The 72,089-nt window shown below is 33.4% G+C and overlaps 6 protein-coding genes across 8 annotated transcripts; 5 read left to right on the forward strand and 1 right to left on the reverse strand.

Annotated features, from left to right (window-relative positions):
- Positions 1–5,632: 5,632 nt before the first annotated feature.
- LOC127120386 (zeaxanthin epoxidase, chloroplastic) lies at positions 5,633–18,198 on the reverse strand. Of its 3 annotated transcripts, none has more exons than XM_051050798.1 (15): positions 17,501–18,198; positions 17,047–17,209; positions 16,871–16,945; positions 16,683–16,783; positions 16,478–16,593; positions 7,464–7,675; positions 7,298–7,389; positions 7,070–7,184; positions 6,881–6,984; positions 6,755–6,800; positions 6,558–6,622; positions 6,386–6,472; positions 6,238–6,301; positions 6,061–6,149; positions 5,633–5,963 (listed from the first exon to the last, which is right to left on the reverse strand). In XM_051050798.1, the coding sequence occupies exons 1-15, from the start codon at positions 18,022–18,024 to the stop codon at positions 5,801–5,803; spliced, it is 2,016 nt and encodes a 671-aa protein (XP_050906755.1). In that variant the 5' UTR covers positions 18,025–18,198; the 3' UTR covers positions 5,633–5,800. The 3 variants fall into 3 exon arrangements, with proteins under 3 accessions (XP_050906755.1, XP_050906754.1, XP_050906756.1); XM_051050797.1 differs by having other exon boundaries at positions 6,238–6,307; XM_051050799.1 differs by having other exon boundaries at positions 6,238–6,292; positions 17,501–18,196.
- On the forward strand, positions 15,459–16,055 carry LOC127120387 (uncharacterized). The gene has a single exon (XM_051050800.1). It carries the CDS (start codon positions 15,492–15,494, stop codon positions 16,053–16,055), a length of 564 nt encoding a protein of 187 aa, XP_050906757.1. The 5' UTR covers positions 15,459–15,491.
- Positions 18,199–34,348: 16,150 nt separating the features above from the next.
- On the forward strand, positions 34,349–36,172 carry LOC127123731 (uncharacterized). The gene is made up of 4 exons (XM_051053931.1): positions 34,349–35,104; positions 35,203–35,525; positions 35,779–35,784; positions 36,028–36,172. Exons 1-4 carry the CDS (start codon positions 34,349–34,351, stop codon positions 36,170–36,172), a joined length of 1,230 nt encoding a protein of 409 aa, XP_050909888.1.
- A 3,671-nt stretch (positions 36,173–39,843) lies between these two features.
- Positions 39,844–40,430, forward strand: LOC127120388 (uncharacterized). Its single transcript, XM_051050801.1, has one exon. It carries the CDS (start codon positions 40,008–40,010, stop codon positions 40,359–40,361), a length of 354 nt encoding a protein of 117 aa, XP_050906758.1. The 5' UTR covers positions 39,844–40,007; the 3' UTR covers positions 40,362–40,430.
- A 7,659-nt stretch (positions 40,431–48,089) lies between these two features.
- LOC127120389 (uncharacterized) lies at positions 48,090–49,046 on the forward strand. Its single transcript, XM_051050803.1, has one exon. The coding sequence runs from the start codon at positions 48,132–48,134 to the stop codon at positions 48,684–48,686; it is 555 nt and encodes a 184-aa protein (XP_050906760.1). The 5' UTR covers positions 48,090–48,131; the 3' UTR covers positions 48,687–49,046.
- Positions 49,047–70,037: 20,991 nt separating this feature from the next.
- Positions 70,038–70,793, forward strand: LOC127123732 (uncharacterized). The gene has a single exon (XM_051053932.1). It carries the CDS (start codon positions 70,038–70,040, stop codon positions 70,791–70,793), a length of 756 nt encoding a protein of 251 aa, XP_050909889.1.
- The last annotated feature ends 1,296 nt before the right edge of the window (positions 70,794–72,089 follow it).

Genomic DNA, 72,089 nt, shown 5'->3' on the forward strand with positions numbered 1-72,089 from the left:
TATATATATATATATATATATATATATATATATATATATATATATATATATATTATATATATATATATATATATATATATATATATATATATATGCATTTTGTTGTGAATGGATGTGACATTATGATGATGTTGATTGTGTATTGAATGTATGATTTTGTTATGTATTTCTCTATTTTGGCATTCTTAACACTGTTCATATTGAATGTTATTTCTCACCCCTTTACGGAATGTTGTCCACCATGGACGTCTTCCAGATACTCATGAGTAAAATTGTTGTTGTTTGTGGAAGATGGATTGTTGGAGCTACTCTTCGTTTTATTTATCGATTTTATCACACCTTAGTGGTTTTTGGTACTCTGATCTTATAGCATCGGGAATGAGGCGTTTGTTAGGTTTTTTTAAAAATTTAATATTTATTTGATGAAGTTTCATTTAAGATTGTTATAATATGATTTCAGTTACATGATGATAATTGTTTGATGAGTTTGAAGGGTTATCGTTGGTAACACCTTAAATTATCGAGTAATTCTTTTTATATAAATTTCAGGGTTCAGGGTGTTACATTAATGGTATTATAGCAGACCTCTCACAGTACTATGTGTTCTGGAACGAACTAAGCAGAAACTGGTGGGCATGTAACACTCGAGGTCGAAGAGGGCGGGGAGTGGTTGCCCGAATTCACATCGGAATGAGAGGATTCTGAGGCTATTCATGTCTGAGACTGCATGGTTGAAGGAAGACTTATAAGGATTGATTGATACTACCTATATAAACAAGATGCATCTTCTTTTCGTAGCCTAACAAATAAGAACTCCATAGTTAAGGAAGTTTGACTTGGAGTAATATTTGGATGAATGACATTTTGAAAAATTTCTCGAAAAATATGTGAGTGAGAACAAAACATGCTGAAAAGACTCATGTTGGTTTGTGGAGTCAGTCGATAATCTGAAAGCAATACGAGGCATTACAACTTACATCTCACCTTAATCTTGTTGGAGAATATTAGAAAATTAGTTCAAGATCACATCATATACTTTACCACATGATAAATTACATCTAGCTCTTATATGATTAAATATGTGTAAACTTAGATCACTAGGCACTCTACAGAAGGATGTTTTGCATGGTGACATAAACTCTCCATGCATGAGACTTCCATGCATAAACTCCTATATGTATGGGAATGTTATGGCTTGTAAACCCAACTCATTAATGCATAATGCTAAATGAAACTCACAATTTATCATCGACGAATGACATGCTTCATGCTTCCATAGTTCCTAAATTTAAGGAGTGTATTCAAAGCATATATGTTTCATCGCCTAACAAACTCGTACTTATCCATTGATGATTCCAAATATTTCCTTAGAGGAAATAAAAACCGCATATATCAAGTCAAATCACTTTATAAATAATGGATTCACCCCTAAATATAGACACACAATCAATTTATTCATCTTCTAAATCCCAAGGATTGACTTTTTGGTGAAGGTTTAAATCTTGAGAGTGTGCTCATCTCAAAGTCTTAGGTTCGAATTCGACTAGATACAAATAATTTCTGTATTTAGTCATATTCATACAGAACTTTGCTCTGCCTTTAAACGAGACTCCACTCTAACTTTAAACGAGACCCCACAAATGAATAATGGGATTCATCCCTTTAAATTAGTTGGACCGCCAAGATTTAAAAAAATAAAATTTATTCATCATCTACATGCTAACGATTTATCTAACTTTGACATCGGTGTATCTTTTGCATGTATCCCTCTCCCACATCCAAAGAGCATTGGAATTAAAAATAGAAGATAGGATGAAGAGACAAAACCCACGTCACCTGATTATTGATATATTCAACAAATCCATACATGAACTATTAGACTGTTTTATTTTTGCATAAAAGATGTTTGTGGGAGAACCTCAATATTAGTGGATATTTAAGTGGTATTTTGTGAGTTAATCGCCAAAAATGCACTCTCTCCACCAAACACATGATTTCTCACCTATGATCTGTCCAACTGATTTCAAAATCACATATAGTTAATGTCTGTCTGCAATAATAAATAAAAAAGATTGTGCTCATCTCCTTTGCCAATATGCGCCACGTGTAAAAGATATCAGTTTGGACATAAGAACTTAGTTATTGTCTTGGTAGCCTTGTTTTGATTTCAAACATTGTATTCGATCCATTGTAGTAATGAAAAATAATGCATCCCCAACGGTAACTGCTACTGCATTATGCCTCGATCCTTTCATGGTTAATCTTTTTCTTCCCTCCACGTGCTTCCTAGTTGCAATGTTTCAAAGACAATAATTAAGGAGGGTGTGTGAAAGTGATTTGATAGAGATAACTTTGGACGGTGTGCTTGTTGATGAAGCTGAAATCCAAGTAAAATTTATAGTAATTGTCTGACACAGAAGGTGAGAGAGATAGTGGTGCCCATATCCAACCCCACATATACACAGTATTCATACTTTCAGACTTTTGATCCCTAAACCGCTCCTGCTCCTCGTTTTTGTTCATCCAAACAGAGACAACTGTTGTTTACATACCCAATTGTTGTTTCAATTTCAACACTGTCCTTTCTTGTATATATGGCTCCTGTTTTTTTAATGTCTACTGTGTCTTTTAAGTTTGACTATGTACGTTGTTTTTCATTAAATAAATGTAGGACCAATTTTGGCTCATGGTTCCATTCTTCTACTTGGTCCTAATTTGCCATTGGGTTGGTTGAGTCTCTGTGTTTTTCAATGTCATCATACTTTGGAACACTTTATCAATAAATCATCAATAGACTAATGGGTACTTTTGATATGTAACCATCGAGGGGCCTCTTGAATTCATTTCAATCTCCGTATTTAAAATAATGTTTTTTTTTTGTTTTTTTTTATTTCATTGATTTGTCTCCAAATTCAATTAAGTTCAGTGGTTTCAACTGAGACGCCAAGTTAATATTATGGAGAAATTAACCATTAACATTTTACTATGATTAAGTTAAGGTCCTATACATTATAAATTCAACAAACTATTGAAGTTTGACGGTGGGATACGATAAGTTGTCGTGAATTCTATTGGGAGACGGTTGGTATCTAAGGTTGTAATAAAAGAGGTTAGTAAGGATGTGACACGATATATCAATGATTTTCAGTTCGGAGTTGGGGTATCGGATGATGCTGAAGCAATTTTGCACAGTGCCAATTGAGTGTTGAGCAAGCGACATGGAGATGGCTCTTTTACTATGTCCACAGTAGATTTCACGAATGCTTTTAATATGATAGACCAATCAACCATTCTACGAGAGGCGAGGATGAAATTCCTATCTATTTTCGTGTGGGTTGAGTTTCTCTATGACCAGACATCAAGGTTATACCTTGGGGATATGCATATTATGTCAGCCACTAGAGTGCAACAGGATGACCCGTTAGGGCCGCTCCTTTTTGCCCTTGTGTTACACCCACTTATTCATCAGATCAGTAACAATTGTAAGGTTCTTCTTCATGTCGGATACCTTGATGATGGGACCATCATAGGGGAATCAGAGGAGGTGGTTAAAGCCCTTGACATCATTCGAGAGATCGATCCAAGATTAGGTCTTGAATTGAATATTCATAATAATGAGATATTTTGGCCTTCATGTAATGATAGTAAACTGCATGAAGAGTTGTTTCCTTCAAACATTAGGAGGCCGATGTTGGGGATGAATGGGTTGTTAATCGAGATCAAGGCTTTATTGAGGAGTTTCAATGAAGAGAGCAACCGAGGTTGTTGAGCTCATGCATCTTCTACCACAATTAAGAGATCCTTAAAGTGAAATTCTTCTACTTCGTTCTTGCATGGATATCGCCAAACTCTTTTTTGGCCTTAGACATGTTAACTTAATCATACGGAGAAAACAACTATTTAGTTTGATAAAGAGGCAGCCTCATATGCGTTTGTGGCTTTTAGGGCCCAATCTTGGGTGTAACAGGATCATATATTGAGAGGCAGTGAGATATATGGTATGAACCTTGATTTCGACATGGCTTTCAATGGTCTTAGTATTGTGATTCCAGATTTTGACCTTAGCGGTTTTACTAGAAAGGACATTGTCCCTCCTAAAGTACAATATGTTTTACCGAGTGTCCTTTTTAGTAAAAGTGTTCAGGACATGGATGTAAAGTTTGACATGACCACAAGACAAAAAGCAGTATTTGGTTGTTTGCAAGCAGCACATGCTCAAGATTTTCTCCTTGTTATCCCTATTGACTGTTTCTCTAGTAGAGTACCATACGTACCGTCCTTAATACTGACTTATGATTCTCTTATTTCCTGTTGATGAGGTTTGCCCTGTTTGCCGCAAGGCGTGCTTGGATACATTTAGAAAACATGTTATTCATTGCAAGGAACCTCAAGGATTTAAATATCGACATGACTTTATTAGGGATGCCCTATTTGATATATTTAGACGTGCAAGGGTATTTGTTAAGAAAGAGGCGCATGTGAATTTCTTGGTTGATCCACAAGAGGGAAGATCGACTTTTAAGTCAGCCGATGATCTGGTGTATGGGTGGGTGGGTAGGAGGAAAACATGCATGTGTCGACTTGACCAGAGTTTCCCCATTGGTACTAAGGACCGCAAGTTTTATTATAGGACAAACAACTTTCAAAGTCAGTTCAAGTAAAGTGGCAAAGCGTGAGAAAACGTGTTTCGATAATCAACATGCTTTCATACCATTTGTCTTTGACTCTTTTGATTTTCTAGCACTAGAAATAGTGGATCTTTTACAAAGAGTGTAAAAGTTCATATATAACAATGTTGTTCACCTATACAATGAATGTAGTGTTTAAGAGTATTTATTTTGTCATCCGAAAACGGATAACAACACAACTTATTATATGCTATTTTTGTATAATATTGATTATATATCATTTGAGTTTGTATTAGAAAAAATTTAATATAACTTTTTCAAATATATTATATCCTCTAATAAATTAACTATTAACTTACTCTTTCTCATAAAAAGTATGACACTTATATATTTTTTTCAGTTTTTAAAATAATTGTCTGTTTAGGATTAATAATAATAACATTTTTTTTATTTAAATTCTACCTTTATTTATATTTACACTTTAAAGAATAAATGTTAGACAACACATGCTAAATTCATATTCTCTCTAACTTGTTGTCACTTCTCTCTGTTCTCTACATAATGCTTTTTTTTTCATGAATATATATTTAGTTACAACACACATTTTTAATGTTGATTTAGTTACTCATGCAACTAAATAAAAAACAATAAATAAATACAGATTTTTCAACAAATAAATTAAACTATGAAAAAAAGTCAAACCTCCAAAATAACCTAACTGTGGGAAAGGCTAGTTCATGATTCAAGCAGTTGAACCATTCGGTTCAGTTTTTAAATATTGTTGATAGCTATTTATGTCTTTTTTATAGATGTCACATTTAGTTTAGGAGCACGTACCATTAGGGGTGTCAATACCACCAGCAGGTTCAGGTTCTTGGTGAAATGCATACCATTGCATCTTTCAGGTACCGAAATCTGACGACACGAAATATTGTTTGTGTCCTAAGAATACTTGGTACCTTTCACCAGATAAGTTCAAGTGATATAAACAAAACAGTGGAAAATAGAGCAAAGAGAAGATATTTGAGGGTTGTTTCGCAAGATCATGTTACATATACAGATCCTATAATGATTGGCATCATTGTATAATAACACCCTGCACTAAAACAATCTAGATGTTGGTTTTTTTCTGTACAACTCTTCCGTAACTTACAAGACAAATTGCAACTACTCTATACTTCCTGTAAAATTTGCATTCCTTCCTTTTGAGACATTCTTGGAGCAGATCTTATCACCTTTACACGATACGAAACCTGATTAGAACCAAACTCAATCACATCAGAAGGACGAACGCGCGCAGGATAATCCGGAAGTACCCTATATCGTTTTCCTTTGCTGAAAATATAGTGACAAACAAATCAGATATACAATTTTCAAGACTCGGAAGCTTTCATAAAAAAATCATTAGAAACCTGAAAATTGTTTTACTCACTTAGTGATCCAGGTGCCGTGTTGACTTTGTAAATCGGTCAAGAAGAAGGTCTCGTCCTTGTAGTTGATTCGAGCATGCAATTGAGAAACCTTCAAAAGAAAAAAAAACTTTGTTGCATGATCTTCAATACATATGTATCGGAATCGTATATATTTATGCTCATGACAATTGTCTTACCTGAGGTGAAGATATTGTGATGAAACTGCCTGCATAATCTTCTTGTTGCATGCTCCTGCAATTGCTGTAACTATCAGATAATGAGTTGAAAGTGAAAATTTTAGAATAGCATGCACAACATTTTAGCTAGTTGCAGATGAAGGTGTACCCGATTATGCACGGATTCGTCTCATCTCGACCTAAACATATAGGTTCCAGAAGACTTGCTTCATTTCCACATGGTAATAAGTTCCATCTACAATTCAAACAAATAGGAATAAGTGACAAAAGTAATCTGATAGTGTATATGGCAGACAATCTATACTAAGCCGCAGACATACTCTCCGTTAATAGTACGCTCGAGCGCATCATCATCTTCAAACCATGTGCGTAACTGGTCACTTGCCTTCATAAATAATCAAATTTTTATTAGTATGTACATCAAAACAAAGTGTAATAGACAAACAATAAAAGACCAGTAAGTGTAACCATTGTTTCAATGTAACAGAAGTTTATAAAGTAAATCAATCTAACATACTTTGTCCGAGAGCCTGCAACATAGTGGTCTGCCTTTGAGTTTGGAGCTGCGAAAGTTATGCGATTTACTTAAAATATTTCAAAATCTTATCAATCACAAGGAATAGACAGAACTGTTTTCGCTTACCTATTGCCACCTAACACCCAGTTTAGCATCAAAGGCATCAACTTGTGAATAAAAAATCCTCCTCCAACTCTTCCTGGATGAGGTATTCTAAACTTGGTTAAAAACTGCATTGTAAAGCATAATATGAAGTGTTATCACCTTCACTTTATGATTCATCATCTAGTTTTTTGAATTTAAGTTCCTAGATACCTCTAAGGGTCCAAGACCAACTCCTAGATATGCTTTGTAAGTAGAAGCCATCAAAGCTGCCATTCTAGCCATTCCATGAATAATAGCAACTCGCAATCTTCGTTCCCTCTCGTAGCTGAAAGTAACAATGCAAAGTGGAAAACTACATTAACAACGAGTTAGCTCGTGTCTCTCGCTTTTTCGCAAGTCTCCAATTTTTTTAAGAATAATATATGTAGAAACAGTAACCTTTTTAGAGAAGAATCAATGTCAATTGGAGAGCCGGATTTTGCGCTTTGTTTCCAACCATTGTCCAACTCCAATGCTAGTTGATATCCATCCTGTAATAATTATAAAATATGTTAATGATCTTTTTGACTTCATCTTAACATTGATCAGATTAAGTAGTATATACCTCAATAGCCATGCATCCTCCTTGGCCCATGTTTGGTTGCATGGCATGGACAGAATCGCCAAGCAAGGTCACACGACCCTTTCCCCATGTTAGAGTTGGCATCCTGTCATATATATCTCGTCGCAGAATTGCCTCTTCTTCAGTCGCAACTATCAAATCTATTATCTTATCACACCAGCCCTCAAATAACTTTAGCAATCTTTCCTTTTTACCTGTCATGAAGAGAAAATTCAGAAGTTACACATTATATGATTTAATGCATTTCATTTATAATCACAGTCTTAATATAGGGTGGACAAAAATAAATAATTTGGTGACTTGCAAAAAAAAAAAAGAGTCGGTTGGAGCTGACTCATGGACCACTCGATTTAATGCAAGTTACCAAGATCTTTCTTGTTTATAATGTTCTATAGATTGAGACATAGTAGAAAAATTGAGAAGAGTAGTAATATTTTTCATGGCATGTGTTCATGACAAAAACATATATTTGGTGTCTAGACGGTTGGGCCGATGGGGTATTTTAGTTGAAGGTCAAGTTAACTTTCTAATAAGAGTTGTCTTTGTTACTTTTAGGGCGGGCTCTTCTGACTTTGTTAGAAGCGGCCTAGAGTTTGACTTATCATTAGGGAATACTTCCATTTTATTATTTGCCCTCCCATAAGGGTACAACTTCTGTTTGTTTTGGATTATACCATTCACTCTGATGTTGTTACTTCATCACTATTGTCGGGTTCAAGGATGTAGTTCCTTTTGTTTTATTGCATTAGATAAAACAACATATCTATAAGATGTATTTTAGGGAAAATATGGAACAAGATGTGTCAGCATGTGTTCCAGCATCTGAGTTTATTGCGAAGAAGAGTTGTTCAACTAAAGTTCTTGACATAATCAGTTAAGCAAAAGCTACTTAGCTAAAGTGCTTGACATAACCAGTTATGCAAGAGCTGCTTAGCTAAAGTGTTTGACATAATCAGTTAAGCAAAAGTTGTTTAGATAAAGTGTTTGACATAACTAATTAAGCAATAGACTTAAGGTTTGGGTTCTGACTATCTTTAGTTGGCCTTCAAAAGAGTTGAGGTGCCGACTTTTTTAAGATGCAGATGTTTATTTTTGGGAAGAAGTATGTGTTGTCAATCTAAAATTAATTGGAAACGATTTGGATTTGATTTAGTCAAAGAAGATTTGATTGAATATATCTTGAAGGAAGTTTTGGTCCAATATTTACTCTACAAAGAAGATCTATATGAAAAAATGTTATTTTGGATGTTCAGGTGTAACATGTTGAACACGATGTTCCAACATGTGTGTTGCAACATCTGGTCTCTGTCAACAGACATATGTTATTGAAGTTGTGGTGAAGAAGGGTGTATAACAATATCTGGTCTCTATCAACAGACAAATGTTATTGTATTTGTGGAGAGGAAGAGACAAGTGTGGAACATGATGTTCCAACATGTGTACAACATCTGACCCTGGTTCAACAGGCCAATGTTGTCGCATTTTTGAAGCGAAATTCTGGTTGAGATTCAATCAGATTTGTTCTTATATTTTAGCAATGCATTTGTGTGATTTGTTTAAAAGTTGCGAAGATTAAATCATATTTAAATAGAGATTTAAATTTGATTTTGAATTAATAACAAATCATATCTTTTGTTGAAGATTTTTATGGAGCAAATCAAATCCAACAATATCTGCTATTATTTTGAACGAAATTAAATCAAAAATCCAAAGGAGAAAAGCCTAGAATTGCATTGTTATTTAAGGATAATCAAACCTCATGTTTGAGGTGTGCAAGTTGTGAAGATTCTTATTGTTAGAGTTTATCTTTTGAGTCTTTGTTCTTGCACCACTCTAGCACATCCTTTCATATCTTAAGGCATAAAGTTTGGATTATTAGTTGAGTTGTAAAACTTTGTCCCAAGATATTAAGTTTATAATCTTGAGAACGAAGTGGTTATATTTCTTGCATTCCACATTAAAGGAATATTAATGTTGAATCTATGCACACTACTCTATGTTTCAGTAACTTGCCATAGTTGTTGGTTTGTTTTAGTTGAATTGTAAATTCAACAATCATTGTGTTAATGGTTAAGTTGATCACTAGGGGTTAGTGATTGAGAGAAAGTGAGAGGGTTCTCATATTTAGGGGGATACTTAAATAGAAAGTCACTAAGATTAGGGAGAGACATAAAACTTCATAGGATTTGGGGTTCTTATAAGACTAATTGTTCTAATTCAAAGTAGTGAATTTCATTTCTTGGGTAGAGTTCCCCTCAGATGTAGGTTTGGTTTTATCGAACTGGGTGATCAATTTCTTGTGTTCTCTGTATTCCTTTTTTGTTTCATGATCTTATATAAGTTAAGATACTATACATTGTTGTCATACTAGTATATCACGTTGGACTCGTTTTCCCAACATCGTGTCCAACATATGCCCCCTTAGGAACAAAATTTCATTTAGCATCAGAGCGAGCACCCTGTTATGTTTGGGTGAGTTCCAAGGTTCATATTTTGTTCAAGATGGAGAAATTCAAAGAAGGAGGAGTTGTTCATCAACCAAAGTTTTGTTATGGTGCTAAGAATCCTCCAAGATTGTTGACAAATATGAAGATTGTGAAGTCCAACCAGCATGTAATTCTGAAGAGAATCTCAGGCTTGCTAAGATCTTTAGTAAAGTCATAAGACAACTTGACAAGAAATCTGGGAAGAAAGCCCTACCAATGTCAAGAACATTCAGCATAAAGAAAATGATGGTGAAAGACAATATCGTAATTGTTCCTACAGATGCAAAACAATCAAATATCTTAATTGCAAATATTTTGTACATATTCAAGATGAATGCACAAGTTTTCTAAGGAGACAAAAAAGAATCTCCAATGTCACCAATGATGAAGAAGGTGAATCTAATCAAGCAAACAATGTTGTAGCCCTCAAAGACATGAAAGAAGTTTTGCAAACTTATGAGACATCAAATTTAAAGAAAAGGTGTATTGCTCATATTCATACAACAGAATGCAGAATGTCAGGTAACATGTCTCAACATTTGGTGAAACATGATTACCAACTCATTAATCGTATCTCCTCAATTCTCGTGTACTAGTGTAAGGTGTATGGTAGACAACCATGCCATCAAAAGTTGTATCCTCAGTGGAATGAGAAGTTTAAAAGGCAACATCAACAAGTTTGACTTGGAAAGCCTAATATCCTTGTTGTTTGTTTCTCACACAAGGAGTTCTCTTGTGAAGATTGATATCTTGAAAGTAGCTGCATTAGACAGATGATAGGAGAAAGAAGCTTTATTGGACCTTGTGATAGCCATAAGAGAAAGAAATTTGTAAAGATGAATATGGTGGTTGTCACTGTAGAGAAGAATGTTGAAGACCATGTTTCAAACATCATGGAAGACATGTTAGAAACTGAACTATGGTACAGAAAGCTTGAGGTTTGTTATAGAGAAAGTTGCCATATGTGTAATGATCTCAATGTTGAAGAAATAAGTAGTTATGAAGTTTTCCAACATTAGAAGCAAACAAAGATGTCATACAAGATGGTTCAACATCTTACTCATACTTCTAATTTACTACATGTGGATTTTATGAGACTCAAGCAAGAAGTTGTCATTGAAGGGAATGTTGATGGTCAAGCTGGAGGTCCTCCAAACATTGAACAACCAATAGTGTTTCAGAAAAAGAATCTAAAGAAGAATAATGAGTATGGAATAATTTTCTTTCTATTGGAGTTCCTTCTCGTATTTATGGAGTTTTGATCAATCAAAAAGCTGATATTAATGTTCTTCTAAGTATGTTGAATCTTAGTTATAAGATGTATCATCTAGATATTGCTTGTCACAATATTCCACATGTTAATAAGTCTAATCTTGCTGGTGGTGGAAATGTGATTGATGTCATCCCACTCATGTATGGGCCTATGAGAAATCATCATCTCAGTCAAAAGTCTTTTGGTGAGGAGACCCAGTAAACCAATCTGAAAAATCAAGATGTTAATAAAGATGTGTCAGACATCATGTCCGACATGTTAATAGAGTCTCAAATTCATAATGAGAATGATTATGTGACCCCTAAGAATAATTATGTGAGTGATGATGAACATGTCCATGAAGATGTTGAGGTTGATACTGTTGTAACCCATGTAGGTGTTGCTAATAACCATGTTGAGACATTGTGTAAAGATGTGATAAGTAAGGATGAAAGCTTACTTCTGATTTGTGCTATTAATAGCAGGGTATATAGATTGTTTACCAAGGGCACACAATCTATAGATGATACGACTCCCCATAATTATGAATTTGATCCCATGGGTCTTGATATGGAACGAGTTATTACTGACAAACCAGGAAACACTATGCTATCTGCTGAAGAAGATGGAAGTTTTTGTGATGCTGAAATTTTTGATCATATTGCCCATCTTAGAGCCATCATATTGATACCAAGACTGTCATATTTTTTGAAACTCAAATTTTGTCAGATGGATGTGAAAATTACCTTCCTCAATAGGTACTTGAAGGTGGATGTCAATCAAGTTATTAGTAAGCATGTCACTAACAAGGAAGGCGTCATCAAGAAGGATAACTTTGTGGAAGTAAGTATGGATGCTATTACTGATATCAACACCATGGAGCATGTAAAATTGGAATACAATGAGAATGTGATGTTAGTTCACATTTATGTTGAAGACAATGTTGTGTAGGATGTCAGTTAAGATGTTAGAGCATTTTGTTCAATAAATGCAGTCTGATTTTGAGTTGAGCATGCTAGGAGATGTTACATGCTTTCCTGGTTTTTAAGTGAAGCAAATGAAGGACTACAACTTTGATTTCCAAGATATTTATGCTGGAAGTAGTTACACTTAGTTGTTATGGAGTAACTAAATGCTCAAAGATACCATCAAAGATGGTAATAAAGATGTCAACCAGGTTGTTCCAGACAACTGGTATGAGATGTTGGTGACTGAGTTTCCAACTCAAAGGAAGGATGGAAAAGTTGCCCTTGTTAATTTCTGAAGTGAATAAAAAAGTTGTTCAAACTAGTGAATCTGTGAGCGACGTTGAAGCAAATGTCCAGGACATTATGGTCACCATGAGGAGAAAGATTTAAGGGAAGATAATTCATGTGGATATCACCCCTTCTCACATGGATATTGCTTCATTCTATTATGAAACAAGTGTTCAGAAGTGGGAGTATGTTCTACAAAGAAGGATTGCACCTTAAAGAGAGCTAGGTGAAAAAGCTCTTGAGTTCAAAGAAGTATTGAAAGTTGTCGAGCTAATGAAGATTGTTACTGATGATGGGCCAAGGTGTGAAAAGATGGTCAATGAGCTTAGAAAAGTGTATGATAGAGGAAAGAGTGTGGAGATTTAACCTTCAACAATCAATTAATTGGGCTGAAGCAAGGTTACCTCTATTGATTAGATTATGACAAAGGAAAAGGGAACTAAGGAAGAAGAAGAGATTGCGAATAAGGATGCAAATATTTTTTGTTGAAGACAATGCTGAATACTTAAGCTTATTATCTTAGGATGATGAAGGAAATTGAGGAGGATGGTTTTCCTCATGAGTTGTTGAGGATCATATCTGGATGTCTTGGACATGGCGTCCAACATTTGTGTACCATTTGTTGAACCTGATATGTTTTTTTTGTATGGAGAAATGTTGGAAGTATTTCACCTTAACCTGTTGTATTTGTCACTGTTTCTATGGTGTATAGGGTAATATGTTATGACTATTGATTGTACTGACTATGTGATGTTAAGCTAATTTATGTTGTTGACTCTATTGTGTTTAGTACTAACTGATGCGTTTGGTACTAACTGTTCTGGTTTTCGGGCTTTCTGTGTGAACACATGATAACGCATCTGGTCTGACATCTGACCTTCAATTGTGTGTGTTGATATTTGTGTTAGTAGTATCTGTTGTTGAGTCTGACTTAATTATTAACTGCGTGTTCATGCATGACTGACATTGTGATTGCATGACCGCCTGCTATGGAGCATTGACTATTGTGTGGAGCTATTTGTGTCTTCTAACTTTATGCTACTGATTGCTGGTCTGGGTTGGCTGCTACTCTGGATTCTGAAGATTGGTGTTAGTGGTTCTTTCCATAGCTTTGCAAAATTATTGCAAAAAAGGGGGAGTAAGGATCATGTGTGATGGGACAAGGTGTCAAGATGTTCCAACATGATGAAGTTGATCATTTGATGTGTAGCAATCACCTTACTTATGTGATACTTACTTTGTGCTACTTCTGCCGATGCTGTTGATTCTATTGGGTGATATAATGTGTTACTAGTAATTCCTTTTTGGTTGCATTATGTAAAACAACATATGTACAAGATGTATTTTAGGAGACATGTGGCATACGATATCTCAGCATGTGTCCCAGCATCTGAGTTTGTTGTCAAGAAGAGTTGTTCAGCTAAAGTGCTTGACAGAACTAGTTAAGAAAGATCATCTTAGCTAAAGTGCTTGAGAAAACCAGTTAAGAGATAGTTGTTTAGCTAAAGTGCTTGACAAAATCAGTTAAGTAAGAGCTATTTAGCTAAAGTGTTTGACATAACTAGTTAAGCAATAGGCTTAAGGTTTGGATTTTGACTATCTTCAGATGTCCTTCAAAAGAGTTGAGGTGCTGACTTCTTCAAGATGCAGAGGTTTACTTTTGGGAAGAAGAACGTGTTGTCAATTCAAAATCAATTGTAAAAGATTTGGATTTGATTCAGTCAAAGAAGATTTGATTGAATATACCTTGAAGGAAGTTTTGGTCCAAGATTTACTCTACAAAGAAGATCTATATGAAGAAGAGTTATTTTGGATGTTCTGGTGTAACATGTGGAACACGACGTTCCAGCATGTGTGTTATCACATCTGACCTCTTTCAACAGACAAATATTATGGCAGTTGTGGTGAAGGAGGATGTATAGCAGCATCTGATCTATGTTAGCAGACAAATGTTATTGCAATTGCAGTGAAGAAGAGACATATATGGAATATGATATTCCAACATGTATGCAACATCTGACCTTGGTCCAGCAGACCAATATTGTTACATTTTTGGAGCGAAATTCCGATTGAGATTCAATCAGATTTGTTACTATATTTTAACAATGCATTTGTGTGATTTGACATCAATGCTACTAATCTGAGATGTCAAAACACTAAGGTGACAAAAACAAAAAGCCAACAATATTAATATATTATGCGAATACAATTGATTGGAGGATACAATTCATGGAGGAATTCCATAATATAACGAATAAAACATAAAAGTAAATGAAAAGAGAAATGTTTCACGTAATATACGAGTAATTTTAGTCAACAAAGACAAAAGAAAACTATTTTACTTTTATTGTTTCAAAAGTGTTTAATGCATATAATTGACACAAATTTTTCAAATAGTTATGATCAATGATAGAATAGTACATTTAAAAAAAAAGAAAAAAAATGTGACAATTCCTAGGTGACATGTTTTCTTTCTTAAAAATGAAATATGAGATTAATCATTCTATTGCGTGTTTAAGTTTAAATTCGAATCTAAAATTTTTGATTAATAGGGAAAAATTTCTTATCATCTCATTCAAATACTTTAAGTTAAATAGAAAATTGGGTAATGTTCTGACAGTGTAAATTTATTTTATACTATCAATCAATTACGATCATGCATCCTACTAAGTCAGACTGAAATTTTTAAATTATTTATATGAATAACAATATAATATACTTTTATTGGATAATAGTATAAAATATTTTTACACGTAAGAGCATCACCGACCAGTGATCACCATTAAACCTAAGTTAAAAATTGATTTTTTTTTATATTGAACCGGTAAAATAATTTATTATTTGAAAAGGAAATAGTATATTAAAAAATCCTAATTAATTAGGAAATACAAATTCATACGAAAATAATTCTAAGCTAACGTCCATATAAACCCTTTAACAAGAAACCAGAAAAGTAGCAATAACTAACTAACCGTGCTTCAAAAAAGAAACCCCAGCTCTCTCTCAATCACTGAAGATGGAGCAACCAAGAAGTGATCATGGAACCTCTGGGAATCGTGACGACAGTATCGAAATCAAACCAGAAAACACGCCGATCATGTTTTCCGGCAAACGCTACAAACTCACAGGACCAGATGTTGCTCTTCCAATGGTAATCAAACTCCAAATCAACAACAACTCTGTTTTAAGAGTCTTCGTCAATCCTGGAAATCAAGCCGACATTCTCTACATGTCGGCATTCGTGAAAATGGGACTTTCAGAGTCAATGCTGAAACCATTGGAAGCATATCTCAAGGGTAATTTTGGAGATGGTGTACCAGTCAAAGGATACATCGATTTGGACACTACTTTTGGTAAAGGAGTGAACGCCAAGCTGATCAAGGTAAGGTATGTAGTTGTTGATTCATTGTCTGCTTATAATGTTGTTATTGGCAGACCTAGTCTCAGCGATTTGAGTGCAGTAATATCAGTCGCTGACCTATCCATGAAGTATCCCATTGGAGAAGGCAAGGTTGGAGTTGTTACTGCGGATCTTGACATGGCCAGAAAGTGTCACGAAATGTGCCCTTATTATGTTTAGGTTTTTCTTTCCATTTTCAATAACTAAGAAAATAGGATTTTATGTTAGTTTTTCTGCAATGCCTAGCAAACTCGTGAGAAGTATGTTATGAATGCAAGTTTGATTCGATTCGTTTTTACTTTTATGTTTTTAATGCTGGCTTTCAGTTATAGCAAACAGAACTTATTTGTTGATGTTCTAACCTATATTTATCAAACACTAATAACAGAGCTGTGAGACTCCTAGGTCATGGTCAGCTTGAACTGCGATCAAACCTCCAAAATAACCTAACCATGGTAAATGCCAGTTCAATATTCGACGAGTTGGACCATCTGATTCGGTTTTTAAATATTGTTAATCATTATCTATGTCTTGATTTTATATTCAAGTATCAAGAGTATTTTACATCGGATAGATGTCACATTTAGTTTAGGAGCACATACCATTGGGGGTATCAGTACCGCCAGCAGGCTCTTGGTGAAATGCGTACCATTGCATCTTTCCAGCACCGACATCTGATGATACAAAATATTGTTTGTGTCCTAAGAATACTCGGTACCTTTCACCAGAGAAGTTCAAGTGAGCTTCTCAACAAGGTATGCTTTTTCAAAAATGAAGGCCAGCAAGTTAGAGAAATGGAAAACTTACCCAACAGATTCAATGTCAGGTGGCACAAAATCTGCTATACCAGTATAACAAGTATAGCCAGAGTATGTAGCCTCTGTTGCCCCAAATAACTTTGTCCTCACCTATTCACAAAATAATACAAGTAAATTACACAAAAACCTAAGTTACTAAGCAAAAAACTCAGAATAAAAGAAAGAATTTTATAAGACCTTGGACCAAATCCCATCTGCTCCAACCAAGAGATCTCCATCATACTTCTGACCATTCTCCAGCAGAACCGTTACCTACAATACAATTGATGAACGTGGGGTGACACAAGTGATAAGCCAAATAATGTCTGATCGTATTAGTCTTCAGTATAATATTTATAGTTTTCTTTAATTACCTTAGTTCCGTGATCAACAAAATCAACAACATTACTGGCATTCATAATGACATTTTCCCCTACAGCACGAGCAAGAATCTCTTGTAAAGCCATTCTACTAATAACTCTAGTGACAGGAAGCCCGCGTTCTGCGGCAGGAGTGAATGTGTCAAACTTGATGTACCTGATAACCAAACTAAATATCAGTTCACAGTAGATGCTTATGTTTCATCCAATAAACCTTAGAATGCATCTTTAGTTGATAAAGCTATATTCTTATTTGATTAAGAAAATTAGGCACACTACAATTCTGATCAACACATAAATAAGTTGAATCTAACTTGTATTTAAGCTATATTAGCAACCCATAATCTTAAACAAAACCAATTGGAATTGGTATCTCATGCCAATAAAGGAGTAGTAAGAAGAGAATAAAGAAACTGAAATCACTAGTATGACACAAGATTTAACATACCAAGAGCCAGAAACTCCATCCACAAGTCCATTGATTCTATCACCTGTGATGCAACCAACTCTCATAACTTGTTCAGCAACATTCATATCTATAGCTTCTAAAGCTGCCAAAGCATTGCTTTGTATCTGAATTGGACCCCTATATTGCCCTTCCCCTCTTATAGCACTCAAATCCTTCTCAAACACCACTACCTCAAATCCTTTCCTCTTTGCAGCCAAAGCAAACACCAAACCACCAATCCCTCCACCAGCTACAAGTACTTTAAGCTTCTTCTTCTGAGGAGTTTGACCCTCACCAATTTCAGCTCCACTCTGCGTTGACTTTGGAGTTGAAACAGGTGCTTCAAGCAGTGGTGTTGCTTTTACTTGCCTAAGTATCTTCCTCTGCTTGATTGTTCTGTTTCCATAGCTCACTAAAGGTGAAATATCTGTTGAAAGCTGTTTATACATAGGATTTGAGAAGTGGGTTCTTGAGAAAGCTGCCACTAAGGGATTGAGAGAGTTGTAGGATAAGGTAGAAGCCATTGTTGGAGTTTGTTATTGTTGAAGATTAGATCATAGCTTGAGGTTGAGGAAAAAAAGGGAATGCATGAATAAATGAATAAAGAAAGGAAAACACGCATTGACATAACAAGGAAAAAACAAAGCAAGGGAAATCGTAGTGGAATTATGAGAAAAAAGAGAAAATGTGGTGTTTGAATCACACCAATAATGGAGAATGGTAAGCCATGTGGCAGTCTGTATGTGAGCTGAGTGGCTATTGAGGCTCCTATGACATCAGACAGAACCTTAAATTGTGGTTTACGTGGCATTATACTATTAGCTCGTACACATAAACAATAGTAGTCAGATAGTGAAGTTGAACCTACACTTACGTAAAATATTCATTCAAGTTGTCGATGATAAGAACCCATGTCTGACAAAAATAAATAAATGGACCTGTGTTAATTATAACAAAATATTTATCTCAAAATATCTTACTATAGATCATTTAATATGAATTAAAAATTTAATAATTAAGAGAAAGAAATAGTATTTTTACTAAAATATTTTTATGGTCTTTATTTTGAAGAAGCAAAAAATAAATTAAATAAATTAAAGAATCTAGATTAAGCACAACATATGCATAGAATAGAATGGACCAAGCTCCAGTACAATAAAAACTTGACATGAGGCAAATTCTAGACAAAAACAGTCTAGGTGGTTTAAATTTCGACAGAGAAACAACAGCAATACTGCTCATAACAATTGACCCAAACTAATTATTACCCCTACAATATAAGCATATCAACGAACATAACACTCCATAACAAACCTGATTAGACATGAGCTGCTCCTTAGAAGAACTTGCTGAGCCAAAACTGGTGCAACTCCAGCGGAAAACAAATCGGCTCCTCCAATTGAAAAAATTATCGGACTACCAACACTCAACAAAACATTCAGACTGCTGCAACCTGATTCCACTAGTAACCTGACACTGCAACCCTCAATTTTCATTTTTAAATTAAAAGGTATTTCAAGATAGTACAAATTTTTTATTTTTTATTTGTTAAATATTGTGTTAATTTTTTTATTTAAATTTTTTTCTTCAAATTTTAAGATTCAAATTCTTTTTCTTTATCTTTGTTGAGGTTTTTAAGCAATTTGTTTTAAGATTGTTGGTTGCTGTTATTGTAGGATAATTTTTTAAAAAACATAATTTTATTAAAATAAATGTATAATTAATTCAAAATTAATTTATTAATATATTTAAAAATATTTTTATTTTAAAACAGAATATTATTTTTCATAATATATATATATATATATATATATATATATATATATATATATTACTTTTTGAAATAGAATATTATTTTTCATAATATATTATTTTTCATAATATATTTGAACAGAATATTATTTTTTATAATATATTATTTTTCATGATATATTATTAAAATAAAATATACAAATTTATTTAATTAAAACAAAATAAAATAGAACAGAATTATATTTTATATATATTAAAAGAATAATATGTTAATTAAACACAAAATGGTGTAAAACAGTTTTTTTTAAACATAACAATTTTATTATTAATTTTAGTATATATTAAAACATAAAATAAAAACTATAATTTTTTATTTAAAAAATATTATTTTGTGACGTGATTTTCACTTCACGATTTTGCCACGTAAAAATTATGTTGCAATTCACTGTAATATTTTCTGCCATCACTGCTACTACTGAATTACAGCAGATAAAGTAGGAAAATCTGTGTAGAATGTTGTGTCATGAATATCACGTGGCAAACTGTTGCGACGTGATTTTCACGTGGCAAAGTTGCGACGTGATTTTCATGACGCAATAGAGTTGCCACACGTGCACCTGCCGCGTGAAAGTTCACGTCACTAAAAATGTGTTGCGAAGTGATTTTTCACGTTGTGGCGTGAATATCACGTGGCTACAGACAATTATTTTTGTAGTGTACCTAATAAAAAATTAATTTGGAATTCAAGTACCATTATGATAAACAACAATTTAGATGTTTACATTTGTTGCTCAACCAATTCCACGATAACCTTTGGATGGCTTCAAAAATTTGTTCGACTGAAATAACCTTGTTTTTTAAGTAAATTATTGTTTATTGCTTTCCAAAAATGCTTCAAATACGAGCAAACCTCACCGCTCTGACTCTTTGGTAATTGAATTTCTTCCACTACAAAGAAGAGTTTCGAATTGTTCTAGATGATCTGTGCAATCTTTTGGCAACATCGAAAGCAAGCCAAACCATCTAATAACATGAGACCAAATTCCTGCAAAAGAGGGACACTGAAAAAAATGAGAAACTGATTCCCCCACTCTGCACTCTCCGATACACGAAATATTTTGCTGACCAATGACGTTTCTCCTAACTAAGTTGTCTTTAGTTGGTAGTCTATTGAGTAAAATTCTCCAAACTAGACATGATACTTTTGAACTTTGCCATATGGTGCGAATTACTCTCGTAAAAAAACATAGATTTCATTGTTCTTTAAAGATTCTTCTATTTTAAACCTTAGTCTTAATTAGTAAGTAAAATAAGTGACATGACGTTTTATTTTTATTTTTCATTTCAACTTTTTAAAAACCATTGAGAAATGAATTTAAACATACAAAATTAAATTTGACCCAACAAAAATATAAAACTAGGCATACGCGATGTTGTCATACGACACCTTACACACACATTTCATTTAAATCTGACAGCCCTTCAATTATAGCGCTTTTATCATAATATCCTTTGTGATTTTTTATATTTTCTAAAAAATAATATGGTTTTTGGATTTTTAAAAATTTCTCTAAGTCTTTATTGGATTTTTTTTTTAGAATTTCACGAGATTCTACCTAATTTTTGGGTGATTTATGAGTTTTTATCGATCTTTTAGGGAATTCATGAGTTTTTATCGATTTTTTCAAAAATTCATGAGTTTTTACTGAATTTTTAAAAAAACAAGTGTAAAATCATATTTTTGAATTACCTGATTTTTCAAATACAAAATCAAATATGAGTTTTTTACTGAATTTTTTTTGGGGATCTATGAGTTATTTACCGGATTTTTAGAAGGATATGAGTTTTTACCGAAATTTTGGGAAATTTTATGGTTTCTTTACTGAATTTTTTAAAAATAATACGGTAGTTGTAACTTTGTCTTTTTTTAAGTTAACCCGATATAAACTACCATATTTTTTAAATGTACTATCGGATTTTTCAAATATCTATGAATTTTTACCAATTTTTTCAAAAAAACTTGGTAGTGTTGACTTAGTTTCTTTTAAGATTATCATATATGAATTATCAGATTTTTCAAAAATTTAGAAAATTATAAAACATAGTGAATTTATCTAAATTCTGCTAATTTTTTTATTTTATTTAACATATTGAAAAATTTAACAATTAGTTCATTTATTTTAATTATTTAGTATATTTAAAAATTAATTAAAACACAAAATAAAATTGAATCAAAGGGTTAGGTCTTCTTCGCAAAAGCCCTTAAAAAGACAGAGCGGAACGAATATTGTGTAAGGTGCATGCTTAAAACTTTGATTTTCCCTGAAAAAGTATGAGGCCGGAACGGAGCGGACTCGTAGATACTGTAATTTTTTCAATAAAAATTGCAAAAAACTTATGCTAATGTCCGCAACCGGAAAAAATAGGGCAATGCGGAACACATATATTAAAGAATGTGACCCTAAAACTTTGGACCGTCTTACAAAAAAGTTCGAGCAAACGGAACATGTCCAACAGACCGAGTTCATTTTGTCACCCCTACCCATTTACATAAAATTTTAGGACTAATAACACTACCAACTAGATCATTTCAATCTTGTGTAATATATTAATATGGTCTCATATTATATATTTATTACATTGTTATTTCACCATATCTTAAACTAGTAACCGACTCGTGCATCCACATGGCCTCGCGCATTGTCGCTCTTTATTTATTGTTGAATATTTTAGTTAAATGTAAAAGTAATTTGTTTCATTAAAAAAATATATTGGATGTAAAAATTATAAAAGTAAATATTGGTCAAAATATGAAATCAGAAATTAAAGAGGAATGTATTATGAAGGAATCAAAACGTAAAGATCGGAAACATAATTAATATTATGAAGGAATCGAAACTTAAGGATCGAAAACATAATTAATTAAGGAAGAATTTTATAAACATAACACTTGTTGTTACTTAGTCAACATCAAATCTGAATCAAATTTGGTCTCCAAATCTGAATAAATTAGATTCACAAAATTCGTCCCAATTGTATGTTAATTTTGTTCGGTATGAATCTTCAATGTTCAACAAAAGTAACTGTCATTTTTTTTCCCATTATCACCACATAGTAAAAGAAAATAATAATCATAATCTCTTAATGTTGTTGCAATGTCGATATGCTATTTTTGTATACTAACACATAGAAAGAAATAGTTAAATAATAAATGTTGTGATCAATACACCGAAGAAAAAGTCAAAAGTTGGCACTCAACTAATTTTAGTAATGAACTATTAACAGGGATTAGTGTAATATCAAATGAATATATGTGATGGTAGAGATATCGACTATGCAACCGTTGTAATTTAGTCAGAGATGATATTTGATTAACGTCTTGTGTTCCAAAATTATTATCAAGATAATATCCTACTTCAACAATAGCACTCCAACCACTTATTATAAGTGGATGATTCTCATCTCTGTTAAATATTATGATGTGATGGAGTCCTTGGTTGTTCAAATTTGTCCATGCTTTTTTGAGTTCATTTTCATACTTATTAATAAAAGCATGATTAATTTCACCATATGATTGAGAAGAAAAATGTGGTTAAAAGTCTACGATGGTTCTGATTTAAAAAGTCAGAATTGAAAATTAAAATAGTGCAAAATCTTGTAAAACACTTACTTAGGAAGTTATTTTAACAATTGAAAAACTGTTTATAAGAGTTGAATGAAGAAGAAATCCAGTTGATCCCATGAATTATGAGAAGAGTAGAGTATTTGATGTTGGTTTAAGAAGTGTGATTTTAATTAATATTTTGAAAATTGTAAAATGTGGTATATTTATAGTGTCAATTGAGATAATGTATCGATATGCTTTGTTGTAATGATTGTAATGAGTAACTATAGTACTGACTCACGTGTGTACATTACCGGTTGGTAAAGCAAAAACATTGATGATTGCATAAATTCTCTCCATCAATGCTTTAAATCGTTCCAACTGTCCAATATGGTATATGACACTTTATATTTGATATGTTTTATGAGAATAATATCTTTTGTTGCGGATTTGGTTTAATGTGTTGTCATTTATCATACAAATGCATTGCGCGAGATGAGAGAAACAAAAGCATTAAGTGGTGAATAAAGTGGACTTTATTGTTCCGTAAGTATTTGAAAAGGAAACATCATGTTGTATTGAGGCAACACAACTTTATGTTTCCAAGTTGTATTCCGTTAATACAAGGTTATGTTTCCTTTTCAAATTCGCACTATTTACCATTTTATTTTTGTGTTTCAATTTTTCTATAGATGATGTTATATCTTCTTTGTTAAACAAATATTTATGATTTTATAATATAACTAAATTTATTAAAAAACAAATGGTTATATATCAAAATAATTTTTTTTGTTAAGCACAAAATGTCAAGATCACAATAAAGTGTCAGAAGATGATTTTTTTTTTTGCACAAATCTTAGCATTCCAATATTGAACAATTTCCCCTAGAAATGACTTTAGTCTTCTCTTTGCAAAGTGACGGAAATCCATCATTAATACCACTACCGTATAAGAACTTTAGTCTTCTCCTTGAATCAAATATAAAATATAGAAAACACTTTAGTCTTCTCAACAAAAACGATAACATAGCTCAACAATAACAACAATAATAACACAAAACATTTTACTTATATAAACAAAAATAAGAACATAACTCAACAAAAATAACAACAATAACATAAATCTCTTACTTATATCAATAAAAATAACAACATAACTCAACAAAAATAACATAACTAACAAAAACCACAACAATAACACAAACCTTTTACTTATCTCAACAAAAATAAAAACAATAACACAATTTTTTTATTTGTATCAACAAAAACTACAACATAACTCAACAAAAACAATAGTATAAAACTTGTAATCTCAAATTAACAACAACAACAACAATAACACTAAACCCTTTATTACCTGAACAAAACAACAACATAACTCTACAAAAACAACAACCTTAAACCTATAGGATTTAGGGTCTCAGCAACAAGAAAAACAACAAATTATAAATGACAAATAGTTTTAATAACAACAACATAACTCATGACATGAATGGTCAAAATGTTTCACATACGGGTAATGTGAAGATATCAAACAAATGGGTTTCGTATTTTCTTCTAGCAAGTTTCATGTCACCTTTCTTTGATCCATATGAGTTGGAGAAGATATGACAGAAGTTTGTGAATAAATATGTGCTTACGTTTATAGAGATTGGGATAAGACGTGAAAGGTTAGGGTTTCACTTATGGATTTAGGGCACTGTTTTGTTCATAAGTGAAAAACATTTCGCTTATATATGTAATATGATTTAGTATATAAAAAAGGAAAAATATTTCACCACGATTGTAAGTAACATTCGTGGTGAAATATCCATCGGGAATACGCTTTTAACGTGTTACTAAGAGACATTTCACCATGATATTACTTTCAATTATGGTAAAAAGTGGTTTAATTTTAATTTGAAAACAAAAACAAAAGGAACATGCACCTTTTGTAATGAAAAAAAGCATTAAATTGATGGTGTGAGGATTTGAAGTGTGTCCCTCATTCATCTTTAACAATGGTTGTTATTTTTTACCGAGGAAATTTTTTTTTTTAAAAAAAGGCGCCTAATGAATAAATATCACCTCGGTGGAATAAATGATCGAGGTAATAGACTTTTACGAAATGTATAATTTGCAGTAGTGCAATTTGGTCCATCATATATATTATGGTTACAATCAAGTCACTCTTCTACTCCATCAATGGTCCCTTCCTCATTAGTTTATGCATCAGTGGTCCCTCCCTCATTAATGTTTTCATCCAATGCAGTAATACCTCATTCAAATTTACCTTTCCCATATTATTTACTCCATCACCCTTGTCTTTTTAAAATATCTTTTACAAACCAATGTCCTTTACAACACATTCTTATCTGTGGTCAGGGTCAACTACATTCGGCCCTACAACATTGTATTCAAGGGAAATGTAACTCTTTAACTATTTCAGGTTGTGATAGTGGATGGATAACGCATAAATGCACATCCCAAGTCACTAGTGCAACGTTTTTCATCATATTGACTCCTAATTCATCTTTCAAAAGAACCATCTCACTGATGTCTATTGCATTATAACACCGCAATGTATTTATAGTTGGGTACCCTAGATCCTTTAAATTACTCAATACTTCAAAGTAAGATCGGTAGTTAGGGTCACATTTCCAAACATACTTTAATCAATTGTAACCTAATTTTGTTAACTTCGTAAATTTACCCCATGATACAAAATTCACTCAAACCTCTTATCCATGACCTATTCAATCTAAAGAAATAGAATGTAGAAAGCATGAGTGAGACAAGTTTTCAAAAACTATCAAGTTCAAATTTTGAGAAAAATAATTTCATACATGTTGAAGAATGGAGATGAAGAATGGGGGAAGAATCGCCAGTCTTCATTCTTCCACTCGCAAGTCTTCCCTATTCGATAAGCAGCAAGACATTATGAGATTCTAGGGTTTCATTTGTCTTCTCTTCTCATCATTTGGGTTTGTAGTTCGTATTAGTAGCAAATGAAGGACAACATGCAGTTCATTATTCTAGGGTTAACGAAAGATAATGTCTTTTGAATGTTTTCCATGTAATAATAACTTAGATTTTTTTTAAAGTAGCCACGTCAGATTAAAAATACAAACTAAATTTCCACATCATCAAAACTTAAATTTTTGTCAAAATTTAATGATAAGTACCAAAGCTACTTATTTCACATAAGCACTTATTAACTTAAATCACAAGCCCCCTCCCCCCAATCTATCATAAAAAGGAGATAAAATATTTGTATGAACAATTTAACTATGTTATTCATGAGTACAAGTGAAAACATCCAAAGAAATCCCATAATATTGAAATTGAGTGGCAAAGAACTTATTGGGCGAAGTAGGGGCTCTCCCAGCCAAAACTAGGAAAAAAACATGGAAACCTTTCTGAGTCATTCTCTCCCGGAGAATACATGATCTTATTGGGTGAGCACATGTGGTTAAATATGACTTTCAGACCAATCTACTTCATGTATAAGCAAGGCAACTCCTTAGGCAAAATGATAAAATCGTTGGGCAAAATAGGGTAGTTTATAGACTTCTTGGCTAAGTAACTTTAGGGTGAATGAAGTGTTTACTTGGTGGGAAAAGTGACAAGTTTGTTAGGCGAGATAAGGCATCCAAATTGCACTTTTAGGTGAAGAAAGTAGGCTCGCTAGGCGAGCTAAAGACCTATTTAGGCGAAAAAGAGTGTCCAAACCCCTATAAATAGAGGTTGTAGCCAATCCATCAATATATTCATTCATTCCATAATAGAAGGAATCAGTAAAATAGATATGATTGAGAGGGATAGATCCCAAGAGAGGTATTGAAGAATTGAAGGTGAAGGCTTTGTTCGGTAAGAGAAATTGTCGTTGATGTTATTCCGTCTCTTTCATTCATTCCATAATAGAAGAAATTAGTAAAATATATAGAATTGAGAGGGATAGATCCCTAAGAGAGGTATTGAAGAATTTAAGGTGGAGGCTTTGTTCGGTCAGAGAAATTGTCGTTGATATTATTCCATCTTTTTCTTCTTTATTATCATTGTAAAGCTAATATAAGTAAGAGTAGCTAAATTCTCTTTTGTTACGGTTATATGTAATTGTCCAAATACTCGTGTATTTATCTTGATCATGGCGTTATATATATGTTCAAGTTACTCATTAATATTTATGATTATTTTGTTCTTAATGTTTGTTATGAATTATCTACTTATAACTTGTTATAATGCTTTTGAATTGACATTGAGAAATATTCTTCTTAACTATATCAAAGATTTTTATCTATTATATGTTATAACTCTGGTCATGGATTTAGATCTAGCATTCACACATAGTATAAAAACTTAATGCTATCATATTGGTTAATCGAATGAGAAATTATCGGTTAAGCAATATGATTTATTTTACGTCGTTTTCTAGACATATTTAACATATTAAGAGTGATAGCTGATAATATTAACGAATGGATATATATATATATATATATATATATATATATATATATATATATATATATATATATATATATATATATATATATATATATATATATATATATATATATATATATATATATATATATATATATATATATATATATATATATATATATATATATATATTTCAATTTTATCATTGCTTCAAACCAATGTTTTAAAAATCGGACCGAAGATTGAATCGGTGAAACTTACAGTTTAAGGTTCAATTGGTTCAACCGGTTAAACCTACGATCGACCCGTTTATTAAATAAACTAATAATATAAAAATAAATTTGATAAATATGTCACATATAATCATATGTTCAGAACTTAATAAAATAAATATTTCAAAAATTCATTATAAATTTAATACAACAATATCGATAATACATATAATAACATAACATAGTTCTCCATTTCATTTCAACATTCATTTAAGAATAATTTGACCAAATTAAAGAATTATAATAAACTAAGTTAAACTAATTCAAACAAAAATTAAAATAATAGAATATAATAACTAAAATAAATTTCAAATAATTAAGAATACCTAAATTAAATAAGATAAAATACCAAAAATAAATAATATAATATACTTCATTAAACAAAAAAATGAATTTGAAATATAACCCCAATAATCTCATTTTCATATGTCAAATCTTATTTTCATTCATTGTTATCTTAACATAGTTATCAAACATACAACTTTTCCAAATATTTAACTTAAAATCATAAAATTTATTAAACTGCTTTTAAATATCGCATCAGTCCCTATGGAAAAGATGACAAAAATACTTACATTTATTTACTGGACAACATTTAACATAAAGGACCAAGTTAGCTAACATAATAGTTTTTTATAGTCTAAAAAGTAAAGTTTATTAGATAAAGGACAAAAGTGAAAACTTATCGACATTGAGTCGAAAGAATCTGTTAGGTCTGGTATATAGTGATTGACTGCATTTTGGAAAAAAAAGTATTCTTGGCAGATGCTGAACAAGATGTCATGAGATGTTGGTTCAACATTGGAGTGTGACCTATTTTAGTATCTTGTGAGATTTGTTTTCTTTTATGAGATATTTGAAGATATGCTAAAGTTTTAGTTCATGAGATATGTAAAACATTTTCCAAAAAACAAAAGACTGTTTTTCCTTGACTTGTTTACGAAGTAAAGATGTCAAAACATTTTAGGAAACATCTAATATGATTGAAATCAAATATGCAGAAGTTTGTGTAGAGTCCTTGGATCTGCTGTGAATCAAGCACGAAGCCATGTCGTTCAAGTTCTATATATAGATCGTTTTTAAACCTTAGTAGGTATCAAAGTAGTGTTGAATATTGTCTAAGTTAAGGTTTTGTGTCTTTGTCTTGTGTGAGACATTTGAGTATCTCCTCGATACTTGAATTGGACCTAGTTTATTGAGTTATAACTGTCAATCCTTCATAAGCTTTTAAGCAAGAGTGGATTGTGTTTTCTGTCATAAGTTGTTGTCTCTATTGTATGGTTGAAGGGAAGTGAGAGGGGTATCATATCAGGAGAGTTTTAGATGGAAAATCCACGGGTAGAGATTATATGAGAAGTTTGTAAAACCTGAGGTTGTTTAGAACTTCGAACTAATTCTGTGATAGTGGATTTCCTTCCTGGTTTGGTAGCCCCCAAATGTAGGTGACGTTGCATCGAACTGGGTTAACAATTGTTTTTGTTATTTTCTATCATGTTGTTATTTAAATCCTGATATTGTTTATGGTGTGATAATGTGTTGGCCCTATTGTCGTGACATTGTGTACGACATCCAAGATATGCATATTGGAATCTCAATTGGTATCAGAGCAGGCATCCTGCTCTATTTCTGGGTGAGATTCGGGGAAGATACTTTCTGGTACCATGGACAAGGAAAAAGGATTTATTAACAGACCCCCCCATCTTAGGTGGATCCAATTATGACTATTGGAAGGCAAAGATGGTGGCATTCCTAAAATCTATGGATAGCAAGACCTGGAAAGTTATCATCAAGGGTTGGGAACATCCTGTTGTGAATGACAAAGATGGGAAGGCTACTACTGATCTGAAGCCTGAAGAGGGCTAGTCTAAAGAAGAAGATATACTGGATCTTGGAAACTCCAAAGCTTTGAATGCTCCATCAAATGGTGTTGACAAAAACATATTCAGGTTGATAAACACATGTACTATAGCTAAAGATGCATGGGAGAGCCTCATAACTACTCACGAAGGCACATCTAAAGTGAAGATGTCTAGACTTTAGCTCCTCACTAGATTTGAGAATCTAAAGATGAAAGATGATGAGAATATTCATGAGTTTCACATGAGTATTCTTGAAATAGCTAATTCATCTAGTGCTTTGGGAGAAAAGATGTCATAAGAAAAACTGGTTAGAAAAATTCTCAGGTCCCTACCTAAGAAATTTGACATGAAGGTCATAACCATTGAAGAAGCTCAAGACATCAGCACCATGAGAGTAGATGAACTTATTGGGTCTCTCCAAACTTTTGAATTGTGTATTTGTGACAGATTTGAAAAGAAAAACCAGAGCATAACTTTTGTATCCAACACTGAAGATGAAGAAGACCAATATGACTTGGATACTGATGAAGGAATGACTAATTCTATTGTACTACTTGGAAGACAATTCAATAATGTGCTAAAGAGAATTGACAGGAAGTCAAGACCAAATGTCAAGAACATTCCATCTGACATCGGGAATAATAATGACTTTCAAAAAAGAACAAGAACTGGAGAAAGATCCAAACAAGGTAAAGGCATTCAATGTCATGGATGTGAAGGATTTGGAAACATTAGAGTAAAATATCCTACATATCGCAACAAACAAAAAATGGGTTGTCTGTGTCTTGGTCTGATGATGATAACTCTGAAAGTGACTCTTAGGATGAAGCTACTAAACATGTAACTGCTTTAACCGGAAGATATGAATCTGATGAAGATTCATGTGATGAAGAATTACCCTATGAGAAATTGATTGCCTCCTACAGAGAACTATGCATAAGAAGTGAAAAAGTGTGTCAGCTGGGAGAAAAACAGAAGAAAATTATATCTCAACTGTAGGCTGAAAAAGAAAGATATTAATCTACCATCTCTGATCTTCAAAATGAGGTGTTACTGTTAACTTCCAAACTTGATAACATGACTAAGGTTGTAAGAATGTTGAACAAGGGATCTAATGTGCTAGGTGAAGTTTTGCAAGTTGGAAAAATGGTTGGAGATCTGAGGGGGACTGGCTTTAAGTATCAATCTCTAGACAAACAAGGAGAAAGCTCTATGACCAACTTTATTCTTCCTAAAAGGGAGCCTGAGTCTGTAATGTCTAAACATCAGAGTCAACATCGTCCCAGACATCAGAATACTCAAACTGAAGGCAAGTTTTTACACTGAAGATGTCATTATTATGGAAAATATGGTCATATAAAGCCTTTCTGCTTCAAACTATATGGCTATACCAGGTATCTAACACAGCGCATGGCTAATCAAATGGTAACTAACACTAGAAAGGAATGGATACCCAAGCCTGTCAACACTAGTCTCATAGCTCACACCTCTCTTAGAGCTTCAGCTCGAGAAGACTGGTATTTTGACAGTGGATGTTCTAGACACATGACAGGTGTCAAGAAGTTCTTGGATAACATCAAGTCCTACTTAACCAGTTATGTCATGTTTGAAGATGGGGATAAAGGTGAAATTAAAGGAGTTGGAAGACTATCCTGTACATGACTCCCGAGTCTTGATAATGTCCAGTTGGTAAAATGCTTGATTGCCAATTTGATTAGTATCAATCAGCTATGTGATGAGGGTCTTAAAGTTAACTTCATAAAATCCGAGTGTTTAGTCACTAATGAGAAAAATGAAGTTCTTATGAGGGGAGTCAGGTCTAAGGACAATTTTTTCTTATGGACATCTCAAGAAATTAACTGCTCTTCTACATGCCCGATATCCAAAGAAGATGAAGTCAACATGTGGCACCAAAAACTTGGACACCTACATCTGAAAGGCATGAAAAAGATTGTATTAAAAGAAATCGTTAGAGGTATTCCTAAGCTCAAGATTGAAGAAGGTAAAGTTTGTCGTGAGTGTCAAATTGGGAAGCAAACCAAGATGTCACATCCTAAGTTACAACATCAGACCACTTCAAAAGTTCTGGAACTTTTTCATATGGACTTAATGGGGCATATGCAGGTTGAGAGCCTTGGTGGGAAAAGTTATGAATATGTAGTTGTTGATGATTTTTCAAGATTCACTTGGGTGAACTTCATCAAGGAAAAATCAGATGTCTTTGAGGTGTTCAAAGAGTTATGTCAAAGGCTTCAAAGAGATAAGGAAGGTGGAATTGTTAGGATTCCAAGTGACCATGGGAAGGAATTTGAAAATAGAAAAATTGTTGAATTTTGCTCCTTTGAAGGTATTGGTCATGAGTTCTCTTCTCCCGTCACCCCTCAGCAAAACGGTATTGTTGAACGTAAGAACAAGACTGTACAAGAATCATCTAGAGTCATGCTTCATGCCAAGCAACTACCCTACCATTTTTGGCATGAAGCAATGAATACTTCTTGCTATGTTCATAATAGAGTCGCTCTAAGAAATTTTACTTTAGATACTCTTTATGAACTATGGAAAGGAAGGAAGCCTATTGTCAAATACTTTCATGTATTTTTAAGCAAATGCTACAATTTGGTTGATCGTGAAAAAAATAAGAAAGATGGATCCCAAGAGTGATGAAGGAATATTTATGGGGTACTCTACAAACAACAAAGCCTATAGATTTTTTAATTCTAGAACCAATGTCATTATGGAATCCATCAACGTTGTAGTGGATGACAATATCACAAAAAAAGGGACTGATGTTGATGAAGATGTTGGCACATCATTTCAACAGATTGACACTTCTGAAAATAAGGGAGTTATTGAGTCAGACAGTGAACCAGGAGGAAATGAGCCAAATAACCATCAAGTCAACAAAGGTCCCACTATCAGAATTTAGAAAGATCATCCAACAAAACTCATTATTGGAAATCTTACTGAAAGAGTCACCACTAGATCTAGACATGTGATAACAAATGATTGCTTTGTCTCAAAGTTTGAACCTAAAAATGTGAAGGAAGCCTTGAATGATGAAGTTTGGATCAATGTTATGCAAGAAGAAATATGGCAGTTTATAAGAAATGAAGTATGGGACTTAGTTCTTAGGCCTAAAGAAGTGAGTGTTATTGGGACAAAATGGATCTACAAGAACAAATCTAACGAAAAAGGAGTTATGACCAGAAACAAGGCTAGACTTGTTGCTCAAGGATACACTCAAATTAAAGGGGTTGACTTTGATGAGACTTTTGCCCTTGTTGGTCACCTTGAGTCAATAAGACTATTGTTAGGAGTGGCTTGTTTGTTTAAATTTAAGCTATTTCAAATGGATGTGAAAAGGGCCTTCTTAAATGGTTACTTGAATGAAGAAGTCTATGTTGAACAACCCAAGGGGTTCATAGATCCTAACTTTCCAGATCATGTTTACAAACTAAGGAAAGCTCTTTATAGATTAAAGCAAGCACCTAGGGCATGGTATGAAAGACTCACTGAGTTCCTTGTCAACAATGGATACAGGAAAGGAGGAACAGACAAGACTTTGCTAAAGAATAGCATGGTAAACTCATGATAGCTCAAATATATGTTGATGACATTGTGTTTGGAGAGATGTCAAACAAGATGGTCCAACATTTTGTCAGGCAGATGCAATCTGAATTTGAAATGGGTATGGTTGGTGAATTAACTTACTTTCTTGGGCTCCAAGTCAAACAAATGGATGGCACTATCTTTATATCTCAAAGCAAGTATGCTAAGAGTATAATAAAGAAGTTTGGCATGTAAAACGCTAGTCATAAAAGGTCACCTGCACCAACCCACTTGAAATTGACTAAAGATGAAAAAGGTGTAAATGTGGATCAAATTCTGTACAAGAGTACGATTGGTAGTTTGATGTATCTTACAACTAGCAGACCTGACATTATATTTGTTGTAGGAGTATGTGCAAGGTATCGGTCTGAACCCAAAATGTGTCATATTACTCAAGTGAAAAGGATCCTGAAGTACATCAATGTAACTAGTGACTCTGGAATGTTGTATTCTCATAATGCAAATTCCTTGCTTATAGGATACGACGATGCAGATTGGGCAGGAAGTGCTGATGATAGAAATAACACTTACGAAGGATGTTTCTTCTTGGGAAATAATCTTATATCTTGGTTCATCAAGAAGCAAAATAATGTGTCTTTATCCCTGGATGAGGCTGAATATATTACAGCAGGAAGCAGTTGTTCTCAATTAATTTGGATGAAACAAATGTTAGAAGAATACAATGCCCAACAAGATGTCATGACATTATATTGTGACAACGTAAGTGCTATCAACATATCCAAGAATCCTATTCATCACAGAAGAACTAAGCATATTGATATTCGTCATCATTTTATCAGGGATCTTGTTGAAGACTATTTTTTTACTCTTGAGCATGTAACTACTGAGAAGCAATTGACATGTATTTTAACTAAAGCTTTAGATGCAAATCAGTTTGAAAAATTAAGGGGTGAATTAGACATTTGCATGCTTGAAGAATTATAGCAATTATTGGTATGGAGATATGGAAATCAATTTTTCTCTTCCCTCCATTTAATGGTGCATAAAACTCAAGGAATATCATTACGAACCTTCCTTATTTTCCCAACACGCCATCATAGCTACTTTATCAACATCATTCATGCTACCTCATTTTCTCTCTCTCTCTCTCTCTCTCTCCCTCCCTCTCTCTCCCTCTCTCTCTCAACCTTACTCTCAGTCACTCCCATATCTCTATCTTCTCATTGAAGTCCATACCTCAAATATCCAAAATGTCTTAACCTTATGTCTCAACTCCCAGCAAGCACACAAAGAAGCAATGGAACCCTTAAAATGTTGGTACTGTGATATATATCTCTGATGCCATTACTGATGTTGTTCTCCTCTCGATGGTTCTTGGCCATGTAACCCCTATAAGGAATGCTAGAACATCTGCTTCGAGGAAAGGCAAGCCCTTTAAAGTAAGTACATCTTCCTCTCCATCCATGACTGCTAGAAATGTAAAAATAGTTGAGCCATCTACTACTGTAAAGAAACCCCAGTCTATGACTAGCCTGTACCTTGATCCCGTTAATGTCGAGCCTAATGTTGGTGCTTCTGAAGAATGTCCCGTTATTCCAAATGTTATGGAAGATGTTGAAGCCTCTAAACCCAGTAATAAACCTATGTATGTTACTACTTTGAGTAAATCTAGCATGATCATTTCAGACAAAGACAACGTAGATAAGAATATTAGTGTGTTGTTCTCTCATGTTTTGGGTATTGAACCCAAGACTGGTGTCGTGTCGGATGTCTCCACATCCTTGGCCCAACCTGATAACACTACTGAAACCCCTCAGGATAAATCTGATGTCAATATGTTAACTCTGTCTCCTGAAAAATCGAAATACAAAGTGGATTATGAAAGGATTACTGGTGATCTGGCTGACAAAGGTGAAAACTCTGCAGAGAAAAAGTATCAATCCACTAACATAGTGAATATAGAGGATCTGGACTCTGATTATATGCCCATTGGTCAAGGACTGGCTTCAATAATAACTAAAAGGTTGAAGAACAGAAAAGGTCAAGATATTGAATCCTCCAGCAGGCCCTCCAAATCTCTCAGGAATAGAACTAGTGTTGGCCCTACAAAGAGATTGAGAAAGGTTGTTACTTATATTTTTATAAGAAGAAATCTCTTAAGAGGAGGGAGCTTTCTTCTGAGTCTAGTGAATCTGACCATGATGTCGAACACAATGTCCAGGACATCATTTCTACTGCCAGAAAGCAAGCTTCTGGGAAGAAGATTCCAGCAAATATTCCTGAAGTTCCAATTGACAATATTTCCTTTCACTCTGTGGAGAATGTTAAAAAATGGAAATTTGTTTATCAAAGAAGATTAGCACTGGAAAGGGAACTGGGTAAAGATGCTTATGAATGCAAAGAGGTGATGAGTCTGATTCAAGAGGCTGGATTAATGAAAACTATAACTGGCTTTGGCAAGTGTTATGAAATGCTTGTTAAAGAATTTATTATGAATATGTCTAAGGAATGTGATAACAAGAGGAGAAAGGAGTTTAGAAAAATGTATGTAAGAGGAAGATGTGTAGATTTTTCTCCTGAAATCATAAATAGGTTTTTGGGTTGAAATGAAGAAGAATAAGATGACGTGGAAGTCTCTGACAATGTTATCTGCAGAGAAATTACTACTAACAAGTAAAGGAATGGCCAAGGAAAGGGAAGATATCAGCAAGTGCTTTGAGTGTGAAGTATGTTGTACTTCACAGAATTGGAGCTGCTAATTGGGTGCCAACTAATCACACTTTCAATATTGCTACAGGATTAGGTAAGTTCATTTATATTGTAGGGACCAAGTCAAGTTTTGATTTTGGATCCTATGTATTTGATCAAACTATGAAGCATGTTGCCTCTTATGCTATGAAGATGCCAATAACCTTTCCCTCATTAATCTGTGGTGTTATACTGAGTCAACACCTATGTATTTTGATCAGTTTTGATAGTACCTGCCAGAGAGACCCTCCTCTATCATTACATGATAGGTTGAAACTATAAAAAATTGTACTGATAGGAAAATCAATCATGAAATTTTGATAAAGGTCTTGTCTGAAGAAGAAGGAAATTTTAAAGGTGATGGAACATGTGAGGAAGATGCAAATGAAGAAGGTTCTGATGCAAGTGATGATGAAGAAACTACCAACAATGATGAGGACTGAAGAACTCTGGCTCTTATGTGTGTTGTTTGTTCTTTTGTTTTTTTTATAGGCTTTGCCCTGAATATTTATGCATTTTAAAGTGCTCTTGGGTGTGTTTGGTTTGTAATCTATCTTTTGACTACTCTACTTACTCTGATGTTTAGTTGTGTTTGCCAACTGTTTGGCTAAAACGGGGGAGTAAATAGTGATGTGATTGTGATTAATTAGTTTTATTGTTGTGTTTGTTTATTTATTAGCCTTTCCTTGTCTCTTTCCTACTAAGGGGGAGCACGTATGGAGGGGGGTAGATCTTGCCCCTGGATCTGCTACTCAGGGAGAGCATTTTTTTCCTATGATGAAAAACTTGTTTCGAGTGGGCTGCTGGTGTTAATAATGTCAGGAACAATGTCCCGACATCCTGACTAAAGAGAATCTATTTTTCTCTTAAGCAAGTTCTTCGTGTGAGAGTTTATCTCTCTAGTGTGAGGCAATGTTTTTTTCTGTTGCGCCTGCCTTTAGTGGTTTTGAGGGAAAATGATTTTGGTTGTTTATGCTTGTCTGGTGGTTTGTTGTTGTGATCCTTACCCTCTTTCCTGTTGATCTATGCAATGGTTATTTTAGACAAAATTTGCCAAAGGGGGAGATTGTTGGGTTTGGTATATAGTGATTGACTTCATTTTGCAAAAACAAGTATTCTTGTCAGATGTTGAACAAGATGTCCTAACATGTTGGTTCAACATTGGAGTGTGACCTATTTTAGTATCTTGTGAGATTTGTTTTCTTTTATGAGATATCTGAAGATATGCTGAAGTTTTAGCTCACGAGATATGTAGAACATTTTCCAAAAAACAAAAGACTGTTTTGCATTGACTTGTTTACGAAGTAAAGATGTCAAAACATTTTAGGAAACATCTAATTGAAATCAAATGTGCAGAAGTTTGTGCAGAGTCCTTGGATCTGTTGTGAATCAAGCACGAAGCTCATGTCGTCCAAATGCTATATATAAATCGTTTCTAAACCTAAGTAGGTATCAAAGTAGCTTTGAATATTGTCTAAGTTGGGGTTTAATGTCTTTGTATTGTGTAATCCATTCGAGTATATCCTCGATACTTGAATTGGACCTGGTTCATTGAGTTGCAACTGTCAATCCCTCAGAAGTTTTTAAGTAAGAGTGGATTGTGTTTTTGGTCATAAGTTGTTGTCTTTATTGTATGGTTGAAGGGAAGTGAGAGGGGGTCTCATATCTAGGAGAGTATTAGATAGAAACATCCACGGGTAGAGATTAGTGAGAAGTTTGTAAAACTTGAGGTTGTTTAGAACTTCGAACTAATTCAGTGATAGTAGATTTCCTTCCTGGCTTGATAGCCCCCAAATATAGGTGACGTTGCACCGAACTGGGTTAAAAATTGTTTGTGTTATTTTCTATCGTGATGTTATTTAAATCCTAATATTGTTTGTGGTGTGATAATGTGTTGACCCTGGTGTCGTGATATTGTCAATGACATCCAGGATCTAGAAACCAGAATTTCATAATCCACCTTATTTCATCTCCAAAGTCTCAAAGTAGTTTTTCTTCAAAAAAATGTAATAAGAGCATCCTCAGCCCATGAATCAACTCCCCTTTGTCTCCAAACTCATAACCACTAGTACAACAACACTTTCATAACCATCTCCATCTAAAGCAATTGGAATCTAACAATAATCATCCTTGCCCACTGTTTTAGAACAATCCTTCTTGGAGTGATCAATTATATATAAAAAAAACTTTAATCTTGATTTATCAAAACCCTTAGATTTGGACTTCTCCATACTCTCACTATTTCCTCTTGAAACATTGAAGCCTTCACCAATATCGTCAACCTTCAAATTTTTCATCATTGAAAGCTCCTTGGACCTCATAGTTGTATGAATTTCACCCAAGGTTATATTACATTCCTTACCGTAAGGAATGACATCTTTGAAATGCTCAAATAATTTGGGTAAGGAGATTAATAAGAGTATAACCTTATCATCATCTTCAATTTTCACCTTAATATTCTCCTAGTCATCAATGATCTTATGAAGTTCTGTTAATTGCTCCATATTGGATTTGTTCTTTACCATTTAGAATGAGTAGAGTTGTTGTTTCAGACACAACCGGTGAGTCAAGGACTTGGTCATACACAATAGTTCAAGTTTGGTCCACATTGAAGTCTCAATCTTCTTCCCGACGACTTTCCTAAAAACTTTATTTTTAAGGTACAAGACAATGGCTCTTCTATCTTCATCCATCATCTCGATCTTCTCTGTTTATGTTAAACGTGCAAATATCAATGTATCACTCTTCATTGAATTATGATTGTTTGTATCTTCACTTTCCAAAATTCAAAATCATTGTCTCTAGAAAACTTGATGTCTCATTTAGAACTGATGGTGCTCACTTGTAAACATAACCCATCTTTCCACAGTGGACGCCACTTGTTGTGAGATTCAATAACATTTGACAATACCAAGACCTTTGATATGTCATGCGACCTTTGATACGTCACGTCATTCATACTAACAAAAATAATAAAGAATCATATTCTAAGTTGTATAAAACCCTATTAGACTAAACTTGTTTTCCCAATCTGAAACATGCGACCCAAATTGATTCGCATGTCACCTAAGCTGAGTGAGCTACCCCTTGAGCTGCTCTCGGGTTGACTTAGAGTTAGCCAATCTAATTTTTTAGTCGTGCACCGACCCTTAAGTCGAGTGAGCTACTAACATCTATTGCGTCATCACCATCGGCAACACATGCTAAAAAAATAGATATTTTTTCTCGATCACATGAGTTAAGGGATGCATCCACAATTCATTTTTTTGTTTTGTTTTGCAAATTTTTATAATAAAAATAAATAATATATTATTAATATTAACATCCAAACTTAATATAAATAAAACTATAATAATTTTTAAATTTTAAAATACAAATATTTTGTAATATTTTAAAGGTTTAAATAGTCATTTGATTTCTGCAAGTTGTTGTATTTTTTAATTTAGTCCCTGAATATTTTTTTTTGAAAATAATTCCTGGATATTAAATCTTTTTTATTTTAATCCTTAAATCAAAATTCACAAGAAAATATACGGGTTCAATGTGAATTTTTCTTTAAAATTTCCTACGAATTTAATATTTGTAGATTTTCTTCAAATTTTTCTACGAATTTTTATTTTATAAATTAAAATTAAAATATTTTAATATTCAAGGACTAACCAAATTGAAAAATACGTCAATTTACAGGGAACTAATAATTATTTAAGTCTATTTTAAAATTATCTTCCAATATTCAATATATATAAGTTGTGCAGTTTTAGAATAAAAATTAAAAATAAACGAACACTTCTTAACAAAGAGGCTATTAATATTTACGATAAGTCGTGAGCGACACACGTCCTGAATTATTGCACGTGTTTTGGTACAGTAGTAAAGCCGTTATCAAAACGTCGCTGCACCACGCCATACCATGCACGCACCAGTGAGTAAGTAACGGTTACCATACTACAATCCATTACACTATGGATTGATCATCTTTTTGTACAGTTTCTAACCTGCTATAACAGGTTATTTGAAGCAAGCGAAGAAACCTCTTTCTAATAACCTCCTTCAAGATTTCAACCTAACCTAACTCTTTCTCATTGAAGATGGAGGAGGGTCACAAACCTAGCGGGGACATTACTAAACCAGAAAAGATGCCAATCTCATTTTCTGTTAGGGACCGCACATTCACAGGAACCGATGTTGCTCTTTGCATGATAATCAAACTCCAAATCTAACAACAACACTGTTTTAAGGGTCTCCGTCAATGAAAGTAGTGAAGCCAACATTCTCTACATGTCGGCATTCTTGAAGATGGGACTATCAGAGTCAATGCTGAAACCATTGGAAGCATATCTCAAGGGTAATCTCGGTGCTGGTGTACCTGTGAAAGGATACATCGATTTGGATACTACATTTGGTAAAGGAGAAAACGCCAAGATGTTGAAGGTGAGGTATCTGGTTATTGATTCATGGTCTGTTTACAATGTTGTTATTGGCATGCCTGTTGTTGCTGAGTTGGGAGCAGTGATCTCAATTGTACACCTCAAAATGAAATATCCTATTGGAGATGGAATGGTTGGGGTTGTCATGGCGGATCTGGACATGGCCAAAAAGTGTCACGAAATGTGTCCCCATTATGTGGGTTAGGTTTTTTAGTATCAACTTTCAACAACTATGAAAAAAAGAAAGGCACTTATATTATTAGGATTATCTTTACTTTCAGTTTGTAGTTTCTTTAATATTAGCATTGCCGCAAATGATTCATTCATATGGTGCAGTAAAGCAAAGCAACTATCCGTAGAATTTTGTGTTAATCAACTTGTGAGTGCAGCAAATAGTTTATGGAACTTTTTATTCAATTCCTTTGTTTTTTATGTTTTTTATTCAATTCCCTTTTTTTGTTCAAGTGTTGTTATGTTTAGCGTAAGGGTGTCATTGTTTCAAAGGTTTGAAAAAATATTCCCGAAAATATGATTATGGAAATATAATATTCATTTAAGTTTTATAAAATTATTCTAAAGAATCTTTTATTCTTAGAAATCTTATTTATTCATAAATTTTTTATTTTTATTCCAATATTTAATGGGTAGAAATACAACATTCTTATAAAAATAAGTTTAACCAATTATAACTTCCTATTATCTTTCACATTTATTTTTAATTTTAATTTTTTATAATTTTAAATTAAATAAATTTTATAATTATTTCTAAGAAATTTAAATTTCTACCCAACACATGAGTAAGAATAATATTCCTGATAATAATAATCATGAAAATATCATTTCAAGAAAGCTTTGAAACAAGCAACCCTAAATTTAACAAAATGGCTTCAGAAATAAAGAACAAAGAAATGCTTAACATTGCTCTAGCTCTAAGAAATCAATGTAACTTATGAACTTCTCTCGAGTTATTGAGCTAATAATGTGATAATTTCATTACATATTTTAGATTTGTTTGGATACAAGTGTTTATATTAGAACAAGCAATCATGAAAAACTTGCATAAGCTATTTCTTTAGCAAAAGATAAAATAAATTTAAATTATACTTATATGTGCTATAAATTGTTTTTATAAGTTATTTTCAAGATCTTATAAAATTAAGTTCAAAAAAATTTATGAATAATCCAATAAATTGTTTTAATAAGCTCTTTCAATCAGTGTCATAAAACATATGACATAAAATAACCTTAAATAAGTCAATTCAAACAAATCAATTATGTGATTCAAGCTTTTCGTATAAAAAAAACCCGTATAAAACTCTCAAAATGACCTTAACCGGAGGATTGGTCAATTATTGTATCTATTGTAGTCCCAAATCATGCTAATTAATTAAATTTTGGGCAAACTCTCTATAAATATTTTAAAGTTGAGTATTATTTTATCTATCACATGGGTTGAAGGTGCATAAATTGAAAAACTCGAATTTGTCTTGTATAAGTTAAACTGTCATAACTTGGTTGGACAAGTTGTCTCAGACATCTGGTCCAACATTTGTCTCATAAGAAATAAAATTTAATTTGGCTTCAGAGCAGACACCATGTTCTGTTTGGATGAGCTCCAATGGAGATATTTTTTGTTCAAATGGATAACACGAAGAATGAAGGTTCAGTCAACATGCCACATTTCTTGGATGGAACAAATTATGATTATTGGAAAGGCTAAATGGTTTTTCTCTCAAATCCATGGACAACAAAACATGGAAAGCTGACGTAAAAGGTTGGAAACACCCTATGCTTACTTCTAAAGATGGATCATCAACCTTAAAGCCTGAAGTTGAGTGGACTGATATATAAGATAATGAAGCTCGTGGAAACTCCAAAGGCTTTAAATGTTATTTTCACTGGTGTTGACAAAAACATGTTTAGATTGATCAAGATATGTACTAAATCTAGTCAAAGATGCTTGGGAGATTCTTAAAATTATCCATGAAGGCACATCCAAGGTTAGGATGTCAAGGTTCCAGCTCCTTACTACAAAGTTTAAGAATGGATGAAGATCAATATATCTCTGATTTCAACATCATACTTAGAGACATTGTCAACACTTCCTTTGTCTTTTAAGAGAGATGTATGAAGAAAGGCTTGCCAGAAAAACCCTAAGATCTCTTCCTAAGAAGTTTGATATGAAGGTTAAAAAATTTGTTCTATATGACACAAATGTTGGACCAGATGTTTGTGGCAACATGAACTATTAGTTTATGACAGATTACAGCTCATGGAGACAGATTTCATATGCGATGTCAAGGACATTGCAAACCAGAAACAAAAAACCGGTTTGCAAGAAAGATATGATAGATTAACTTTTACAACACGCTGAAGGATAAAAGCAATTAAGAACACAAGAGATTGGTAACCCAGTTCAATGAAACCACGCATACTTTTGGTTCACTCTATCTAAGAAAGGAAATCCACTACTTTGAATTAGTACACTTAGTCTTACAAGAACCAACAAATCCTATGTTGTTTAAAGCCTCTTCCTAATCCTGGTGTCTTTCTATTTAAGGACTCCCCATAAATATGAGAACCTACTCAGTTTGTTCTCAACCACAGAACCTGTGATTGGTGTTTACAACTCAATGAACAATGTTGAATGTTACAACTCAACTAAGACAAACCTTTTATGCCAAGTTACTGAAATATAGAGGTGTACACAAAGATTAAACCTTAATCTGATTATGGAATTAGCATGGAATACAAGAAATACTATGTTCTTAAGCTTATAGACTTAACATCTTGGAACAGGATTTACAACTCAATAAAACAAAAATCTATGTCTTATAATATGAAAGGATTCGCTAGAGTGGTTCACATACAAAAACTCACAAGATAAACCCTAACACTAGATATCTTCAAAATATGTACACCTCAAAAGTGATTTTGAGTCTCCTTAAATAGCAATGCAATCCTGTGCTTTTCTTCTCGGATTTCTGATTTAATTTCGTCTAGAATAATAACATAATCTTGTTGCATTTGATTTGTTCCATAAAGTTCTCCAACAAAAGATATGATTTGTTATTAATTAAAATTCAAATTTAAATCTCCATTTAAATGGATTTGATCTTCAACAGCTATCTGTTGCAACACGTAAAATGCTCGAGTGTGCTAACGCTCGTAATGACTACATAGTCTCCACTAAATTTTATTTTTAAAGGAAAACGTCGGTAAAAACATGGTCGTCGCAACCAGTTTCGTGTTTGGGAGTCAATTACGTGAGGGGAATGTATTAGCACCCCTCACATCCATTTTAGTTTTTTATTAATGTGCTCGGTAAGATTTTAAAATCTTGTGCCTACGTATCTCCAGGTGAAATGGGAAAATCAAAGCCTCGTAGTTCATAGTAAAAAATATTTGTGTGTTGGTTTCTTTTATAGAATAGTGTTAGATCGCATCTAAGCGGTTAAACATTTGCATGTATGCTCACACGATGGAGGCAAAGACATTTGTTTGTATTTCGCGTCGAGATGGATTTATCCCTATCTTTTATGAAAAAGTTTGGTTTTGAATGCACAAGGGCAAACAAGATATTTGATGAGTGAGTTTGATTTTAATTATGAAAGAAAAGTTTTTTTGCTTTTTTTTGTCGGGAAGTCAACTTGCTCTCCTGGACGCTTTGTGTTTATGGTGTGAAGAAAGAGGAGTGGAATGAGTTTTTTTTAAGTATGAGATGCATGTTAAATGTTGTTGCATGCAAAATATTATTTTTATGTTTATTGATTTTATTTGTGGGGAATCCTCGGATTCACTAGTTGTTAAGCATTCAGAAGCGTAAGAGAGATAAAGAAGATAACAACCAAACAAACTTTTTATTCATTAATTCGTAGACAAATACAAAACTCTCCTAGCCACTACTAGTGCCTCACACTTTCTTAAGTTGTTCTAATTCATCTTGGAGATCCTTAATCCTACATCTATACAAAACGATAAAATCAAAGATGACTGGACACTACTACAAAAAGTACTTTTAACGTCAGACCTGAAATGTATTTTACCTCGGTTGCAGTAGCGAGGTAACAAAGGGCGTTATGAAAAGTTGTCACTTATCACCTTGGTGATTTAAAAAATGAGGGGTAACGTTATATGCACATGGGTTTGAACCCCGACAACATCACTATTATTATTTTCAAAACTAACGTATCTTATATCTCAGTTTATCTTGAAAATCGAGGGGTAAGATTATTTCTTTTTTTTTTATAAAAAAAACTGTTACATTATTTACCCAGAATATTACATTGATTACACATAATATTAAAATAAAAATCAAATTCCCTAGAGATATAGATAAAAATTAAATTTCCTAGGGATCTTGATAAAAATCAAATTCCATGAAGATCTAGATTTTAGATCTTCGAATTATTGAATCTTGGGGAAGATCAAATGTTGGATGCAAGATTATTCTCTACGGATCTTACATGCATTTGATTATGAAGCAAAACAAAATAAGGGTTAGATAAATAAAATCAATATTCAAATATATAATTTTGTACTCAAATAAATATTTAAGAAAACAAACCTTAAATCCAAGTAATTTTCTGCTCTTACAATCCATCTTAGAGAACTTTTCCAAACGTCTTTATGTTTCAAGCACTTCATGTTCCATATCAGGGATGACCCTGAGCACAGGCTCGTGGGGCGGGAGCGCAAGACACCATAATTTTAGGGGCACAAATCTTATTTTACCTATATATATATATATATATATATATATATATATATATATATATATATATATATATATATATATATATATATATATATATATATATATATATTAAAAGAGAATTTTCTATTATGAAAATACTTGCTAGAATTTTTTCTTGAAAAATATTGACTAACAAAATTATAGGGGTATTACAAAGTCAAAATTAATAAATAAATGTAATTTTCCTAAATTAAAATACAGAGTAAAATAAAATCAATTAATATATCCATGATTTTAGCAACTAAAGAGTCTAATTGAGGCACTATAATTAAAATAATGATATAGGGCATATGAATCATTGAAAAATCAGATTTCTAACTTTTTATTAAGACTCAAAAGGCACAAAACTTTGTCCTAGTTTATGAATATGTGTTCTTTCTAATTCTCAAATCTCAATCTAATTATAATCTCTCCATCTATCTGGAAAAACATAAGTGTCGACCGTCAATTCAACAAGAAAGTTGGAAAAGCATAAGTGTCTACCGTAAGTGTCAAACAATCAATGAATCAAAATATCATATATGAGATGCTAATTTTCATGTTGATTTTCACTTTTCAGGATCAAGTTTGATTTGATGTTCAAAGACTTTTGGAACAAATTGACCAGAATTTAAGTTGAAGGTTAAAAATCAACATCATGTACTATTGTTTCATCTCTTTGATTGCTTTGAATATTTCCTAGAAAACAATTGATTGTTAATCTAAAACGAAAAAAAAAAACTAATTAAAATTGATAATAAATCTCAAAAGGGTGGTATTCATAATTTTTTTGGAAAACATCCTACAATTTCTATTTTAAATTATGCAAATCTAGGTAATTTGAACCTTGAAGTTGAGAGTTTAGAGAATGAACAACAAAATATGATTGTTGAAGAGCAAAATATTTTGGTTGAAAACAATGAAAATGAAGATGATGATGAAGCTGTAAATTTTGATGATGAAGGTTATAATAATGAAAATGAACATATCCATGATTTTATTGATGAACAACCTAACAAGTCTATTCTATTGGATATTTATGATCCAAGAACATGGAATAACCTTAGCAATGACTTAAGAGATGAATTACTAAGAAATGATCCTAAAAGAGATGTGTCAACTATGAATGCTCTTAAAGATACTTCTGGTAGGCATTTCTCATCATCATGTTATGTCCGTTATTATTCTAACGGGGAAGAGCAAGATAGGAATTGGTTTGTTTATTCAAAATAATTATAGAGTTTTTTTATTTTTGATGTAAGTTATTTGGTAAAAGTTGTAGAATAAATCGCTTTGCAAATGAATGTTTTAATAATTTGAAACATATTTGTGAAAGGCTTAAAGAACATGAATCAAGCGGTGCACACATGTCTTTCATGAGTAAATTGATTGACTTACAAATTAGATTTAAGAAAAATATAACAATTGATAAACATCTTCTATAGCTTATAAGAAATGAAAAAAAGCATTAGAAAGATGTCTTACGTAAGATAGTTTATGTTACTAGATATCTAGCTGAGCAAAATTTAGCATTTCATGAAGAAAAAAAATGAGAGGATTAATGTGGACAACAATGAAAACTTTATTTCTCTTGTTGAAATGATTGTTGAATGGGATCCTGTCATTCAAAAATATTTTAAGCGTATTAAAAATAATTAAATTCATTATCATTATCTTAGTCATAAGATTCAAAATGAATTGATTAACATGTTAGGTAATGAAGTCAAAAGTGCAATAGTCGAAAAAATCAAAGAAGCAAAATATTTTTCTGTGATTATTGATTGTACTCCTGATGTAAGTCATCAAGAATAAATGACTCTCATTATACATTGTGTGGATGTTTCTACAAGTCCAATAAAAATTGAAGAGTTTTTTGTAGAATTTTTGAAAGTCTATGACACAACAGGTCAAGGATTGTTTAAGGAATTACAAAATGTATTGGAAACTTTTGGTCTAGATATTAATAACGTGAGAGGATAATGATATGATAATGGATCAAACATGAAAGGTAAACATCAAGGTGTACAAAGAAAATTATTAGATGTTAACCCTAGAGTATTATGCACGCCATGTGGTTGTCATAGCCTTAACTTGATACTTTGTGATATTGCAAATTCTTGTACTAAATCTAAAGATTTTTTTGGAGTGTTACAACGTATTTATACTATATTTTTTTATTCGACAAAATATTGGAAAATTCTTAGAGACAATGTGAAAGATTTAACTATTAAACCATAGTCACAAACACGTTGGAAAAGTCATGTGAATAGTGTATATGCAATTAAATCTCATACTTTAAATGTAACATAAACACTACTTCAACTAGCTGAACAAGATAATGATGCCAAAATTTAGAATGAAGCTGAATCTTTAACAACTCATGGAATTGAAAACTTTGAATTTTTAATAGCAATGATTATTTGGTTTAAATTGGTAACTGCTGTTATTGAAACTAACAAAAATTTTTAAAAAAAAAGGACATACATAATATATTATGTCACAAAATAGATCAAATTGTCTTGCATTGATTTCAAAAAATAATATTGATTATTCCTATCAGTGTTGCATATGTTGAAAGAAATTTTCGTAAATTAAAATTATTAAAATCTTATTTGAGATCTACTATGTCACGAGATAAATTAAATAGTCTTACGTTGATTTCAATTGAAATTATTTTTTTGAAGAACCTTGATAATAAACAAATTATAATTATTTTACAACAAAAAATATTAAAAGAATGATATTTAAATAATTTAGAGATTTGATCAATTTTTTTATAGAAAAATTCTCCAGATAGTTGCTTTGCTACGGCATATGAATGCATCATTTTAATTTCTTAAAAGTATTTCCTGATTTAAGAAAATGAATGAAACTATGCTAAAGCAACACTTTTAACATATACGACAAATCGTGAGCAACACGTCCTGAATTAGTGCGTGTGTTTTCGTAGAGTAGCAAAGTTGTTATCAAACGTCACGGCACCACGCCGCACCAGCCACGCAGCGCAACATCAGGTATTAGCTAGCTAGCTCAGTGAGTAATAGTAATAACAATTACCATAGTACAATCCATAACACTACCGGCTACCGGTTAACAATAAAGATAACACTACTGATTGATAACCTTTTTGTACAGTTTCTAACCTGCTATAACCGGTTCATTTGAAGCAAGCGAAGAAACGTCCATATATACACACACCTTCAATATTTCAACCTAACCTATAGCTCCTTCTCATCGAAAATGGAGGGTTACAAACCAAGCAAGAATGATGGTAGCAGCGGCATTACTAAACCAGAAAAGATGCCAATCTCATTTTCAGATAGAGACCGAACATTCACAGGAACCGATGTTGCTCTTCCAATGGTAATCAAACTCCAAATCGCCAACAAGATTGTTTTAAGGGTCTCCGTCAATGAAAGTAGTCAAGCCAACATTCTCTACATGTCGGCATTCTTGAAGATGGGACTATCAGAGTCAATGCTGAAACCATTCAAAACATATCTCAAGGGTAATCTCGGTGCTGGTGTACCTGTGAAAGGATACATCGATTTGGATACTACATTTGGTAAAGGAGAAAACGCCAAGATGTTGAAGGTGAGGTATCTGGTTATTGATTCATGGTCTGTTTACAATGTTGTTATTGGCATGCCTGTTGTTGCTGAGTTGGGAGCAGTGATCTCAATTGTACACCTCAAAATGAAATATCCTATTGGAGATGGAATGGTTGGAGTTGTCATGGCGGATCTCGACATGGCCAAAAAGTGTCACGAAATGTGTCCCCATTACGTGGGTTAGGTTTTTTAGTATCAACTTTCAACAACTATGAAAAAAAGAAAGGCACTTCTATTATTAGCATTATCTTTACTTTTCAGTTTCTAGTTTCTTTAATATTAGCACTGCCACAAATGATTCATTCATATGGTGTAGCAAAGCAAGGCAACTATCGGTAGAATTTAATGTTAATCAACTTGGGAGTGCAGCAAATTGTTTATGGAGCTTTTTGTTCAATTCCTTTGTCTTTTATGTTTTTTATTCAATTTCGTTTTTGTTTTAAGTGTTGTTATGTTTAGCGTAAATTCAAGGAAATGGATTCAGAAATAATGAACAAAGAAATGCTTCAACATTGCTCTAGCTGAAATCAATGTACCTTATGAACTTCTCCTGAGCTATTGGGCTAATAGTGTGATAATTTCATTACATATTTTAGATTTGTTTGGATACAAGTGTTTATATTAAAAATAAGTACTTATGAAAAAGTTTGCATAAGTTATTTTTTAATAAAAGATAAAATAAATCTAAATTATATTTATATGTGTTATAAATTATTTTCGAGAACTTATAAAATTAAGTTCAAAACAGTTTATGAATAATCATATAAAATAAGCTCTCTCAAACAATGTCACAAAATATATGATATACAATAATCTCAAATAAGTCGATTCAAATAAATCGGTCATGTGATTCAACCTTTTCGACCTTAACCTGGTGGGTTGGTCAATTATTTTATCTCTTGTAGACCCAAATCATACTAATTCATTAAATTTTGGGCAAACTCCTTATCAATATTTGGAAGTTGGATATTATTTTATCCATCATATAGGTTGAAGGTGCATAAATTGAAAATTTTGAATTTCAAAGTTTCTCAAAATATGTACTGGAGATACATTTTTGTAATTTTTAGCGGTGATTTCGTAGATATATCTCCAGAATAACCCCTGAAAACATTTGAGAGATCTTGTCTTGGCAACAAATGTTCCAAATTGATATTTTTTATCCAATGATGATTATATTATGACATATTAACACCATGTTAACTATACTAATGCAATTCAAGGATGTCTAATATAAATAATGTTGTTCCTTTTTGAATTGATTGCCTTATGCAAAATAACAAGGTATGTTCAAGTTATTTTTGTGAAGATATGACACATGTGGGAACAGATGTTCCAACATATGTGCCACATTTGCCTCTCATCGGTAGATCATTTCTGGTTGTTTCAATCAGATTTGTTGCATATTCATTGCTATCTTTTAGCGATGCATTTATGTTGATTTGTTTGATTTGATTTGATGTGATTTATTTAATTTAAATTGGAGATTTAAATTTGAATTTGAATAATAACAAATCATGTCTATTGGAAATTTTGGTGGAAAAACAAATCATAATCAAATTTTCCTTATTTTTGGATGAGATCAAAGCTACATGGCCATTGAAAAAAACTCAGAAGAAGCATTGTTATTTAAGGAGACTCAAGCCTAATGTTTGAGTGGGTGTGCGAGGATTGGAGATCATTGTGTTAGGATTTTTATTAAGTCCTTGTTTGTGTTGATTGTACATGACGTTATTGCCCATCATAAGGCTTAATGTTGATATTATTTAGTTGAGTTGTATTCAACATTCTTTAAAGTATTTATTGAAGTTTGTCACCTGGGATTAGTGATTAAAAGAAAGTGAGATGGGTTATCATATTTAGGGGAAGACTTAAATAGAAAGTCAATAGGATTAGGAAAATGTATTGAACATTACGGGATTGATATTCCTATAAGAGCAATTATACTAACATCACGGGGGAACTTTTTGTTCAATTCCTTTGTCTTTTATGTTTTTTATTCAATTCCGTTTTTGTTTTAAGTGTTGTTATGTTTAGCGTAAATTCAAGGAAATGGCTTCATAAATAATGAACAAAAAAATGCTTCAACATTGCTCTAGTTCTAGGAAATCAATGTACCTTATGAACTTCCCTTGAGCTAATAGTGTGTTAATTTCATTACATATTTTGGATTCGTTTTTTATAAACAACTTATTAGGAGTTTATATAACAAGTGTTGAAAAAGTTTGCATAAGTTATTGTTTTAACAAAAGATAAAATAAATTTAAATTATTTTTAGAATTGTTATAAATTGTTTTTATAAGTTATCTTTAAGAGATTTTTTTTTTAAAAATAACCATTTTTTTCAATTTAAATACTTAAATAACCTATTTTTTTAATTAATTATCGAAATAATCATATTTTGTTACTTATGCGCCAGTTGAATTGGCGCATATAATTGGCAATAAACTAAGGTGTCCAACTCATTGGTGCATGCATGCATTGCAAATGAGCAAAGACGCCAATGTCATTGGCGCATGCATGTAAGCATGTGAGTGTGCGCCACATGCATTGGCGCATGCATGTTCCATGTGTGTGTGTGCGCGCGTTTAAGGCAATGGCGCATGCATGTGTGTGTGCTCTATAAATACATAGCGTATCTCCCATAATTTTTCACACAACTTCTTACCCTCTCATTTTTCTTCCATTTTCCTTCAATCTCCTCGAATTTTCTTTTCTTTAAAATGTCTGAATATTCCTATATTCACAAGAGAAATGTCGATTTAATCTTTTCAGCAGTGCAACCTCCGATAAAGATCCGACTTTGGAATATATAAACGTTTGAACGTCTTAATAGGATCTTGAACTGTTGGTTAGAGGAGAAATTGCAGAAGGTGAAATGATCTGAAGAATTCAATGGCTTGATACCACGTTCAACCAAAATGGAGAAGTTCGTGTATGGGTGGATATTAAGACTGACAGAGACGTTTACAGGATGATGTATACTAATTATAAAATTATTTTGGTGGTTGTAATCACATATTATGTTGTTGTGATCGCATAGTTATGTTGTTTATGTGTTGTATTTGTTAGTGATGGTATTTTATTTGTTGTAGTTTGTTGTGTTGTTGTTTAAGTGTTGCTTATGTGTTGTTTGTGTTGTATTTGTTTGTGATGGTATTTTCTCACAAAGTTATCATATGAAATGAATGTTGTTTTTAATATAAAGGAAAAGAGTTACAATTAAAGTTATCTTGTTGTGTTTGTTCCAACATTGGGACAATTAGTACGATTATGACCGAGCTGACGACATGAACTATATAATCTAACCATTTTGTTCGCCATATCCATTTCGGTTCGAATACCGGTGTTGTTTGGACGGTCCTTTTTCTTTCTTCGCATTATTTCATTATGCCAGAGAATGTCCTCTTGATATGCAGGTCAGTAATCCTCTTTTGCTACCACTGAAAAGTTAATTTTATAAACATTGCAAAGGCTTATGAGTTTTTAAACGTCGGATCAGATGATGTAATACTATTACACAACTCTACATTTTATTTTAAAAAAATTATCCAATTAATATATCCTCTAATCATGTCATATTCTTGTATAGTTTATTTGGAGGTCATACCTGGATCTTGATCATCAGGTTAACCATGATAATGTTGCAGTTTGGACAGCAAAAACACCAATTATCTGGTTCACTACTATGGAGATGCATCAAAGTGACCATGTAAAACGTAGTTCGACATGCAACAACAAATTCCAGAACCTCTAACGTGTTTGGGAGATTGGTATCAACAAATAGTCGATGGTCAATGGGATTTTTTCGATTTGAGAGACTTCGCAAAAGAGATGTGTCATCATTGGAGGAATCGACGACAACACATCTTAAACTAACCAGTCATACATGGTGCTAGACCAACTCAATATTATATGGCATGGTTTAGGTCAGTTACAACGCCATAATTTGTGTATGAGCCAAGGTATTTGTTTGATCCATGCCAACGAGCTTCGTCATCAAATGCCCAACAACAAATCCCTGCCCAAGAACAATATCGATCCACCCAAACCCAACGACCAACCTCACACCATCACCCTACCATATACACCCAACCACCAAACACCCAACCTCGCAACAAATTCATGCCACACACTCTAACTCAAAACCAGGAACCAAACCCTAACCACCAACAACCATACGCAACCACCACAACAGTTATAGGCCAAATGATTTATACGATTCAGCGTCATGTCATCGTAGCCCCCCACCAATGAACACCCAAACATCTCATCGCCATAACACATAACCATTATGTGACTTTAGTACACCACATGAACCATTGCCTCATTTCCAAAATGATTCAATGTCCCAATTCGGCCAACCATACTGTCCACAATCCACCCAACTACAATGACCCAACTACGACAACATGGGCATCAAACTCAATTACGGAAGCGTCGTTGGCAACAACCCCCCAACTATTGGGGACAAATGATGACAAATTTATCAAATACTGTTGGACCTTCCACCGAACCTTCACACCAGCCACCATTGCATCATGTCAACACTCAAAGACCCCAAACGCCTCAGGAAAATTATGGGAGACCTTGAAGACAGGCTAACACACCTGGATGTGGAACAGGGAGCGTTTAAATCGGACGGGTTATTGATTTTCTTGTCAATTTTATGTATTTTTACTTTATAATATAATATAATTTTTAATTTAAGTATTTAATTTAATTCATTATAAATATAAAGGAAAAAATAAAAAAATAAAAAAAAGGAAAATGCATGTGTCACATGCATTGCCGCATACATTGATGTAGTGGATGGATGCGCCAAGGGCATTGGGGCCTCTGCTCATTTGCAATGCATGCATTCGCCAATAGGTTGGGCATCTCAGTTCATGATCAAAGGTGGTTATTTCGGTACTTAATTTGAAAAATAGGTTATTTAAGTATTTAAATTGAAAAAAATGGTTATTTTATTAAAAAATCATCTTTGAGAGCTTATAAAATTAAGTTCAAAAAATTCTATGAATAATGCTATAAATTGATTTAATGATCTCTTAGCTCTTTCAAATAGTGTTACAAACTTTATGACATAAGATAAACTCAAATAAGGCAATCCAAAATATTCTTGTGTCATTCGACTTTTACCGTAAAAAAAACTATAAAACTCTCAAAATGACTTTACCTATTAATATTTGGAAATTGGGTATTACTTTATCTACCACATGGTTACATGGGGTGAGAGTGAGCAAATTGAAAAATATAAATTTGAGAGACTTTGCCTTGGCAACAAGTGTCCCAAATTAATATTTTTTATCCAATGATGATATACTAAGGATATATTAACATGTTAATTATACTAATGCAATTCAAGAATGTCTAATATAAATTATGTTGTTCCATTTTGGATTGACTGCATTATGCAAAACAACAAGGTATGTTCAAGTCGTTTTTGTGAAGATATGACAAATGTGAGAACAAATGTCCTTACATGTGTGCAACATCTGACCCTCATTACCAGGCCATGAAGGATGTTAATCTACGCAGATTTTTCTGGTTGTTTCAATTAGATTTATTGCAAATTTGCTTATAGCTTTTAGCAATGCATTTATGTTAATTTGTTTGATTAGAATTGACGTGTTTCGTTCAATTTAAATTGAATATTTAAATTTGAATTATTATAATAACAAATCATGGCTTTTGGAGATTTTTATGGAAAAACAAATCACAATCAAATCTTCCTTATTTTTGGACAAGATTAAAGTTACATGTCCATTGGAAAAAGCCTGAAAGAAGCATTGCTATTTAAGGATACTCAAACCTAATGTTTGAGTGAGTGTGCAAGGATTGAAGATCATTGTGTTATGGTTTTTAATGAATCCTTATTTGTGTTGATTGTACATCATATTAACACATTCACACAAATTTGCAAAATCTCACATGGGTTTCCTCACCTTCACACATTCACACAAAATTTCAAAATCTCACACGGTTTTCCCTCACACATTTTACCACTTCATTCCTTTTTCCCTTCTCATATTAACAACTTGCTCACCTCTAAGAATTCCCACAATTTATGGATCTCACAAACCCACCATTTTCAGACACTTCTCACTGATCTAAACCTAAAATATATCCTATAAATAACAGTAAATTGAGATGAAGGAAAGAAGGGATCCACAATTACCAACACTGAGCCATACGAAAAATTTGCAAAAAGTTCTTCAACAAGTGAAGGTTTGTTCAAGAGGAAGAAACTTTGAAGTAGCTCCAAGCACCACCCTTTCATTATCTTCATAACCCCCTCTGACCTTCCTCATCCTCTCACCATCACACCATAACCACCTTTAACTTTCATCCTGAATCATTATCATAATCCCTCCTTACTACTCAATAGAACCGACCACCACTGTTTCAGTCAAAACAACCTTCATAATTAACCTGAACCACTACTATCACCACCACATCTCGCCACCACCAACACAATACAACAACAAAAAAAACAAAACAAAATTCAAAAGAGGTAAACAAAGAAGATAAAAAAGAAGCAGAAGTGAGAAGAAAAGAACTCAAAATTGTGTTTACCTAATCAAGTTGAGCTTGCCGAAAAGTTGTTTCAGGTCGTTAGAAACTGGAAATTCTCGCTGAAAAATTCATCCAGATGCCGGGAACTTCATCGGCAAATTTAAATTTGCTGGAATTTTCAAACAAAATCTGCAAAGTTATGTTCGATTATTGAGACCATTCGGTGAAAATCTATACTCTTAATAATTATTCTAAAGTACTTTTAATTATTCTATAAATTTCACAATAGGTTCATATATAGAGATTTGGAGAGATTGAGAAACACTTTGGTATAAAATAGAATTTTCTCTTGGGAATTTGGGTGATTATTTCCATGTAACTCTTTTATAATATCTTGTAGTAACATTTGTAAGTATAGTGAATCAAAATGCTTCTCTCTCTCTCCCAAAGTAGATTAGTTTGATTGAATTTGGTAAACAGTTTTTCTTTTCTTGTCTTTTATCTTATTCTGCCTTGTTATGGAATTGCCTTCCCTCTTGGCAAGTTAACAGGTAATTGTATTGCTTATGGCCATTTATTTTGGTTATCATTGTCCTTTGTCTCAGACATCAAATTTCTTGATGTGTTTAAAGCTATCAGTAAATTCAACAGATTTGTTAAAATTTTCACAACAAGTAGCATCCGTCGTGGGACAAATGTATTTTGCTTAATAATGAACACCATGAGTTCTAAATGACATATCGAGAAGTTTTTCGAAAAAAACGATTTTGGTTTGTAGAAAGTGGAGCGTTGAAATTTCTTAGATATGGTAAGTATTTTTGGGCCCACTTGTTTTTGTTTTTTATTTAAATGATTTTTATAGTGTAACATATTTTGATGTAAAAAAAAATTACAAAGAAACTTTTCATAAAAGTTTCAAATTAAAATTTGGTTTGAATAGTTATTCTTAAAATGTTATTTTAGGTATTTCATTATTTTATCGAATTTTTTTTTGGATATCAAAATTTTAAAAAATCACTTAATTTTGAAGCTATTTCAAATAGCTTTTTTATAAAAAATCATTTTTGAAATAGAACTTATTTGAAAAAACTGTGATTTTGATTATACTTTGATCTTCAAATGTAGGTTTATGTTATAGTATATCAAAAATATTCTTTTAATTTATAAAAAAACAAATTTAGAAAAACTTGTAATATTATGAAAAACATTTTTGTAAAATCCATTTTCAAAAATACAAAGAAAAAATCCATTTTTTTAAAGCTAAAACAAACTGGCACTTCGTATCGTCTTCATAGGTATTAGTGTGATATCACTATCATTTCACAATTAATATTGTTGTAAGGATAGGTTTAAAAGGGTTTTGATTGTGAAAAGAAATAATTGTTATAAAATGTAACAACGATAAATGATTCAGAAATTAACGGATAAAGAAACATGTCAGGATTAGATTTTATTAACCTTTTTATATGCTTTCTACCAATCTAGTATATGAACATCGTTATCAATCACTATAACCATGTATCACTCTTCAACACCACTTATGTCTAACCGGTATTATGGAATTTACCATATTGTTTAATCAATGATCTCTCTACCGATTGAGCAAAACAATAGCATTAAGATTTGATACTAGTGAATATTAAACCCCAAATCTATGTCTAGTCTTTGGTCTTTGATTGATGATGATCTTTGGTCAAGGTTTGAAAGATATTTTTCAATAATAGTTCAAACCATAAAAGAAAACATGTAAACAAAGATACATCTATATTGATTCATAAATAGTTCATATAACAAGGATCAAAAGAAATACATATGAGTATGATTAATTACATCTAATCTGGACACAAAGGATTTAGCTACAATCACCATGGCAGCTTGATTCACAAGAAAATAAAAGAGATGAATGAGCATCAATAATTATTTCCCGAGTATTAATGCATATCCAGCTCCGATTCTATTATTTATTAGTTTCTCTAAGCTTTTTGTGTATTTGGTTCCCAAAGTTGGTGTCTAACCCTAAAAAGATGAAGTGGTAGGGCTTTTATACAAACACAAAAACGCATATCGCGCTAAGTCCCATCAGATAGCAGTTAGCGCGGCTAAAGGACAAAACTTATCAAACTGTCTTAAGTGGCACTTAGCGCGGTATCTCATGTCCAGAAAAATTGGGATGCGCTATGACCGCGCTTAGCCCCACCTGCAGGAATGCTTTTGATCAAAAATTGCATGTTGAAGTCATTCTTTTGCCTTTTAACTTTAAGGGTTCCTCCAATGCAACAAAACTACAAAATAAATTGCAAAAATTGATTAAACTTCATAAAATGTACATGATGAATTATATTGCTATATTTACACAAAAGTTGAGGGATTGACTTGAAAATCCAATGAATTAAGCTAATAAGTGTCATTAATTTATACAAATAATTAACACAATTTGGCCCTTATCAACTCTCCCCAACTTAGAACTTTGTTTGTCCTCAAACAAGAGTCTTATCGGCCTAAAGAAACAAGTAACTTCCAAAATCAAAAGATTAAATAAGATTTGATAAAAAAAAGAAAAATGCATGGTTCAAATTTTTCAAGGGCACAAGAGATATGATGCTTACCACTATACTACAATGATACCATGATCATGAAACCAATTCTAAGCACAAATCTCATGTCAATAATTCTAATACAACACATGCTCAATCATGAATCACACCTAACACACATCTTTATCAATGGACAAAGAACAAAATTGAGGGACTTGACTCACACCCAACAATCTTTCTAACATATTGATCAACTTATGCATTCGTCCAAGCAAAGCACATTGAAAGCACAAAAGCACAAATCGCAAAGGACTTTTAAGGGTTATAATGAGGCTTGGTTAGCAAAGAAGGGTCATATCTAAAGGTCTTTGAAACAAAATTTCCAAACTCTAGAAGAGCATTCACTTTTCAAATTCTTTACAATTCACAACTTCATTTACGAATTCTCTTTGTTTAAATGATCCACCCTTGATCATAATTGCTAGCACAATTTATTTGCCACTTTTACTTTCAAACTATTTCACTTCTTTTTTAACTCTTTTTCAAAAAAAAAAAATCAAATTTCTCTTTCTTTTCAAATTCTTAGCAACCCACCCTTTTTATTTCTTCTCCCCAACTTGAATACAACTAATATTGTAAGAATTCTCCTCAATTATTTAAGGCAAGGGACAAAATTTCAACCACAATAGAAGGTTGATGGTTCAAGTGTTCCAAAAAAATTCAGAATCCATACAAAAAACCAATGATGAACTAATATTTATGTACAATTTTCACAGTTCAACACCGATATGGATCCTAACATGAAGGCTTAAAAGGGTTAACGAATTCTCGCTCACTCACAAGGTAGGTTACTTTTGGTCAAGTGGTTGTGCTCAAAATCAAAAATTGCCTCGATCATTTTCATGCTTTCATAACTTCAACATAAATGCAAGATTAAATATAAATCAACCGAGTTAAAATAATAGATTGTTGGTATCCTATGCATATGCTAAACAATGGAAGTTCCTCACTTTTAGGCTTTGATCTAAAGTGATTCGATCAATAATATGTAATGCAAAAGAATGTATGACATATTATTTGTACAAATTACAAGTTTCATATTCATGCTATGGTTTAGAAAGCAATAAGCATGTACCTTGCTTTTGTACCATTCTTTTGAATCTATTATCATTACCAATCATTTGCAAGTTGACATATTCAAACTTGGAATCATCACTAGTTGCTTCTTCAAGTGAAACAAGACAATTCTTTGAAACAAACTCAAAAAAGGGTATTTGCTAAAACCTAAAATAACTTGAATTTAAACTAACAACTTAATTAATTAAACCACAATCAATCAAAAGGTTTGGGTGACATGAAATGCCGCACCAAAGTTCCAAACATCCACATCCTATAAAAGGATGGACCAAGATAAATTAAAACAAAATAAGGTCAACAATAATCTAACAACTTAAGTTAGACAACAATAACATAAGTCTGAAACAAATCCAAAGATAAAAACTGAAAACTGAAAAAACATTAAAAAGGCCAAAAAGGCCATCCATCAATATCCAACAATCCTTGTCACTCATGTGCTCCTCTTCTTCACTTTCTTCGCTTTCTTCCTCAGCTGCCCCCACCGGATAAAATGGCCAGCCCTCAGGCCAATTAGCATGTTGCTAAAAAGCATCTCGAGAAGGAAGGCCATGATCAAGATGAGGTTCCCTAATCTGCAGTTGCAACTGATGCATGTAATCATGCATGAACATAAAAGCTCTTTAATTAGCCTCAATTATATCCCAAGTATAAGCACAAGAAGCTCTCTCATCAAAAGGTTGTTGTTGAGCAGGAGGTATTGGAGTACTGAAAAAGTTAGCTGCCTTTGTCACACAATACCTCTCAATGCACCTGTCACCAACAACACCATCAATGGTCTCATGGACCACGGCTGGAAGAGGAATACGAGCTCTTTGGCACAACCTCAAGATCATCCCAGAGAAGGACAAATTGTTATGAGTCTTGCTTCCCAATCTATGACTGCTTTTAGCGATCATCTTAATCTCATTAGAAATGATCCTAGTAACATCTACCTGTCTATCATCCAAAATATAGTATAATAGATAAGTAGTGTCTAAAGGAATAGAGGAGGTGTGACTTCTTGGCCTTATGTTTTAAAGGACAAAAGTCATCAATACCTGAGCCTTCATTATCAAATTATTCCTTAGGAAATTCTTTGGGGGTCCTGCATCATTCACTTCATAGGACTTACTTGTTAGCACAAGTGTATCCTTTACTAGCTCAATGTTTCAATCATCTTTAGAAAGCCTTTTTCCAAACTCATACAGCGCACCACCCTCTAGAGTAAGAGGATTGTTGAGGTAAGCGTAGATAGCATCCCTACTCAAAGAAACTGGCATCCCTCTCACCATGGTCACGAATGAGTAAGGTTGGTCTTCAACTGGCATAACATTAACATATAACTCCCTCACAATCTCATAATTCAGGTGGGTTAGAGGAAGTGCAAAGCTCTTGCCAAGTTTTCTTCTCAATGAGTTCTAAACACTCCCTAAAATCGCTCTGCGGATTAATGTTGAAAGTTCTTTCAGATCATATGTTTTGGCTAGCTATCTCTCTATACCGCTCTTACTGCTCTGGTCCTAGAAACTTATCATGACTATAACTACCAACTTTGGGCCTAGGCACAAATGAAGGGCCTGCATCAGATGTCTTTTGCTTCTTTGAGGCAAGGAGTTTTCTAGGACCCATTTCGGAAAAAGTAAAACAAAAATAGCACATACCACATCATAACCATTAATTAATCCAAAAGTATGCTTCTGCAATCCTATGGACAACAAGACACGACAAAAATACTATAAAATCTAAAAAACAAGAAATTGGAAATCAACTAGGGCGCCAAGCGTCATACATCGCGCTAACTGACAACAGAGCCACTGCAAAAAAAATCACATGGTTTTGAGACCTAATATATCCTACAACAACACTATCACTCTAGAACAGTTTTTCCAATAATTTGTTCGACATAAACGTACATTAATCTAACCATAACATGAACAATACAATAGGAAAAACCAAAATTCAAATATTTACAAACTTGAAAAATGAAAACTAACCTTAAACTATCTACAAAATGAAAAACTTCGAAATAAAATAGAGACATACCAGATGATTGATGTTACAATGAGGAAGCAAAGATGGTTTGGAAGAATTTTTTGCAAGAGTTTAGTCTTGAGAGAGTTTGGGAGGCTCAAGTTTCTAAATTGTGAAAGGAAATGAGGAAAATGAGGGTTAGGACGACTTTTGGTGGATGTTTTCGCTCAACATGGTCCTTGGTAAAAGTGGGTCTCACTATGTAAAACCTATTTTTTTAACTAAATTGACAGAGCGTGCTTAGCGTAGTATCTGTTGCTCTAATTTTTTAAAATGTTCCAGGGTACACTTAGCGCCATCAGGACTCGTTTAGCGCCATGGTCAGGAAATATTGTCCTGTTTGCCTCATATTGCTAAGAAATTCATCCACTTTCACCATTTAATACCTATACTACTAAATTCAAGGCTGTAACTACTTATAATATTGGGTTTCCTCCCAACAAGCGCTTGTTTAACGTCAATTAGCTCGACGGTTCTTTGGTGACTTCAAGGATTGGCAAGTGGAACTGTTGCTATTAGGCGATCAATTTCTCCACCAAGGTAGAGCTTTAATCTTTGATCATTGACATTCCAACTTTCTTTTTAAACTACATCTTCCAACACAATTACACCATAATGCTTCACTTTCTTGATTTGGAAAGGCCCGTGCCATTTAGACTTCAATTTGCCTGGAAATAGTTTTAATCTTGAATTGAATAATAACATCATTTCTCTAGGTCTAAAATATTTGATGAGGATTTTCTTGTCATGGTACTTATTTAACTTTTGCTTGTAGAGTTTGTGGGAGTCATAAGCTTGAAGTCTTGGCTCATCCATCTCATGTAACTGCAACTTCCTTTTTTCTTCGGATAGCTTGGGATCAAAGTTCATAAACTTCAATGCCCAAAATGATTTATGCTCTAACTCCACAGGAAGCTGACATGTTTTCCCATAGACCATTTGAAAAGGAGTAAGACCAATTGGGGCCTTGAAAGCTATATGATATGCCTACAAAGCTTCATCAAGCTTGAGAGACCAATCTTTTCTTGAAGCAGAAACTTTTTTCTCCAAGACTTTCTTGATTTCTTTGTTGGAAACCTCAACTTGGCCATTTGTTTATGGATGGTATAGTGATGCTACTTTGTGCTCAAGGGCTTTTTCTAATGGAGAATTGCAAAAATTTGAACCTCCATTACTAATTAAAACCCTTGGAGTACCAAAACAAGTGAAGATTTTTTTCTTTAGAAATTTTATTCTTGTGTTGTCATCGGCCTTTTCAGACGCAATCGCTTCTACCCACTTGGAAACATAATCAACCGCTACCAAGATGTATTCATTTGAACATGAAGTAGGAAATGGACCAACAAAATCAATGCCCTAAAAATCAAAAGCTTCAACTTCAAGCATGTTTTGCAACGACATTTCATTTCGTTTACTCATTCCTCTTGTCCTTTGGCAACTATCACAAATTTGGCCATGCTCATGTGCATCTTTGAACAACGAACACCAATAAAATCATGAACGTGGAACTTTTTTTGTCGTCCTTTGACTGTTGTAATGACCTCCATAAGGAGAATTGTGACAATGCCATAGTATGCTTCTTGCTTCTTATTTGGTAACATACCTCCTCAACAAATTATCTACTCCAATTTTTAACGAATAAGGCTCATCCTAAACATAAAACTTTGAATCAAGAAATAATTTATTTTTCTGTTGCCAAGTCAAATCCTTAGGTAACCAACCGGTGGCCTTATGATTAGCTAAATCTGCAAACCACAATCTTTCTTGTATCATGAGTAACTTTTCATCAGGGAATTCCTCCACAACTTCTTTTTCCTTTTTGGTTATCTCATCATTCACCAACCTAGGCAAGTGATCTGCTACCAAATTTTTTGCGCCCTTTTTATCACGAATCAAGTTCTTGTAACAAAAGAATCCATCTTATGAGTCTTCGCTTTGAGTCAGGCTTGGTAAGCAGGTATTTTATGGTTGTATGGTCAATATAAACAATAACTTTTGAACAAATGAGAAAAGATCTAAATTTTTCCAATACATACACTATAGCAAGCAATTCTTTTTTTGTGGTAGCATAATTAATTTGAACCTCATTGAAAACCTTACTCGCGTAGTGTATAGCATGATTTTTTGTCTTTCTCTGGCCAAGAACTGCACCTACTGCATAATCATTTGCATCACACATTAGTTTAAAATCAAGTTTCCAATCAGGAGCAATGATTATGGATGCAATTATCAACTTTTCTTTTAAGTCTTCAAAAGAAATTAAACAAGCATTATCCAAATCAAAAGATTTATCTTTGTTAAGCAGATTGCTCAACGGTTTGGCAATTTTTGAGAAGTCTTTGATGAATTTCCGATAGAATCTTGCATGTCCCAAAAATCTTCTGATTCGTTTGATATTTAATGATGGTGTAAGCTTTTCAATTACTTCAACCTTTGCTTTATCAACTTCAATGCCTTTGGAAGAGATTTTGTGGCCAAGTAATATGCCTTCAGTGACCATAAAACTGCATTTCTCCCAATTTAGAACCAAATTAGTTTCCATACATTGTTTCAGAGCGGTGTCCAAATTTTTCAAACATAAATCAAAAGAAGGACCAAATACAGAGAAGTCATCCATGAAGACTTCAATGCACTTCTCAATTAGATCAGAAAAGATGGCTTGCATGCATCACTGAAAAGTTTTTGGTGCATTACATAACCCAAAAGGGATCCTTCTATAAGCAAAAACACCAAAAGAACATGTAAAAGTCGTATTCTCATGATCTTCTAGGTTGACGGTAATTTGATTGTATCCTGAATAATCATTCAAGAAACAATAAAACTCTTGACCTGAAAATCTTTCACTCATTTGATCCATAAACAGTATAGGAAAATGATCTTTTTTAGTGGCTTGATTAAGCCTCCGGTAATATATGCACATTCTCCATCTCGTCACAGTTCTTGTCGGAATCAACTTATTCTTTTCATTGGTAATCACCGTCATTCCTCCTTTCTTGGGTACCACTTGCGCTGGATTCACCGAAGCACTATCTGAAATGGGATAAATCATGTCGGCCTCCAATAATTTCATTACTTCCTTCTTCACTACCTCTTTCATATTAGGATTCAAACGATATTGTGGTTGAGCTAGCGGCTTGTAATCCTCTTCCATCAGAGAGCGCCTAACCCATTTCCTTTTGATTTTCCTTCAAAACTTGAATCAATTTATGTTCTTCCTTTTCGGATAATAAATTATTGATAATGACAGGTTTGTGACCACCCTCTTCAAGAAACACATACTTTAAATGTGAGGGTAGCATCTTCAATTCAAGTTTAGAGTCATTTTTCTTTGGTTCATCTTTCAATTCTTCAACTTTGGCTTCAAGAGGAGGAATTTATTCTAATGACTCAAGTTCTCTTAAGAATTCTTAAATCTCTTTTGCTTCATCTTCATTAATAACTTTAAGTGCATAAGTTAAGGAATTATCTAGAGGAGTGGATAAGTGAACTTGTCTTCTTACATCCATAATGGCTTCATCGGTGGCATCCACCCGAAAGCAATCCCCTTCATCTTTTGAGTGTTTCATGGCTTTAAAGAGGTTAAAACACACTTCTTCATCTTGAACACGAACCTTCATAAAGCCATCATTAATATCTATCATCATTCTTGCGGTTGTCATGAAAGGTCGGCCTAAAATCAAAGGCGCATCATCATCCTCTTCCATATCTATCACAACAAAATCAATTAGAAACAAGAAGTTGTCCACCTTGACTAAAACATCTTCAGCTACTCCTGATGGACAAGTGGTAGATTTGTCAGCCAACTGCAGTGTCATCTTTGCAAGTTTCACTTCAATGTTACCTAACCTCTGAACCACAGACAATGGAACCAGGTTTATGCTTGAACCCAAATCAATCAATGCTTTGCCAATGTATACATTTCCTATGGTGATAGGTAATGTAACTCTCCCAGGATATATTTCTTTCCTTTGGATAGTTCTTTGAATGATGGCACTACAACTAGCATCATATTGATGGTTTTCTGGTCCATATCCCTCATTTTATTTATGAGAATATCCTTCATAAACTTAGCATAAGTTGGCATTTGTTCAAGAGCTTAAGAGAATGGAATATTTGTCTGCAAATGACTAAATATATCCAGAAACCCTGCATATCGCCTTGCATTGTCTTTCTTGGTAAGAGCATGAGGATAAGGTAAGTGTTATTCTAGGAGACTCTTCATTTTCCCTTTCTCCTCTTGATATTTTTAAGTTTTTCTCTTCTTTTTCTCTCTCTTTTTCTTTTCTAACTCATCTTTTTCAATTTTTTCATTTTCAACTAATTCTCCCTCTTTATTTTTTTTACTTCAATCTCATATTTTTCTCTTTCTATCACAACTTCTTCTTGTTCAAATCATCACCAACGCTCTTGCCAATTTCTATACCACTTCGAGTTAGAATAGATTTACAATGTTCCTTCGGATTATCTTAAGTATTTTCAGAAAATATTCCTTTTTGTTTATCAGTTAATTGCTTAGCTATTTGACCAACTTGGGTTTCAAGATTCTTGATGGATGCATCAGTGCTCTTTTGATTTTCTAGTAACATTTGCATAAATTAGCTCACAGTATTCTCCATTTTTGAGTTTACATCTTGTGATTGAGGGTTTTGATTATAATTATGATATGTATTTTCTATTGGAAGGTCCTGATTCTTGTCTCTAACCTTGGCCATATTGTGCATTGTTCCCTCTTTTTTTATAACCATCATTATTTTGATATGGTGCTTGCCTCTGTTGATATTGATTTTGATTCCCGTATAATTTACCTTTTCATATGTCGAAGGACAATAACCTTTGGGATGATCTCCATTGAAAATTTCACAGTATGATACATGTTGATGTTTGCTCAGGATTTCATACATCTCCTTGAGTTGTTGCGTAAGCTTTGGCATTTTCTTTGTAAGTTCCTCCACTTGTTGAGATAACAATTTATTTTGTGCCAAAATTACATCATTTGTTCCTAATTCCATGATTCTAGCTTTCTTTTGTAAAGGTCCTCTATTGTGTTGAACTTGGTGATCATTGAGTGTCATTCGATCAATAATAGCCACTACATGTTCTTCACTCTTAGGCATTAAAGAACCACATGTAGTTGCATCCAAAAGAAGTTTTGGTTGCGGTGAAGTCCATTGTGGATGATATGAATTTGAGTAAGATCATAAAAACCATGGTTATGACATCTTCTCAACATTGACTTGTATCGCTCCCATGTTTCACAAAGAGATTCAATTGAACCTTGAGAAAACATAACAATTGTGGTTTTGGCCTCCATAATTTTTTGTGTGGAAAGAACCTATAAAGAAATTTTCCTCAAGTATATTCCAAAATGTCATAGTCAGAGTTGGTTGATCAAGATACCACTCTTTTGCTTTCTAAATCAATGAATGAGGAAACAATATCATGAACACCTGTTATTCTTCTGCTTCTAGAGCTATAAGCATACCGGCAATCTCATAGAACTTGGTAAGATGAGTATATGGATCTTCATGGTCAAGCCCGGTAAAAGGATATGCATACAAGATTTGTAACAATATGGTCTTCATTTTTGGATTTCTCTCATTTTATACGGGTCTGACAATATGAGCATTTCTTCTTGGGTTGTTGAAACAAGGCCCTCTTATGACTATTGGTTCACCCATAGTTTCTTAAATAAGATGAGTTATTGAAGAAGTAGAATTAGAAGTTCCTTCACGTTGGTTTCTTTGTTTGGCTAGTTACTTTCTCTTTCTGGTTTTGCTATTGAGTTTCTGAGTTGTTCTTCCAATCTCAAGATCAAAAAGAAGTTGATCTTTCAGTAACTTTCCTTGCATAAATAGAGTTCTGAAATTATAACCACACAAATGAACAAACACGAGGGATAATAAATAAGATAGTTTATAATAGTACAAAATTACTTAAAATAAGATAAACTGTTGTTATGCTTGCAATATTTAATCGCAAATCTCTGACAACGGCGCCATTTTGTTGAAATTTCTTAGATAGGGTAAGTACTTTTGTATCGTCTACATAGGGATTAGTGCGATATCATTGTCATTTCACAGTTAATATTGTTGTAAGAATAAATTTAAAAGGTTTTTGATTGTGAAAAGAAACAATTGCTATAAAATGTAACAATGATAAATGAATTGGAAATTAACGGATAAAGAAATATGTCAGAATTACATTTCATTAACCTTTTTCATATGTTTTCAACCAATCTAGTATATGAACATCGTTATCAATCACTATAATCACATATCACTCTTTAACACCACTTATGTCTAACCGATATTGTGGAATTTACCGTATTGTTTAATCGATGATCTCTCAACCGATTAAGCAATACAATAACATTAAGATTTAATACTAGTGAATATCAAACCCCAAATATATGTCTAGACACAAAGGATTTATAACCATAAAATAAAACATGTAAATAAAGATACATCTATCTTGATTCATAACTAGTTCATATAACAAGGATCAAAAGAAATACATATGAGTATGGTTAATTATATTTAATTCAGACACAAAGGAGTTAGCTACACATCATCATGGTAGTTTGACTCATAATAAAAGAGAAGATATAAATGAGCATCAATAATGATTTTCCGAGTATTGATATATATCCATCTCCGATTCTACGATTTATGCGTTTCTCTGAGTATTGATATATATCCAGCTCCAATTCTACTATTGAGAGAGCTTTTATACAAACACAAAAACGCAGATTGCGCTTAGCGCGACTAAAGGACAAGACTTATCAAATCGTCTTAAGTGGTGCTTAACGCCACTAGACCGCGCTTAGCGCGGTATCTCCTGTCCAAAAAAAATTGGGTTGCGCTATGACCGCGCTTAGCCCCACCTACATGCATGATTTTGATCTAAAATTGCATGTTGAAGTCATTATTTTGCCTTTTAACTTTAAAGGCTCCTCCAATGCAACAAAAATACAAAATAAATTGAATTTTTTTATTAAACTTCATAAAATTTACATGATGAATGATATTTTTATATTTACACAAAAGTTGAGCGATTGACTTGCAAATCCAATGAGTTAAGCTAATAAGTGTCACTAGTTTATACAAATAATCAACACAATTTGGCCCTTATCATGGAGATGTAAGAAATGATAACTCAAGAGAAGTGTATTAAAGCATTGAAGGGTGAGGTTTTGATGTCTGCGTGCCTAATACAGACTAAGAAGATCGAGATGGTGGATAAGGTCAGGAGTTCCATTATCTTGTACCTCGGGGATAAAGTTCTAAGGGAAGTCGTCAGGGAGAAAATTATGGCTTCAATATGAGCAAATTTTGAATCATCATATATGACCAAGTCTTTGTCTCACAGGTTGTGTCTGAAATAATAATTCTACTTGTTATAAATGGTTGAGAACAAAATCATAGTGGAGAATATTAAGGTGAAGATTGATGACGGAGACAAGACTCTACTCTTGTTAAGCTCATTACCCATTTCCTTTGAGCACTTTAAGGATGTATTTTGATAACGCGAAAACGTATCGCATATTTGACTTAATAGGCATTGCTTTTTACTTGATTTTCCATAGTATTACGCCGTATTATATGTTTATTTCAGGTATTTATCGAATAAGAGATGTATAGGCAAGTAAAGAGGAAAATAGCAAAAAGGAAAGAAAAAGAGAAGAAAATGGAGCAAAAATAGGAATGGTGGCGCCCATCACACTTGGAAGCATAGCGCCCACCACACCAAATGAATGGTGGCGCCCACCACTTGGATGTGTGGCGTCCGCCACAAGGCCTTAGGAAGTGGTGGCGCCCACCACACTACATGAAGGTGGCGTCCACCATATTTCATGATGGTGGCACCCACCACTTGGATGTGTGGCGCCCGCCACAAGGCCTTAAGAAGTGGTGGCTCCCACCACACTATATGAAGGTGGCGTCTACCACACTTCATGAAGGTGGCGCCCACCTCACACAATATGGCACCCGCCACATGGACCATATTAGGGTTGTGGCAGCCGCCATCAACCCGGTCCTCCTTATTCTTCTCCACTCTTTTCACCACGACCGTCTCTTACTTTTTCAACCAATCACTCCCCACTAGTAGATATCCAAGGCTACTTTTAAGGAGAGTGGGGAGTATATGGGGAAAGTTAGTTTTTACGGACGGTGGTGCATTTTTCCAGTCATATTCTTGTTGTTAGATTTTTCTTAGGTAGTTTCCTACCTTGTAAAAGCAATAGATTCTCCACATCGGGGACTGTTGCAATTATTGTTTAAGTATTTGAATTTGATTATAACTGTGTACTCGATTGCCAAAGCGTGTCGGCATTGTTTAATTTGAAGAATCAGTATTCATTCCAAGTTCTCAATTTATATTTCAGGTTTTATTTTAATTGTCATTTTAATTACTTATGTCTTATTGTATGCTTAATTATCTGAATATCATGTCTGTTACCGGATCCATGTTCGGCTAAAACCATAGGTATCGGTATGTAAAGACCGTCGAAACGACGGGATTCGTAAATAATTGGTGTTGGCTTTTATAAAATATTATTTTCGGGTTTTAGTTTCTTGTTTTATTCAAAAACTGTTTTTCGTACGAGAGTACAAAGCAAACAAAGGTTACGGTCAATAAGAACGGGAGTTTGAGATTTTAACCGGATAGCTGAAACTAGGCATTAATCCTAAACACAGCGAGAGCGCTTTAGGATTAATTAGACTTTATTTATATTCAAAAATTACTTTTAAATTCAAAATGAGACCGCGAGAGGCAAGCATTCTGGTTTAAGAGTATGGTCCGAGTCAATAAAAATGAGAGTGTGAGACAAAGTCCTTTTTATAAATAATTTCTACTAAAGAATATTTTGATCCTTAAGATTACACCAACTATCTATGGAATCCCCGAAGTTTAATGCGTTACATACCGATATCCCTTTATGAAATATATTTATTAATATTCTATTTACGTTATAGTAATTTCTCTCCATCCCTCCACTCTTAGAAAGATCCTCGATCTTAGATTTACATAGTAACATCAGATAACGGTACGTTCGATTATTAGTACTTTGGATTCGATAATCTTTGAAACTACATGATACGACTGTGTAGTTGCAGTCACGATTCCCATAGATTTACTAAGTCAAGCGATCAAGTTTTTGGCACCGCTGTCGGAGACTAATTTAGTCAATATCATAACTCCAGTGTTGCCCAGTATAGACTAAGGCACTATTTTCTCTATTACTATGTATCACCCAAATTTTTGTCTACGATTATCACTCCCACTATTTTAAGGAATCGCAAGATTCCTATAAATCCGACCTAGAAATATTAATGGAGGATTTCATTGCGACGCAAACTCAATTTAGGATAGAATCTATGATGGAACGCTTTGTGGCTACACAAACTCTTCAGAATGAAGAATTTAGAAAACAAAGTCTCTATACCAATGAAACCCTTAGGCAACTAAACATTGTGGTTGAGTCCCTCGTCACTCACAATGAGGCATTGGAGACTCAAATCTCCCTGCTTGCGCAGACACCTCTAGGACCATTCCCTGAGAAACATGCGGATGTTGTAACAATCACCAGTGAAAAATTTACCGAAAATCCTAAGGAGAGTGATAATAAGGAGGGTCCAGGTGAGAAAAGAGTAGAGATTGAGAAAGATCCACTGACACCACCCGAAATAGAGGTTGTCGAAGAGGTAGAGAAAGAAGCACCATGTGTTGTCCCTCCTCCCTATAAGTCACCGATTCCTTTCCCACGAAGGTCTGTGGAAGTTAAGGTAGACCCCAAATCCGAAAGGTATGAGGAGCTATTGGAAAATATCCACACCAATGCACCTTTATTTGAGATCCTGAATAAGAAGAGAAAATTAGAAGACCGTGAAACTAGGGAACTCATTAGTATTAAAAGGGGCAAGTTAGACTTTGAGGTAGTGGATGAAAAAATTGAACCCAAACCTGAAAAGCTAGCTCTCAGGATAGAGGTAGAACCACCACCACGAGTTCAGAAGGATAAACTACCTCGCAGAAGAAAAATAAGAAAAGGTGATGGATATGAGAGATGGCTTGATAAGTGGCCATGAAAATCGAGGATAATTAAAAGTTTGGCCGATGATTCATCCTCGAAAGAACCACCATGAGTACTTACACTCCTGAGTCGTTGCGCTATCCACGTAAAACATAGTGAATATTTCCTATTTTATTAATGTCAATTTTTTTATCTATCCATTTTTTCTTTCTTATTTTTCATAAAGTCAATCGGTATTTTTCTTTATTGTTAACCATTACTAACTGAATGATATTATCTACTTAAATTTATCTAGCTACTGACCATCACGATGCAATAAGTAGATAACATGGATATAGCCTTTAGAGGCAGAGGTCTAAGGAGACGTTTTGAGGCCCTAGCTCAGAGAGAAATGGCACTAACCATATACCCAGATGGACGTACTATGACCAAGTTAGGTATAAGGGACAGTGTTATGTTCCTAATTAACCAAATAGGTTGGGACACCTTTGCTATCAAAAGAAAATTTAGTTCCTACCGTAGGTTAACTTTAAAATTCCTAAGCTCCCTAGTTTACCTACCAAACCATGGTATGGGATTTAACAAAGGCCTTATCACTTTTAGGTTATTCGATATTGAGTATCACTACACTCATAGAGAAATAGCTGAACTCCTAGGATTCCCTAATGGTCCTGATACCTTTACCATTACCCAGGAAGATAGGCTTGTAGACCTTGAATTAGATTACTTTTGGGGTAGCATCACAGGAAACAACCATCCCGAGTCGGATCTCATGTATTCTGAGAATATCCACAACCCTGCCATTCGTTACTTTCATAAGATCCAAGCTCACACCCTATTTGGAAAGGAATAGAACATAACCTATGTGTCCAAAGACGAGCTTTTTATAATGTATTGTGCATCACAGGCCTGTCCTGTTAACACCGCTACATTTATGATAGCTAATTTGGACCGTATAGCGCAAGATAACCATGGACCAATCTTAGTAGGGGGCTTAGTGACCATGATCGCAAATGCCATTGGACTGAAACATCCACTTATCATACTTATACGACCAATGAACATCCAATTCTGTTTCAACACTAGTATCATTAGGAACCTAGACCCGGATGTGTTTGAATTTCTAATTAACCGCCAAGTAGTACACCTGTTTACCCTGCCAGACCATAGGATGAGTGGACATGATATGAACAACTGGCTCTATGATTTGGATGGACCACCAGATGCACCACCTTCTCCTCCAGAGACACCCCAAATCTAGGACCACTATGATACCTTTCTCTCTGGCGTTGAATCACACGTCTCAGCTATACCTAATGCACCTCCTACCATATGCTACTGCCATCGATGT

This window comes from Lathyrus oleraceus, chromosome 2 (genome assembly GCF_024323335.1).
Source record: "Lathyrus oleraceus cultivar Zhongwan6 chromosome 2, CAAS_Psat_ZW6_1.0, whole genome shotgun sequence".
Taxonomy (NCBI): Eukaryota; Viridiplantae; Streptophyta; class Magnoliopsida; order Fabales; family Fabaceae; genus Lathyrus; species Lathyrus oleraceus.

Coding starts and splice junctions, on each gene's coding strand:
- LOC127120389 (XM_051050803.1), top strand. CDS start 48,132: ATGGAGGGTTACAAACCAAGCAAGAATGATGGTAGCAGCGGCATTACT.
- LOC127123732 (XM_051053932.1), top strand. CDS start 70,038: ATGGAGGATTTCATTGCGACGCAAACTCAATTTAGGATAGAATCTATG.
- LOC127123731 (XM_051053931.1), top strand. CDS start 34,349: ATGGTTCTTGGCCATGTAACCCCTATAAGGAATGCTAGAACATCTGCT. Junction 35,105..35,202: donor CTACAAAGAGATTGAGAAAG/GTTGTTACTTAT, acceptor CACAATGTCCAG/GACATCATTTCTACTGCCAG.
- LOC127120387 (XM_051050800.1), top strand. CDS start 15,492: ATGGAGCAACCAAGAAGTGATCATGGAACCTCTGGGAATCGTGACGAC.
- LOC127120386 (XM_051050797.1), bottom strand. CDS start 18,024: ATGGCTTCTACCTTATCCTACAACTCTCTCAATCCCTTAGTGGCAGCT. Junction 16,946..17,046: donor TTGTTGATCACGGAACTAAG/GTAATTAAAGAA, acceptor ATTGTATTGTAG/GTAACGGTTCTGCTGGAGAA. Junction 6,623..6,754: donor GTTGCAGGCTCTCGGACAAA/GTATGTTAGATT, acceptor TTATTTATGAAG/GCAAGTGACCAGTTACGCAC.
- LOC127120388 (XM_051050801.1), top strand. CDS start 40,008: ATGTCGGCATTCTTGAAGATGGGACTATCAGAGTCAATGCTGAAACCA.